The following is a 72,089-nucleotide window of genomic DNA, read 5'->3' as shown; positions in this document are numbered from 1 at the left end:
TTTGGTTATGCCTTTTGGTTTGACCAATGCCCTGCTGTTTTCAAGCTTTTGTCAATGATGTTCTTCGAGATATGCTAAATGTCTTTGTGTTTGTGTATCTTGATGACATTCTGATTTTTTCACGTAACCTTGCAGAACATATTAACCATGTCCGTGCCGTTCTACAGAAACTGCTGATCAATTACCTGTTTGTCAAGGCGGAGAAATGTGAGTTTCATGTTCCCAAGGTTTCTTTTCTGGGTTATGTGGTGGCCGAGGGGGTGATGAGCATGGATCCAGAGAAGGTCAAAGCTGTCAAAGAGTGGCCTGTCCCCACTAACCGCAAGGAGGTTCAACGGTTTCTGGAGTTTGCTAATTTCTATCGGAAGTTTATCAGAAATTTCAGTTCGGTAGCCGCACCATTGCATAAACTGACCTCTTCCAAGTCCAGGTACGAGTGGACCCCTCACGCAGACTCTGCCTTTCGGGTCCTGAAGGAACGTTTTGTGTCGGCTCCTGTTCTTACCATGCCTGATCCCGGCCGTCAGTTTGTGGTGGAGGTGGACGCCTCCAATGTTGGGCTGGGTGCTATCCTGTCTCAACGCCTTGCCTCGGATGGTAAGCTTCACTCCTGTGCTTTTCTCTCCCGGAGATTGTCACCGGCTGAAAGGAACTATGATGTTGGCAATCGGGAGTTGCTGGCGGTGAAAGTGGCGTTGGAGGAGTGGAGACACTGGCTGGAGGGGGCGGAGCATCCATTCTTGGTGTGGACAGACCACAAGAACCTGGAGTATCTGCGATCTGCGAGACGCCTGAACTCCTGTCAAGCCAGGTGGGCTCTGTTTTTCAATCGTTTCAACTTCTCCCTGTCATATCGTCCCAGTTCCAAGAATGCCAAACCCGATGCTTTGTCTCGACTGTTTGATACTGACTCTCTCCCTAAATCAGACGAGACCATTCTTCCTGGTTCCTGTGTCATTGGTGCTGTGTCATGGGAGGTGGAGGAGCGAGTGAAACGTGCTACCGTTGACTTACCTGTCCCGGTCGGCTGTCCGCCGGACCGATTATTTGTCCCTCCCGAGCTCAGGTCTCAGGTCGTCCATTGGGCCCACACCAGTTTGCTGTCGTGTCACCCAGGAGTGAGAAGGACCGTGTTTGTGGTGCGACAACGGTTCTGGTGGCCCGGGGTCGTGGCATCTGTCAAGGAGTATGTGGCGGCCTGCCCTGTGTGTGCCCGACACAAGTCTTCGCATCGACCCTCTGCTGGATTACTTCACCCTCTTCCAGTGCCCTCTCGACCTTGGTCGGACATATCTCTGGATTTCGTCACAGGTTTGCCCCTTTCTGAGGGAAATACTACTATCCTCACCATTGTTGACAGATTTTCCAAAATGGTTCATTTTGTTCCATTGCCCAAGTTGCCCTCCCTCACGGAATTGGCGGAGGTTATGCTTTCCAATGTGTTCAGGCTTCATGGACTTCCCAAGGACGTGGTGTCAGATCGGGGACCCCAGTTCATCTCTCGCTTCTGGAGGGCGTTCTGCAATCTCCTGGGGGCTACCGTTAGTTTGTCCTCCGGGATATCACCCCCAATCTAATGGCCAGTTGGAGCGTCTAAATCAGGAGTTGGAGGTGGGGTTAAGATGTTTGACCGCCAGGAATCCTGCTAGCTGGAGCAAACAGCTGATTTGGGTGGAGTACCGCACACAACACACTGCCCTGCTCCTCGACCGGCCTTTCTCCGTTCCAGTGTGTTTACGGTTACCAGCCTCCGCTCTTTGCTAATCTGGAGCGGGAGTTCCATCTGCCCAGGCCTTGGTTCGCCGTTGTCGGAGGATCGTGACCTGGGGACGCGGGTTCTGCTCCACAAGTCCTCCATGTACAAGAGAGCTGCTGATCGTCGTCGATCCCGAGCTCCTGTCTACGCAGAAGGCCAGAATGTTTGGCTGAGTACCCGGGACCTTCCTCTTTGGTGGAGAGCCGTAGTTGGGCCCCGCTTTGTAGGACCGTTCCCTGTCAAAAAGGTTATTAATCCTGTTGCGTGAAATTGAAGCTCCCCAGGTCCATGCGTGTGCACCCCACGTTCCACGTAAGTCGTGTGAAGCCAGTCCTGGAAAGCCCGCTGGTGCCCGGGCACCCGCTCCCCCCTCCTCCGCGCATGATTGATGGCGGCCCTGCTTACACCGTGAAGAGGCTTCTGGCTGTCAGGAGACGTGGCAGGGGTCGTCAGTTTCTCGTGGACTGGGAGGGGTACGGCCCTGAGGAGAGGTCTTGGGTGTCAGCCAGTAACATACTGGACCCTGATCTCATTCGTGACTTTTACCGGTTGCACCCGGAGGTTCCTGGGCCGTCCGGTGTCGGCCTTTGAGGGGGGGGTACTGTCACGTTCCGCTCCTGTGTCACGCTTGTGTTTTGTTTTTTGTTTCAGGTCATGTTCACATTTCTGTTTTATTGTGAAGGTTCCCTGTTGTTTCTTGTGTTTTCTGTTTACTTCCTGTTGTCAGTGATTGTTCATCCCCGCCCTAATGTTCTGCACCTGTGTCTCATTATCCTTTCTGTTTAGTGTATTTAAGTTCAGTCTTCCCCTTACCCCAGTGCGAGATTGTCTGCTTCCCCTGAGTACAGCCTTCGAGCGTTATTCCCTAGTGTCCCTATTGTTTTGTGTATTCCTTGGATTTCGACTTTTTGCCTGTGTTTGGATTTACCCTTTTGCCTGCCACTTTTGGATACCTTTGCCTGTGAGTGTTGTCTGACTCTTGCAATAAACATTTTGCAACTGCGTACCTGAGTTGTGCATTGTGGGTCCATTTACCTGTGGTTGTGTCAGACCGCCCCAGGAAAGGAAGACCAAGAGTCACCTCTGCTGCTGAGGATAAGTTCATCCGAGTCACCAGCCTCAGAAATCGCAAGTTAACAGCAGCTCAGATTAGAGACCAGATGAATGCCACACAGAGTTCTAGCAGCAGACACATCTCTAGAACAACTGTTAAGAGGAGACTGCGCGAATCAGGCCTTCATGGTCAAATAGCTGCTAGGAAACCACTGCTAAGGAGAGGCAACAAGCAGAAGAGATTTGTTTGGGCCAAGAAACACAAGGAATGGACATTAGCCCAGTGGAAATCTGTGCTTTGGTCTGATGAGTCCAAATTTGAGGTCTTTGGTTCCAACCGCCGTGTCTTTGTTTGACGCAGAAAAGGTGAACGGATGGATTCTACATGCCTGGTTCCCACGTGAAGCATGGAGGAGGAGGTGTCATGGTGTGGGGGTGCTTTGCTGGTGACACTGTTGGGGATTTATTCAAAATTGAAGGCATACTGAACCAGCATGGCTACTACAGCATCCTGCAGCGACATGCCATCCCATCCGGTTTGAGTTTAGTTGGACCATCATTTATTTTTCAACAGGAAAATGACCCCAAACACACCTCCAGGCTGTGTAAGGGCTATTTGACCAAGAAGGAGAGTGATGGAGTGCTACGCCAAATGACCTGGCCTCCACAGTCACCGGACCTGAACCCAATCGAGATGGTTTGGGGTGAGCTGGACCGCAGAGTGAAGGCAAAAGGGCCAACAAGTGCTAAACATCTCTGGGAACTGCTTCAAGACTGTTGGAAAACCATTTCAGGTGACTACCTCTTGAAGCTCATCAAGAGAATGCCAAGAGTGTGCAAAGCAGTAATCAGAGAAAAGGGTGGCTACTTCGAAGAAACTAGAATATAAGACATGTTTTCAGTTATTTCACACTTTTTTGTTAAGTACATAATTCCATATGTGTTCATTCATAGTTTTGATGCCTTCAGTGAGAATCTACAATGTAAATAGTCATGAAAATAAAGGAAATGCATTGAATGAGAAGGTGTGTCCAAACTTTTGGCCTGTACTGTACACTACTGGTCAAAAGTTGTAGAACACCCCAATTTCTTTAGTTTTTTATTGAAATTTTAGCATTTCAAGTCCAATGAATAGCTTGAAATGGTACAAAGGTAAGTGGTGACCTGCCTGAGGTTAAAAAAAACAAGTAAGGTTACCCAAAACTGAAAAATAATGTACATTTCAGTATTTTACAAAAAGGCCTTTTTCAGGGAACAAGAAATGGGTTTACAACGTAAAGCTGTTCTGCAGCAATGGAGGTTGCTCAAGCTTTGAAAGTTGGTGCTACCAATTCCCACAGGTGTTCCAACTTTGGATTACTTACTTACTTACTTACTTACAACCCCCTCTGTTTGTATAAAATTATTGTTGGAACACACTGTGGTACCGTACCAGTATTGTACTGCAGAAAGTAGTGTGTTGCTATAAAAATGGCGGGAAAAAGGCAATTAACAATGGAAGAGAGACAGACCATCATAACACTTACGAATGTTCGTCTTTCCTACAGAGAAATTGTAAAGAAAGTCAAGATGTCAGTGAGTACAGTATTCTTCACCATCAAAAGGCACTTAGAAACTGGGGGAAACTCTGACAGGAAGAGGTCTGGCAGACCCAAAGCCACAACAGAATCAGAAGACAACAGCTTGCATGATAGGCGGCTCACAGGACAACAGCTTCAAGCACAGCTTAATAGTGGTCGTAATAAGCAAGTCTCAGTTTCAACTGTAAAGAGAAGACTTCGAGCTGCAGGTTTGATAGGTCAAGTTGCAGCAAGAAAGCCATTGCTAAGACGTCAGAATAAGAAAAAGAGGCTTGCCTGGGCCAAGAAACATCGTCAATGGACTACTGAAGACTGGAAGAAGGTGTTATGGACCTAGAAATCTTCAGTTCATCACGCAGGAATTTTGTACGCTGTCGAGTAGGCGAAAGGATGGTTCCTCAGTGTGTGACATCAACTGTCAAACATGGAGGAGGAAGCGTGATGGTCTGGGGCTGTTTGGCTGGATCCAGGGTCGGTGATTTGTACAGAGTGAAAGGCACCCTGAACCAAAACAACTACCACAGCATTTTGCAGCGCCATGCAGTACCCTCTGGTATGTGCCTAGTTGGTCAGGGGTTCATCCTACAGCAAGATAATGACCCAAAACATCAAGTCCAAGCTATGCCAGAACTACCTTGGAAAAAAGAACAATATGGTAAGCTTTAAAACATGGAGTGGCCAGCACAGTCACCAAACCTATACCCCTTTGAGCTGGTTTGGGATGAACTGGACAGAAAAGTGAAAGCAAAGCAACCTACAAGTGCCACACATTTATGGGAACTTCTGCAACAGAGTTGGGAAGAAATTTCTAAAGAATATTTGATATCCATTTTAGAAAGAATGCCACAAGTGTGTTCATCTGTTATATCTGCCAAAGGGGGCTACTTTGATGAGTCCAAAATTTAGAATACATTTTGGTTTTTAAATTGATTCCTTGATTTATTTTCTAACTTAAATTGTTCATTTGTTCTATTCTTTCATTTGAGAGTACAGTAAGACATTGAACTGCATGAATTTCAATATATATATATATATATATATATATATATATATATATATATATATATATATATATATATATACACACACTAACCAGCGTACCATCCTGGATTGGAGCCTGTCTGTCTCAATGTCTACTATCTGCAGAATGCCGGCCAAATATACAGAACTGACTATGTGTCAGGACTGGTGACCAGAACTCAAGCACAGACCAGAGTGAAGTTTCAATAAAGGTCATTTTATTGAAATGAACAAACAGAACGTGGTTTGAGTAGCAGGAGATTCAGATGAGTTAGAGAGAAGGAATGGGGTTCTATGGGATTAGTTTTGTGACTTTAATTCCAAGCAAAACTTCTCAAGTATCAAACAAAAAACACTAACTCAAGCAAAAAAATTGTCACCTCAAAAGGTAAAACTTAAAACTTGCAAACAAAACATTTGTGTAGTTGTAAACTATTGGTCTTTTATTTGTTTGATATGATGTCCTTTTGTTTACAGTTCCCTCTGCTTCTTTCTCAATGATCAGTCTTTTGCTCTCTCCATCACGTTTGCAGTCATGCTCCCAGCTTTCTCCTTTGCGCTCCCTGAGTTTTTGCTTGCGATTCTGACACAAACATCTCGCGTGGGCGGGTCTTACAGGGGTGCGTCCCCATTGGCTAATGAGAGTTAAGGGGAAAGTTTGAGTGACAGCTCAGCCTCAGTGCAGGTAAACACACGTTAGAGACTCAGAGTCTGGTCTGGAGGACACACAAGCCACTCCACAGGAGATTACTACAAGATTAATAAAGTGTAAGTATTGATCATATTATATTATCTGTGATCTACGTTGCAAGCATGGTTTCTAGACATTTGTTGTTTTGTTGTGTTAAGTTACTAGCTAGCTAGCTAGTAAAGCTTTTTTAAGTTAGCATTTAACGTTAGCTATATTGCTAACGTTATCTAAAACTTGTAGCCACCGGCTACCTTCTGAGCTAATTTACCATGGGAATCATGTATTCTTCGTGAGGCCTTACTCAATGGAGCGGTATTAATTATCGTCTTCTCTCTGTAGAGACCTGCAGGACCCGAGCAGAGCTACGATGCTCTCCCAGGTAACCTTAGGTTATAACGTAGATATATTATGGTCTATTAGGAAAAATTATTATCCAGCTAACTACTAATTGTTGTGGTTGCTATTGGCCTGATAATACACAATGCTAGGGTATTGGTTAAGTTGTACAATGTAGAAGCTGTGAATGTAATATATATAGAGTTCAACACATACATTAGATAATGTTCCATCTGTACACACTGTTTCTTCTTTCTTTGCACTACCTTAAGATGGCAGATAACCGACGTATTTTTTTGTATTTTTTAGCGCTGTAAATGTCAACAATATTTAGAATTAATGCATAGTGTTACTACTGTCCAAACTATGTACTTTAACTAACACACCAGGCCCTTGACAAATACTTTGCTTAGTGATCCTTATGGTTTGATGTGATGTGCATGTGTCCTGGTGGCTGGCCATATCTTACTTTACACATGTAGTCAACGTGGAGGTAGGAATCTAGAAAGTGTGATCAATAATATTCCAGAAATAAGTGTTCCAGTAGTGTTCAGAAAGCTAGAAAAATGTCTCTAGAGTGCAGGCTTTATTACAATTATTTATTATTGAGCTAATTTCAAACACTTTATCATCCAATAAGGTACTTCAAGCTTTAAGAAGTCAAGGAAGTGAGGGACTACAGCCACATCCCAACCCTTCAGAGAACTGTCCTGCAGAAAAGGCTGTCGTCCAGACTGGAGCGGTGGGCCATCAGTGAGCTCAGGAGACCACATGATCCCAGGCGTCCAGGAGTTGTGAGATATTCCTGCACCACCCTCAGAAGTGTTGTTGCAGACACAAGTCAACAGAGAAATACAGCTTGCCTTAGGTGAAACTGAATATGTGAAATATATACATAACCCAATTACTCAGTATGTTTGTGTATTGTTGGTGATGAAAAACTGACCCGGACCTGTGATGTACTGCAAATAATGACTGACACTGAGTTCCACCTTCTTCTACCACCGGAGCCCCAGCTAAATATGTTCAAATATCCATTATGTATGTGAAGTTTTATATTGGACTAAAAATAAAGCATTATAATAGTCTCAACCTTATTTCCTGTTTTATATAATGAACCAAACAGACAAGGGTGAATGTAATATTTTTTTTAATATATTATGTGCATTTTAAAATATAATTACAGTAAGACAATGTAAACACAAATTAAATTAAAGCTGCGAGCAGCGATGGACGGGCCCTCGCGCCTCTGTGCGCGTCGGGGTTACCGGCGGACGCCGCTCCTTGCGACCGTGCATTTGCGCGGCACTCAAACGCCGCAAACCGTAACCGATGAAAAGGGAACTCCCCGCCGAGTTCAACGATAGCTCACACAAGACTCTACGTCATACGGTTCATTAGCTGTGAAAGGGGCGTGGCTAAAGCATAGGGGGCGGGTCCAACCATCACCAATTAAAAATGAAGCCTCTGCTGAGATGAATGATACCTCACACAAGACTCTACCTTAAATGGGTCTGCATGTATGAAAGGGGGCGTGGCTTAAACATAGGGGGCGGGCCAAACCATCACCAATGAAGAAGGAAGTCTCTGCTGAGTTCAATGATACCTCACACAAGGGTCCTACCTTAAACGGTTCAAATGTTATGAAAGGGGCGTGGCTTATGGCATAGGGGGCGGGCCAAACCATCAACAATAAAGAAGGAACTCTCTGCTGAGTTCAATGACACCTCACACAAGACTCTACCTTAAACGGTTCAAATGTTATGAAAGGGGGCGTGGCCTGAGTAAGTGGGCGTGGTTATATTATAGGGGGCGGCTCAGTATCAACCGCGAACCACACATTCTGAGTTTCATGCCGATCGGATGATGTTTGTCATGTAAGGCAGATTTCCGGTGGCCGGGGGTTCGCTATGACCAAAAGTCAATTTTGGCCTGTAGGTGTCCTCAGGCCCGGACCCTTGTCCGCGTGACAAATTTGGGCAGAACACGACAACGATACACTCAAGTTACAACAGCTTCTTTTGTCATCGCTAAACACTCAAAATGGCCGCCCACGACCGTCTGGCGAAAAAAGTTTTTCTTTTAATAACTTTTCATCGTTGAAGGTGTTGGGATGTACAACCAAGTTTAAAGTCCATCGGATGAAATCTCTAGGAGGAGTTCGTTAAAAGTATAGCACCTTGACTTTTAGGCCTACTTCCTGTTGCCACTATGACTTTAAGTAAATATCGCCTTTATTTGTCCTCAGGGTTGGACTCTTATGAATCCTGAAAAGTTTTGAGGTAATCGGACAACGTACACTTGACTTACACCCACTTCCTGTTGTGGAAAGCGCGCAAAATGAAACCGCCCCGGCCACCCACGCCCTATGACGAAAAGTTTTTCATTTAACAACTTTTCATCTTTAACATCTTAAGATGGCACAGACCGAGTTTGAAGTTGATCGGATGAAATCTCTAGGGAGGAGTTCGTTAAAGTACGACATGTGGAAATGGCCAAAAATCGCACTAATTTCGAACTTTGAGATCAAAATGGCGGATTTCCTGTTGGGTTTAGGGTATGGCTGTAATGACATTTTTTGTACATCTTGACATGTTACATATGTGTACCAAGTTTCGTGAGTCTGCGTTAAACGCACTGCAGGGGCTCAATTTTCTTAACTTTCTAGGGGGCGCTAGTGAGCCATTTTTGTGCGCCTATTCCCGAAACCCTTAAAATACGTACATTTTCACCAGACTTGATGCGACTGCCAAATTTGGTGAGTTTTTGAATATATTAAGCCCCTCAAAAAGCCAATTCATTTGACGGGAAAATAATAGAAGAAAGAAAGAATAATAATAATTCCTTCAGTTTCAATAGGGCCTTCGCCGCTGTCGGCGCTCGGGCCCTAATTACAGGACAGTATACTGTAGTAGGATATATTGACATACAATGGACTAAGAAACTACAAGTACACCAATGAAAACTTAAGAAAAAGGTTATTGTAAGTGTTAATTGAGTATCTGTGCAAAATATGATCAATACATACACTATTGGTCTATACCCTGGCTGTTTGAAGCCTTCGCACACAGTGTTTCCTCCACAGAGAGACCGAAGGCTCCTCTCCCTCTGCTGCTCCACGTCCTCCTGGTTGGTCTGCCTGCTGCCTGATGTGAGCTGTGATAGAAAATTATAACAAAGTTTCTTACACAAATCAAATGGTAAAAAAGTTCTTACTAATAACTGAGGCTTCCAAGGTTGTGTGATTTACAATTAAAATAACTTGCTTTTAAGTAGCCATTAGCAAATGTTTAGGCTTTAAAAACACTATGAACATTTTCCTTATGCTGACCTGTTTGCAAAATGCAACAGAAGACATGTAATTAGAGTTAGAATAGCCAGTCTTTGTCATAACTAGGAAAGTACAGATGAGCACAAAACTATAAAGATGAACCAGTTAAGCAGTGCTAACACTGCATTTGTACTGTACAGTATGTGTCGACCTCTAGATATAATACATTATATTCACAGCTTCTACATTGTACAAATTAACCAATACCCTAGCATTGTGTATTTTCAGGCCAATAGCAACCACAACAATTAGTAGTTAGCTGGATAATAATTTTTCCTAATAGACCATAATATAGCTACGTTATAACCTAAGGTTACCTGGGAGAGCATCGTAGCTCTGCTCGGGTCCTGAAGGTCTCTACAGAGAGAAGACGATAATTAATACCGCTCCATTGAGTAAGGCCTCACGAAGAATACATGATTCCCATGGTAAATTAGCTCAGAAGGTAGCCGGTGGCTACAAGTTTTAGATAACGTTAGCAGTAGCCTATAGCTAATGTTAAATGCTAACTAGCTAGTCACTTAACACCACGAAACAACAAATGTCTAGTAACCATGCTTGCAACGTAGATCACAGATAATATATATATTAATAATACTTACACTTTATTAATCTTGTAGGAATCCCCTGTGGAGTGGCTTGTGTGTCCTCCAGACCAGACTCTGAGTCTCTAACGTGTGTTTACCTGCACTGAGGCTGAGCTGTCACTCAAACTTTCCCCTTAACTCTCATTAGCCAATGGGGACGCACCCCTGTAAGACCCCGCCGCGACGGATGTTTGTGTCAGAATCGCAAGCAAAAACTCAGGGAGCGCAAAGGAGAAAGCTGGGAGCATGACTGCAAACGTGATGGAGAGAGCAAAAGACTGATCATTGAGAAAGAAGCAGAGGGAACTGTAAACAAAAGGACATCATATCAAACAAATAAAAGACCAATAGTTTACAACTACACAAATGTTTTGTTTGCAAGTTTTAAGTTTTACCTTTGAGGTGACAATTTTTGTTTTTTGTTTGATACTTGAGAAGTTTTGCTTGGAATTAAAGTCACAAAACTAATCCCATAGGGTTCAGGCTCCACTGCTCTGGTAGATCAGGTAGATCTGGGTCCAGGCTCAGAGCGAGATGGTCTGAGGTGAGACAGGGAAAAATCAAGTTAGCAACAGGTATTTCACAATACTTAAAGTTCAGATTGGCTGGCATGTTCTCATACTAGTTGATTCAACAATCCAGCGGGGACTGGAAGGTTGGCCTGGCTTATAAAGGGGAGTTGACAGTTGATGAGGAACAGGAGTGCTGAGTGGTGTGATGAGCCACAGGTGTGAAGGCAGGAGCTCCAGTGACCACGCCCACCCGTGGCTTCTAGAGCATGTGGGAGAGAGCAAAACACGGAGACGGACGCCAAACCAAAACACACCAAGCACACGGCAGGACAGGAAGAAAAACCAAAAGGAAGAAAAAGAACACAAAAACTAGATACACACACATACCATGAAGGAGGCCAGGGTCACGACCGGCGGGCCGTGACATTATGGTCCTCTACATTTGAGAGGAATACACCAGTAAGTTGTGCTTTGTTACAGAAGTTAATAAAATAATAAATAAAGTCTTGTCTTGAGTCTTGACTGTTCATTCCACCAGGGCTGGACTGGGACAAAAACTCGGCCCTGGCATTTTTGGCCCAGGCGGCCCACACCCCCCCGTGATTGGTCAGACCCATTCCCTGCAGACAGTCCTCTTAAAATATGCGTGCATTCTATGATACGAGTTGCCTAGTGTTCAGCGTTCATGTGATAGTTTTGGATCCTTCAAGAGGGGTCTCAAGATTTATCGGTTGATCTTACACTTAAATAATTCATTCATTCTTAGAGTTATGATTTGTATATTTATGGTATTTTTGTATTTTTATATTTTTTATTATTGATATTTGATATTGTATTGCCATTATTGTTATTATTACTATTTTGCTTAATATTGGCTTAGCAACTTTAAATTAAATTTTAACTATTGTAAGATTCATATTTTGTTGCTTTGGACACAAGTGTCTGCTAAATACAATAACCATAACCCTTCCCAAAAGCTACAATAAAGCTGAGAGTAGTACAGTATATGCCCTGGAAAAGAGCACCAATACAAGAGAAGCTAATTAAGCCATTCAAGGAACACTGATGCTTGTATCAACACTGATTTTATAGATCACACAGACTTTTCAGCTACCCAACAGGCTAACCGCTAGCGTTTTCAATGTAAGCTTAAACAGATAGGTTACCTGACAGCCACTAACTTTAATGTTACAGATAAACTGCTTGTTGTCGTTATGACGTGACGTGACGCACACACACACACACACACACACACACACACACACACACACACACACACACACACACACACACACACACACACACACACACACACCTTCCTCCCTTCCTGAGAGTCCCTGTTAATTTGCCTACTCCTTACCACATCGTCATCTACTCTCTCTTCCATCTTTTCCTCACTCGCTCCCGTGGCCCTGTCATGGTCACTCGCCTCCTCCTCGCGGCTTCTTCCCTGTCATGATGCTGTTTCTGCTTCTCTGTATAGCCAGCCACCTCTCCTCCTCCTCGGCTTCAGGTAATGCTGATGTTGAAGCAGCTACTACAGCCCTAAACATGTCCGAAATGTTTGAGGAATCCGCCTGTAGATTCTTAATCTTTTTATCCTGTAATTTCTCTGCACCTCCCTTGCACTTTAGTGGTCGTTTGTCCATTTTAACGTGAATGCTAAACTTCCAGCATAACTATTACAGCTCGTGTGTCAGGGCCGGGAGGCGTGGCCATAGTGGGATTCGTAAATTTGCGGCCCGGAGTGCGGCAGGGGGTTCCTGAATTTGATTGGGTCAGGCCAGTGCCAATAAAGAAAATTAACCAATGGGCCGCTGTGAATTCTTTATGGGCCGTCCCGGCCAAAAATTTTTAAAAAATGCCTATTTATATCGCAATTCGGCCCAAAAGTGCGTCGGCCCACCGGGAAAATGCCCGGTATGCCAGATAGCCAGTCCAGCCCTGCATTCCACCAACAAATCTTGTGCCTAATTTTCATTTAATAGTGTAGACAGTGTCAAGATTTATTTACATCAGAGGGGAAAAAAAACTTGAAAATAGTTGCAAAACAAGCATTGAAGATGATCCATAGGAGCCAGTGTTTCCTTTAGGATTTTTTTTAGCAGTGGGGGCAGGTCTGTCCGGTACAACAATCCCCCCCTGTGCCCCGCCGCCAAACGTTTTACGTAAAAAACTGACACTTTGCTGCAACACAAACTAATATATTTATTCACCTCTATTCACACACAATGATCAGTTGTAATTGAACTGTATTTTTTGAGGAACTATAAGGCACTTAACATCACTGGTCTACACTTAGAACAGACCCACCGCGGTGACGTTTTTAGTGGAGCTGTTTGTTTAATAGTTGACTCGGAAGAAAGCGAACGTTTTGACAATAAACTACATCAACACAACAGTATGTGGAGTTAAACTGGACGGGCCCAATAACCTCTGAATAGTTCTAGTTGTTGTTAAATTGCATTATGTCGGCAGGATAATTTAAAAGGCAACCGCGACTAAATTATTTTGTACAGCCCTATTTCTGATACCGTGGTGGCAGAAATTTTGCCATGGTGGGCCATCACTACAAAATCAATATAGAGGAAACACTAGCCATGTGTTGAATATGAGTTTAGAAAAAAGAAATCTTTCCAACAACATGGAAAACTGCTAAAATCATTCCTTTAACGAAGAATGCAACTGTACCATTAGTGGCCCAAACAGTCGACCAATTAGCCTGCTGCCGGCTTTAAGTAAGATCATGGAGAAAATTGCTCATGAACAAATACAATGTTATTTTTCAGTAAATGATTTATATACAGATTATCAACATGCGTACAGAGTTGGATATTCAACAGGTACAGCCCTCACTCAAATGTCAGATGACTGGCACAGAGAGATAGAAAATAAGAAATTAGTAGGGTCTGTGCTGTTGGATTTCACTGCGGCTTTTGATATCATTGATCACAATTTGTTATTAAAAAAACTAAAATGCTATGGTTTCGATTTAAGTGCAATACTTTGGTTAGAAAGCAATTTAGCAAATAGGACACAGACTGTGTACTTTAATGGGAGTTTTTCAGAGGTAAAATCAGTAAGCTGTGGAATTCCACAAGGAAGCTGTTTGGGGCCATTACTCTATTCTATATTTACCCATGAATTACCTTTAACCTTAACAGATGCAAAAGTGGCGATGTATGCTGACGACTCAATATACATGGCGGCATCCACAGCTGAAAGGCTTACTAGTATCTTGAATGAGGAATTGCAGTCAGCATTGGAATGGGTAACAATTAATCAATTAGTTCTTAATGTATCTAAAACCACAAGCATTGTATTTGGAACAAATAAACAGTTGTTTAGTGAACCTAAATTAAATTTATGTGTTGAAGGTAAGGCAGTTGAACAGGTACAAAGGACCAAGCTTCTTGGGGTTATAGTAGATAGTAAATTATCCTGTTCTCAACACATTCATGGGGTGGTGAAAAAAATGGGTAGAGGTCTCTCAGTTATAAGGAGATGTTCAAATGTTCTCAATAAAAAGGTAATGGGAAATTATATATATATATATATTATATTAAAATGATTGTCCTATCCCAAATTGCAAATTGCCCAGAATAAGACTGCACGCTATTTACTGAGGTGCCCATTCAGATCAAGCGTTGATTTGTTTGTTTATCCTGGTTAAGTGTAAGGAACAGATTAACTGCCTCGTTGCTCAACTTCACCAGAAATATTTTTGTGACTAAACAGCCGAGGGTGTTGTATCAGCAATTTGGTCTTAGTTCTGATAAACATGACTACAGCATTAGGCATGCTACGGAGGGTAAATTCACATTACCTAAAGTAAGAACAAACAAAGGGAAAAACACTGTAATATATAGAGCCCTGATTAATTGGAATGCAATGTCTAGTCATGTCATTCGAGAAAATAGAAAACATCAATTCAAAGTATTACTTTAAGAACATCTCCTAGCTGAGCAGTACTCTGTATTGGATAATATTTAATGAATGCGGTTAGTATCATTGAGGGTTCTCTGTGTGCATTTGCTTGGGCATATTATTAGTGAACAATGTTATAGGGCCCTATCTTGCACTCAGCGCAATTGCCTTTGTACACCGACGCATGTATCATTCCTATTTTGCACCCAATGCACAGCGGACTTTTCCCTCCACAGACGCACGTCGGTAAATTAGGGAGTGTATTTGCGCTCCCGAGGCGGTTCCGCGAAAAGAGGAGGCGTGTTCCGGCTCAAAAGTTCCCATGTGCTACTTTGCAGTTACAGAAAACAATTCCGTCACTCACCATTGCGCGTTATCTGAATAACGTGCAACTGACTTTAGACTAGCACCACTGACTTTAGACCAGGAAAAACCTGGTCTAAAGTCAGTGGTGCTAGTCTAAAGTCAGTTGCGCGTTATTCAGATGCTATTTTAGGGGCGCATGCTTGGCCATAATGTAGCGTGAAAAAGAAAAATATTACTGAAAATGCGCTTTAGGTGTTTGGATAGATCAGGAGGCACTTTACAGTACAGTCCTCAAAAAGTCGCAGCATTCTTTGTGGCTTGTTGTGTTTTACACAACATTTCCATGAATCATGGATGTGTTGATGACATAAATGAGGAAATATTAGAGGACTTAAGGAGATGTGATGTTGAACTACGGCAGGATTGGACACTCCGGCGGAATCTGGTCCGGGAGTGACAATGCGCAATGCGCTCCTGGTGGAGCGGGTGGACAGAGATGGAGTCGGGGGGAGGAGGAAGGGGCACAACAGGTGCAGGTGGTGCGTTTGGAGGCCCACGCTCCATGGCTGCAGCAATCCTCTTCAGACTTGGGAAGATGCGCCCGAGAGGCTGCAGCAACATCGCCACCCGGCCAAGACGGGCATTTATTACTTTGCCGCATCCCGGACAGCTCCCGCTGGCATGCGCCAAGCAAATCCGCCGTTATAATAGCAATCCGCCATGGAACAAGCGCGCCTGCTCTTAAAGGGAATGTGAGATGACGCGCTGATTGGTTATTTTCACATTACGCCCAAACCACACCTAGCTACTTCCGACCAACCCATTTTAGATTTGTTTCGGGCGCAAGACTCATTTATCCCGCCGGTATAATAGAAACAGCACCAGAGATCCGGCCACAAAGCTACTTGCGTTTCACGTTTGATACTTGCGTTTCAGATCGTTAAAATAGGGCCCCATAATCTCACCTCTACGGTTTGTGAATAATTTAAACTAGGTCCTGTGTTGTCCTGTGTTGTGTGTTGTGTTGAATGTTGTTATGTCTTGTTATTATTTTTGTTGTTTTTCTTTCAGTGATGTATTGAATGTTGTTTTTTGGTGGTTGTTTTTAATATAATGATGCACAGCAATGTATAGCTGCACAAGTTGTGGGTGGACTCCAGGAAGAATAGCTGTGGCAACGGCCCCAGCTAATGGAGATCCCAATAAATCAAAACAAACCTTTCTACAGGGCCCAGAATTCTGTGCTACGCCTCTGGGCGTAGGGTTGACAAAGACTTTCTCAAAAATTAGGTTCATCATGTCAGCAACATAACCTGTATCATTAAACACAAGCACAAAAAATGTTTTTCTTCTTTTTAATTGGTTGTTTTGTTTTTACTGTGTTTTTGTATTTTATTGATTTTTCATCAAGAGAAATACATTTTTGAATTCCAAAAGACGTGTTGTTTGAATTGATTTGAACACTTACCAAAAGTCGGCTGTGTCTTCTGAGGTTTAGCTCTGCCTTTTGAAAGGAAATTTTGAAGAGAGGTACACCTTCCTCCGTTTTGGCCTGTGGTCGGTCCGCAATTTCATTATAATGCATAGCAGCAAGGTAGAGTCTGGAAGTACAAACAAAACATGTTAATATTGACAGATATTTTAGGCTACAATTCCCAAAAGTATTAAGTAAACAAACTTTCTTTTACCTGCACAGCATTCCAATAAAGGGAAAGACAACATTCTTTGGGGCAAAACGAAGGATGACGGCATTGAAAGCCTCCAACGATGAAGTTTGGTGGTGGGGACTCAGTTTTGCAACATCCTTCAGCGTTCTTTTGTTTATCAGCAACTTCTCCAAGTTGTAGAAAGCTGGAGTTGCTGCAGACAATAAGAAAATATCATATTAGAAAACAATACAGTACAGAATATTACAAAAATTATCTAAATAACTGTGTAGTTGTCTGAGTACTGTTTTGACATTTAGCCTGTATATTGATGAAATACCTGCTTGGAGCCATTTACTCTTGTCAGTTGTCTTGCGGATCGCATGCTCGCACTTAGGCAGTGCAGCTGCTAGCCATTTTGGTGCCCTAAGCTTAATTCCTTTATGATGCCCCCCCACCACCCCAAACATATAACTCAATACCAATAACACAATAGTAGCATCACAATGTAAGACCTAAGAACAATAAAACGAAAAAGGAAAATCAACTTTGTAAACACAGTACACAGAACAGCCAAAACATACATACACACGAGTATTGGGATATGCAAAATCTTCGTAGAAATTAAAATAATCATCCATAAATACAAACTTAAAAGTAGAAGTATACAAGTAAGCAATCTTCTTCAATAAAGCAAAGGTTTAAAAGCAGAAAAGTCAAACAATTTTACTTTACTTTGTAAACACACTATGTAGAACAGCTAAAACACACATTCAAGTATTGAGAAGTGCATAATATTATCAAAATAAACCAAAGATTTTCCAAAATCAATCAAATCAAATTGGTACTGTTGTGGAGTCTACAGACATGCTGGCCGGCTGGGGTTGATGTGTGCCTGAACTGCTTGTATACAAGCAGTGGTTGCTCGTCGTCTGTATCTTCCTCTTGGCCATGTGCTCCTCCTTGTACGTATCTCAGCATTGACCCTGCATTAATTTAGAAATATGAAGAAAAAGGATCAGTATAGAAAGAGACAAAATATTCAAACAAAGAATCTTATACCGAAAAAAATTATAAACATTTAAAACTGAAAGCATGCAGCCAAGGAGCTCTCCCCCTGTATTACTTATTTATCAACTATTTGATCAATCTAATCTAATCTAATATAAAAGCATAATAGAATGAGTTGCAATATCGCACACAATTCAACAATAATGTTTGCTTTATATAATTCATAATGACATTTTATAGTTATAAAAGTCATATTTATAGTCATATATTTTATATAGTAGCTTCTGTCACATTCAGATGTAGCTAAGCTAGCTGTAGCAGTAACACTAAAAGTCTGAGTTCTTCAGACATCACATTATCAAGAGCCATTTTCTGTCCCACTGCACATCCGACACCTCACTTAATTTGTATGAGAGACTGTAGCCTACATTCTGCTGAATTCTACTGAATGACAATCCTAAAGATGGTCGTGGGTTTATTATGCATTGCAAACGCCAAAATATGTTCTCAAATGACACTATGCTAGGTAAACTTTGCTAAATGCCTGGCTAAAGACTATTAATCGCATGCTACACAGTAATAGATGGTCTGAAGCAAGAGGAATTGTTAGCCTACCTTGTACACTGATTGCTAACTGTTACTGAGAAAGTATTGGCCACCGTCACATCAAAATAAACCATACATTTCTGCTCAATATCCAAAGTAAAGTAACAGCTAGCTGGTGTCAGTTACTTGTAAAATGCATAGATAATGTTTAACAGTAAAATCTCAATTTAGCTTGCACCTAAGTTATAACATATCACCATCGTTACTTTCTTGAGCAATTAAATATATCTCTTGTTCTGCCTGTTTTGTGATATACATGCCTAAAAATTGCCTATTATTTCTATACTGAAATAATATCGGCATTATAATTATTGACTATTTTTGGTGCCCCCTCAGCACTTGGTGCCCCACGCACAGCGCGTGATGCTAACGTGGTGGGAGCGCCGGCGCTGCACTTAGGGGAAAAGAGGATCCTCATGTGTATGGACATCTCGAACATGGTTCAGGATCGCGGTCCACTTTGCAATTCTCTCTCTTGAGCCAGCTGCAGTCCAGTATATGTGGTTGTTGATGCTTTTCATCCACTTCTTGAGTTTCTCACAGTCTTTCTGCTTACTTATTGCTTCCAGTTTCTTTGAAATTCCTACAATGAAATCAAAAATACATTCCACTTAGTTATATGCTCATAAACTGAGTGATTACTCTATTGTAGCATTTCATTATCAATTTCAAAGCATGTGTTACCATTTACTCATAGTGTCACAATTTCAAAGTAAGGACAAGTCTTTTCTAGCCTGGGTAAACCCTGACGACCTTCCGGCAAATTTTAGATTTGCTCTGCAGGTCAGTCTGGCGAAGAGCCCATTCAAACCCATTTCCAATGTCCTCAAAATTGAGGCACCAATCACAACCGCTGAGGTGGGCTTTACACCAATCACAACCGTTGAGGCAGGCTTTACGCGACGAGGATAGCGCAGCGACGGCGAGCAGCTTTTTGTTTACATTTAACTATGACGCCACGAGGGGCGTGCTTCACCATGACCAGGGACCGGCAGGTCAGTCTGACATATGCCGATTTTATACCGGTCAATGCTATAATTAACTGACAACATAAGTTATACGAGTTACAGTTCTCAAGGACGCACGCACACACGGACAGAGACACTGTCTCTTTCTCCTTTCTCTCAACTTCTCCGCCGTGTGTGGCGTGTACCCGCTCGCGGTGTGAAACGCGTGTCCGCGCTATTCTTGCACATGTAGGGAGCCTCGTGAATTAACCTGCAACATATCAGCTGTTTGGAAATTCTTCACCGTGTGTGCAGAAGATAACAAGTTAGCAATATGCAACACCTGCAAGGAGAAAGTAGGGCGTGGAGGGACGACAAAACAAAACCAGAATCACATTTTTTTTTGTTGGATGTGAAAAGCGTCACCCGGATCGTTGGTCTGATTGGTTGAAGGACTATCCAATGGCACCCAGAGGTATTTGAGTGGCGTCCGTTGGTGACGCCCCTCTGGAAATGAACTGTCAATGAACCTTTCCCAGACCCACTCTCAGTTACAGCTGAGAAGGGTCTGGTGTTAACCAGGCTAAGTCTTTTCACCAAATGGGAGCTTTATGCAAGCTTAAAAAAAAATCTAACATCAGGTCCTTCTCACCAAAAGGATATCACTAACAACTCAAAGAAAGGAAAAGGCTGGAGCAAAACTGATAATCAAGGTTGACGCCACGCGACTCCAGTAATGCTAGACTCCTCGTCAGGCCCTCTTTTTCCATGTGGAAGCTACCACCAACCTCGTTGCTCTGTTAACACAGAAAAACAATACGGTATATTAATAGAAAATGCATTATAGACTTTGATTTTCAAATTACAACCAATAACCCCTTTACAAAATCAATTTTGACAACTCACCTGAACCAAATGAATGTCCAAAACAGTGTTAGTATGGAGATCTATCATTGTATAACTCCCATACTTTGCAGTGTGGCCTGTTTTTGTTCAAATAGTGACATTAGTAATCACTATTCAATACTTTGGTATTATGTCTGGCATTTTATTTAGGTCACTCCTTTTAACTCTAACCCCTGTATAAACAACACATAATTTCAGTAAAGTATCAATACCTGGAGAGTCAGCTCTCGTGTCACCACCAAGTATTACTTTTTCCTCCTGACTTCGCCGCTGCAGATTCACATCCTGTGTGATTTTCCAGTGATGAATAACGTAATAAAGTTCAATGAAAGCTCTGGCATGGCGGCGAAACTGTAGCTTCATTGCCTTGAAGACCTGTTGGTGTGGGGGGATAAATAATAAATGTAATTTGACCTAAATTGATGTCATTCACAGTCAAAGTAACTACAGTTGTACATCATTTACCTTTTCGATTTGTATGAAAGATGCACCACTCAGGTACACGGCGGCAGAAAGGGGCAGATTTCCAGCTGGCATGCTCCCAAGGATAGGTTGGCTATTCCAGTGTCATCTAAATGTGCAATGGGGACACCGCTGCTTCACAGACAGGAATGTCCCCAGCCTTTGGGTCCTCACATCACATGCCCGTGTGCAGACTGGACATACATTAAACAACTCCATGATGCAGTTTTTGTACACTATGTACTTTTTGCTGTTGTGGGTGGGAGTGGATGAATCTTCTCTATATCAAACCACAAAGAAAGGAAAACTCATTTTGAGTTAAACAGACTGAGCTTTCATCTGGACTGTACTTTAAACCATCACCCTGTTTGCAGCTGGTTTAACCCCTTGACGCCTGAATTTATTCACAATTATATAAACAAAATATTATGTGTGTTTCTGGCTCCAAGCTGATGCTAAATTAAGTTGAGATTGTTAATTTGTCTATAGCATATGGAATAGATATAAATTTAGGTATGATGCAAATTAGCGACAACAGGCATTATGGTAAAATTCTTTACAAAATGGTAAAATTAATAAAACACATAGTAGATTTCATTCATGTCACAAAGTTGTTAGAACTTCTAAACTGTAATTGACAAATACATGGATCTTGACAACGGCAAGAAAGAAAACACTCTCCTACTCCCTAACATTGACAGTAGTTTCTTTAGGGTTCCTGCTTCTTACAGTGCAGACGCTCTACTGCTTGCTCCTGCTTCTGCTTGCATATTTCTGCTGATAATCTTGCTTTTCCTCTGAGAGAAACTATGAGCAGCGGCTCTTGGATACTTATAAATCACTGGACTATACATTTTTTGTAGACATAGTAGGCTATTGTCATATTTGAACATTTTTCTGCGTGACCGAGGCCTACCAATAGCTCAAGCCTGTCCTAAACTGACTGTAGCTAAAGCTAATTAGCAGCAAGATGCCACCCTTCTCCATAGAGGACTACTACAAACTCCTGCAGAAGATTGAAGTTCTGGAAACCAAAATTCACCGGTTAGAAGTAAACGTGGAAGTGAACGGATCATGTGGAAATGACACCACTTTACCAGTGACCCAAAACAATGGACAAAAGCATGCTAACACACGGCTAACTAGCACCAGCAAGACCACAATGAAACAAGAGGGCTGTGGAACGGATAATAAATCAACAAGAGGCAGTCCTCCCTGGAACTCTTTTGGTGCAAAGCCTAAGAGTAAATCATTTTCCTGGGAAATGGGAGGACGACTAACGGGCAGAGCACAGCGCCCTGAGATTTGTGATATGACCGGCTGGCCTGCATTACCACCCAGGCAGAGTGCCTCTTCAACCCCTATACTTAGTAGGACACAGCCGTGGACAACTGCAAAAGGGAAAATCAGCAACAAAATGCCTCCCCAACAACTGAGTGTGCAGGTGAAGAACAGATTTGCTCCTCTGCTGCAGGACCCTGGACATAACCTGGATTACGTCTCATCGTCACACAGCAGGGTAAGGAGCAATTCTAAAAGTAAAAAGCTACAGGGAAAGCTAACGACTCTGCTGTGAAAGATATAAAAAGCAGTAAAAACACCAAAATACTCCAAAGACACCATGTTTTCCAAAGACATGGTGTCTGATTTGGCCCAAAGAATCCAGGATATCATAGCAGCACACCCAACTGTGAAGAACATTATACTGCATATAGGGTCAAATGATGTTGTAAAGCAAGAGTCTGAAGTGCTGAATTGTGACTTTATGAATCTGCTGAACGCAGTCAGCTCCCTAAACGCAAAGGTGTTTATCAGTGGCCCTATACCACCAGTCAGAGGAGGAGCTGAGAGATTCGGCAGACTGTTGGCACTGAACAGATGGCTTTCAAATGCATGTACCAACCATTCTCTGCAGTTCATTGACAATTTTAACATTTTCTGGGGCTGCAGACATCTTTTTAAAGCAGATGGACTATTCCTTAACAAGCCAGGAGTAAAGCTGTTCACCTCTAGCCTACTTTACTTTCTGCGCCACACATCTGCTCCCTTGGCCAAGGGCACGAGACAAGATGAACCAAAACAAGAGGAAGACACAACAAAGTGCGGCAGTGATCCACCACAGCCCCCACCTGAGCAAAGATTTGACCATGGGAGACCAAAGAGCAGAGATGAGGAATCCCAACCCCCCTTCTCACCCGTCCAACACTCCTCAAACCCCTTTGACAACCACGACAGCTATGAGGACCTCTTTAAGGATACGTCGCTCTCCCCTCTTTCCCCCATCCCCATGTTGGAGTTCACTGACCAGATGAAGCAGCTGGTAAATGCTGGAACCAAGTATGCCCCCCTTCCTTCTCCCATCGTCAAACGCCAGGCACCTCTGCCCCCTCAAGGACGGCAGCTAACTCCTTCTCCCCAAACTGATAAGGATGCTTGTGTGCAAAATGCAGTAAGCATTAACTGATATGGGCCGGGTCCAGACTGCATGCATAGTAGCACTCATGACTCTTTCCAAGACAAGCCTGGGCCCTGCGTATTAGATTCTTCCACAATTTATGTTGTGATAGGTAATAGAAAAAGAATGGCGAATAAGTACGTAACTGCAAACTTTGCAAATTTAGCATCCATTCCTCGTCAGCCACAGTCTGTCTCAAAAAATGAAAACGCACTAACACTAGCCCTACTAAACGTTACTAAAATCTTTGACGGGAAAATCATTTTTAATCAATGATTTTATTATCAAGCACAATCTTGATTTTATGTTTTTAACTGAAACCTGGTTGGACCATAATAACAGTGCTGCTGTTCTCATTGAGTCAGCCCCCCCTAACTTTAGTTTTATGAATGAGAATAGAGTGAATAAGAAAGGAGGTGGAGTCGCCATTTTGTTTAATGACTCATTCCACTGTACGCAAATATCTTACGGAAATCTTGCTTCTTTTGAATATGTGGCTCTTCAGCTAAGATCCTCCCCTCAAGCTCTACTTCTAAATATCTACAGGCCACCTAAATACTGTGCAAACTTCTTTGACGATTTTAATGAACTGCTGTCTATAATCTGTATTAACTTTGACCGTGTAGTTATTGCTGGTGATTTTAACATTCATGTTGACAACCCCCAGGACCAAGGGACCAAAGAACTGTGTTGTGTTTTTGAGAGCTATGGACTGACTCAGCATGTGACACAGCCCACACACAATAAGGGGCACACTCTGGACTTGATTATCTCCAAGGGTCTGAACATTTCCAAGGTTGTGGTGACTGATGTTGCTCTCTCTGATCATTCCTGTGTTTTCTTTAACGGCACTATCTCTCTGCCCAAAAGTGTTCAAACAAAGTTAATCAGAAAACGGTATATCACTGAAAACACCAGTGAATCATTCATTCAGCTTTTCTCCTCTACACCCACCCTCACTGGGGCCTCAGTCACTGAGCTGGTAGATAATTTCAACTGTAAAATTACGAATGTTATTGATGCTATTGCTCCCACTAAGATCAAAGCTGTCTCTGGTAAGAAAAGATCTCCATGGAGAAATTTTATAGGTGTGAGAACAGAAAAAAGAGAGTGTCGAAAAGCTGAACGCAGTTGGCGAAAATCTAATCTCCAGGTCCATTATAACACTTATAAAGAGAGACTACGCATTTATAATCTGGAACTAAGAAATGCAAGGCGGTCCTTTTTCTCTGACATTATCGCCAGAAACAATAATAATTCACGTGCTTTGTTTGCTACTGTTGATAGTTTAACTAACCCTCCAGTACCAGTAGCATCTGAACTGTTGTCTACCGAGGCTTGCAATGACTTTGCCTCCTTCTTCACAGACAAAATTCAGAAAATTAGACAAACAGTCAGTGCCTCCATATCAAGTACAGGATATGTGTTGTCACAGTGTGCACGCAAAACAAATTCCAACATGACACAATTTCATACGATCAACCTTAAAAACCTGGAGGACATTATACAACATCTGAAAACCTCCTCTGCCTACTTGCTACACGTCCGGTGTTTTCAAAAATGTTTTGGATTGTTTGGCTTCTGATCTTCTACAGATTGTAAACACATCTCTGCTCTCAGGTATCTTCCCACAGGCCCTGAAAACTGCAGTCATCAAGCCACTCCTAAAAAAGAACAATCTAGACACGACACTAATGAGCAACTATAGGCCAATATCAAACCTTCCATTTTTAAGTAAAATCATAGAAAAAGTGGTTTTTCAACAACTCAACCTTTTCTTATCGCTAAACAACATTTTTGATGCCTTCCAGTCAGGTTTTCGACCACACCACAGCACTGAGACAGCTCTTGTTAAAGTCTTTAATGACATCCACTTAAACACAGATAGTGGCAAAATTTCAGTCTTAGTATTACTTGATCTCAGTGCTGCATTTGATACAGTAGACCATGACATATTGCTTGACCGATTGGAAAACTGGGTTGGTCTTTCTGGCTCAGTACTAAAGTGGTTTGAATCCTATTTAAAGAAAAGGGACTACTTTGTGTCTATAGGTAATTATACATCTGAGCATACAAATATGACATGCGGAGTTCCCCAAGGCTCTGTTCTGGGGCCTCTTCTGTTCAACATCTACATGCTTCCACTGGCTCAGATTATGGAAAACAACAAAATAAGTTACCATAGTTATGCAGATGACACACAAATTTACATAACCTTATCGCCAGGGAACTATAGCCCAATACAACAATTAAATATGTGCATTGAACAAATTAATGATTGGATGTGCCAGAACTTTCTTAAATTAAATGAAGAAAAAACGGAGGTGGTTGTTTTTGGAGCAAAAGAGGAACGATTGAAAGTCAGAGCTCAGCTTCAAACGACAATGTTAAAAAAACGAAGAAAAGCCAGAAATCTTGGTGTAGTCATGGACTCAGACCTAAATTTTAACAGCCACATAAACATAATAAAAAAAATCTGCCTATTATCACCTTAAAAATATATCAAGGGTTAGAGGACTTATGTCTCAGCAGGATCTGGAAAAACTTGTCCATGCTTTTTATCTTCAGTAGACTTGACTACTGTAACGGTGTCTTTACAGGTCTCCCTAAAAAATCAATCAGACAGCTGCAGCTGATTCAGAACGCCTGCTGCCGAGTCCTCACTAAAACCAGGAAAGTGGATCACATCACTCCAGTACTGAAGTCTCTACACTGGCTTCCAGTGCCTCAAAGAATTGATTTCAAAATACTTTTACTGGTTTATAAATCACTAAACAGTTTAGGGCCAAAATACATTTCTGATCTGCTACTACACTATGACCCACCCAGACCTCTCAGGTCGTCTGGGACAGGTCTACTTGTTGTCCCCAGAGTCAGAACTAAACAGGGGGAAGCAGCGTTCAGTTTTTATGCTCCACATATCTGGAACAAACTCCCAGAAACCTGCAGGTCCGCTGCAACTCTCAGTTCTTTTAAATCTAAGCTAAATACCTATCTTTTTGATGTTGCTTTTCTTTAAATAATCTATTTTATTAACTTTAATTTCTTATACTGCACTGTAACTTTTATTCTTATACTGCACTATCAATTTTATTCTTGTTTTAATTTGTTTATTATTCTTGACTTTGTTTTTAAATTGTTTTTAATTGTGTTCTAACTGCTCTTTAATGTTTTATGTAAAGCACTTTGAATTGCCTTGTTGCTGAAATGTGCTATATAAATAAAGCTGCCTTGCCTTGCCTTGCCTAGGGTTAGGGGTAGGGTTAGGTGTAGGAGTAGGGTTTGGGGTAGGGTTAGGTTTAATTTCGCTTCCGTGAACCGGATGTATCTCCCACTCCGACCGGTCCTACGAGAAACCAGTGCATGCAAAAGGTTCCGAGGTATGTATCGCATGTAAACAAACCGGCATTGGGGGGAATACACACGCTATCTCGCCTGCAGTCGGAATGGAAGGGGTTTGATGCAAATTAGCGACAGTTGGCGTTAAGGGGTTCTTTATGCACATAAGCAATCCTAAAAGTAATGCTATAAACAACAACAGTCTCACTGAGACTAATCCTTTATGTTAGAATGCCATACCATTTATAAAAATTATGAAAGTTCTCACAAGCCACACATATATTTTCACACTCAGTAACTTACGACTTTAGTGTAGAGTCTAATGATGCAGTGATGGAGTCGGCAGGATCATAAGTGGAATCCTGTCCCTTTGAAGCTTCCACTAAAGAGCTGACCTGGATGACAGGCACTAAGGGTCTGCATTGGACGTCCCAACCACTGAAATCTTTGCAGGAGAGACTTGCCTGGACACCTGCGGCCAAAATTAATTTTACTAAGGCAAGTCTAATGAACCAACACCTAATGAAAGCAAAGAGAGATGCCAGAATACTTACTAACGACATCAAAAGTAAATGTACTGAAGGTGGCAAGTACATACCTTCACTTCTAAAGTGGGGCCGCAGAGTCTTTAAGGATAGCTGTGTGCCTACAGTATGTGTGGTCTGTCTGGCAGGCAATATCCCTTGAGAGAGGCAGCTGAATGTAAGCAGGCAGTGCTGGCCTGTGTAGAGACAACAAGGTCAAATTAGTACTCAATTTATTACTTTGTATATATTCCAGGTGCAAGTTGTAAGAAGATAGAAGATAAGCATGTTTAGTGAATAACATTAATACTTAAAATTAGCTCTGTGAAATGATAAAATTATATTACATCATGTATTTGTTTACATATTTATATTTCATATATCTTAAAAGTTCTTACAATTTATCTTATTACAATTACATCAAGCTCTGCAGAAACCTGCTAATAACCCATTGATTTGAATCAGGTGTGAAGGGGAAAACATGAGTGGGCCCATGTATTTAGGAAGAGTTAACAGGGCATAATTATCTCCTCAACAGTAAAACGCTAGAACTACTGCGGTCACGTAGCTGGTAAAAGACAGTTGTATAGTATGTATTTTTGTAGTAGGGTGACCATCTGACATTCTTAAAGATTCGGACATTCCATTGATATCCATGCAGTTGAGATCAGTGCCTGTAGCTCCATTGCTGTAATGCACCTCAAATTTGCCCATTCTCATCTGATCACCCTGGTTTGCAGAGGTGCACACTCATAGTCATTTCATTGAGGGGAAAGGTGGCTATCGCATGCGCCATAACACCAACAGCAGAATGGTTATCCAAATAACAAAGAAGTGTACAACACTTGCGTTACAGTGTGTGTATTCACACACATACTTGATGCTATCTACCTTTACATTAGAGACAGTAACTGGGTAATGTACAGGTTTCCAGCCTGAGCTGAAGGGCGAAATCAAATCGCCGGCAGATTGGGCTGGGTTTACCCAGTTTAGGACAATCCATCTTGCTGACCTGAGTAGCAGGTATAGATGGGAATTCCAGGTTATCAAGAAATCGCATCATCTGTTCATTATCAGGGGGAGATTGTGAGGTGTACAACTTAGAATAAAAGGTTTTAAAGGTGTCATTAATGACTGATGGGATCACCGTAAGTTCACCAGAGTGGATCTCTATTTGTTAAAAAAAACAGTTCAGGCCCTGTACCAGAGTTAGCTATACAGCTAATTTACATCTGTGGTCCCTGGGCAAATCATCATTATTTACCAAAGCGCAGTTCAATCTCCATGGGGGACATGTTTTCTGTTGAAGCGTAAAGGAGAGGTCAAGCAACAATGGAGCATGATCTGATATTACAATAGTGGGGTATTCTATGCTATTTACAGCAGACAGAAAATAGCTATCAATAAAAAAATAATCACTCCTAGAAAACGTTTTGTGGACGTGAGAGTAGAAGGAAAATTGTTTTTTGTCAGGAAAAAGAAAACACCATGGGTCAATACTTGTTTGGTTCATGAATGATGAGAGTGCTTTGGCCATTTTGGAAGGAGGGTCCCTTTTAGGGCAGGATTTGTCAAATAGTGGATCTATTGCACAATTGAGGTCACCTCCCAAAATTAAATGGTTGGAGTTCAGGTCAGGCAGGACTGGATGATCATTTTTGCAATGAATGATTCATCATCCCAGTTAGGTGCATAGCGATTGACGAGAGCAACATCAAAGTTATTGAGAGAACCAGAAACTATGATGACGCGGCCTTGAGGGTCAGCACTGACTTTAGGAAAAATTGGACCTTCTTAATGGCCATGCCCCTTGCCCTGCTACTAAAGTGAAGTGGAGTGAAGGTTTGGCCAACCCATGAGGCTTTTAATCTATGATGGTCTTTGGCAATTAAATGGGTCTCTTGTAAAAAGGCAATGTCAGCCTTAAGATGTTTTAGGTGGGAAAAAATTCTACCTCTTTTAACTGGGCCATTGATCCCTTTAACATTCCAAGACACAAATCTCAGACATGCTCCCCCATTCCTTGTTACATTAGCCATGATCAAATGTTAAAAAGTAAGGGGAGGGTAACGCAAAGTAGTGCCTTGTTGAGGCAACAAAGGGAAGAAAGTAAAAAAGGGCAGAAAACATAAATAAATAAAGAATAATAAAATGCAATAAATAAAATAAAACCCTGTGGGACCTAACTCCCAAATTGCTGAACAAAATAGTAACAAAATAGACAATAAACCATAAACCAAATAAACATATGTAAATGACAACGACATAAGCACATCATACACATCTTTCCCCAGCACAAAGCTTCTTAGGAGACCTCCAGAAAGATTGAATTTGTTTATTTTGCGCAATAAAATCAAGACAACAATAACACAAAACATTCAATAATAAAAAGAAGGTAGATTGCACAGGTGAGATTAAGAAAACCTCTAGGGGCGTATAGAAGGAGTCTCACCTAAGATAGAGAGGAATAATATAGATAATGAACAATTACAATTACAAGTGTCCTAAACAAAAAACAACAAATTGAACACAAGTAAGCACTGAATAAAAAAATTAAAAAAATAAAAGCACAAGGTTGGCTACATAAACATCAAAGGCATACAATAAATTACAATAATATAGATAAAATGAGGATATGTGGACTGATGTGTGTATGTGTAAGTAGAAATGAGAGACAGCAAGGCCAAACAAAATGTGATATGAAAAGTTCACATTAATACAGATAGCTAAGTTTGGTTAATCAGACAGGTCTAAAGCCTCTTTTTTTAATTCTTGACAGAAGTTGACTGAAATGCAGTGTGAATATACCTGTTCCATAGCTAAACTCCCCTGTATCTAATAGAGAATTGACAGAGCCTAGTAGGGAACATTGGAAGATGTAAATATTTGGCATGTCTTGTATTATAACTATACGTTAGCATTAGACTGAAAAAAATACTACACAAGGCATCGGAATGGAAGCTGGCTCATGCAAAATTTTGAAAATAAAAACACAAGTTTGGTACTTATTTATATTAAAGATTGATAGAATCTTGAGCTCTTTAAAGAGAGGGGCTAAATGATCAGTCCAGCTGCTAAATGTGGCAATTTTGCTAAATTAGAACCCAAGTATATAACTTATCGAGGTAAGTGGGATAAGTAGCTCCCCAACCCCATATAATATTGCAATACATGAGGTATGGATACATAGGGCCTAATGTATCCATACATCATGTATTGCAATATTATTATTGATTAGGCTATAATAAAGAGTAAGCAAACATTTTGGATGAACCAAACTTCGAAATTTGCCAATGATGCCAATAGATTTAGAAATCTTACTGCAAACAAAATGAATATGCTTCTTCCAGCTATCTATCAACTAGCCGAATTCCAAGGAAACTTGTAGATGAAACCTGGGTAATTGAATCATTTCCGATGTAAAGACAAGAATTATATTTGTGAGATACTTTTTATTTTTTGATGTACTGTAAATATGATGAAGTTAGTTTGTGTAACATTAAGGGATAATTTGTTTAATAGAAACCATTTGGAAATGTTTCCTAATTCAGAATTTGCTTTGGCCATGAGAATAGAAAATTCAGATTGGGAAAAACATTAATTGGCATCATCAGCAAAAATGATTGGAAACAAGGAGGATAATGCTGCAGACAAGTCATTTATATAAATACAGAAGTGGTCCAAGATCAGTTACTTTCCCCATTTTCTAGTGTAGACATCCAATCTGGCAAACCGTTTATATGAAATTTTTTCAAACACTGCCACCCTAGCCATCTCACAAGCCCACTCCTGGATTGACGGCACCCCTTCATTCTTCATCCTCTATAATAATCTGTCTGGCTATCATTAAACTAGTCCGGACCCAGTTTTTTATGTGCTTATCTATCCCGTTTAGGATTAACCCATCTCCTAGAACAAATAATCTTGTGCTGAATGGAACCTGGCTCCCTGCAATCAGATATAGGTTATCATGTATCCCAGTCCAAAATTCCTGGTCCTTATCACAGGACCACTTCCATTTCTCCTTTGTTATTCTTATGGATGTTTTTTGTTATAAGCTCTGTGTTGGACCACATATCATCACACTCATACTGACTGAATAAATAAAAAGAGGAACATTCACCGTATCAAATATCTGTCCGAGCAGTCATTTTGGATCCTCATCCTCAATCTAACAATCAAACACAATATTTTCACATGGCAGCATTTGGATTCTGGCTCCTCCCTTACAGACATAGCAGAGGTAGATGGGACTCAGGGGATTTAATCTGCAATCCAAACGAGCAGTGAGAATGCAAGCTGAATACTGAAAATAAGCAGAATATATTTACATTCCTCTGGATTCAGGAGCTGAAGTGTCAGCAGTCCCATGTCACAGCTGAAGGATTTCATTACAGTCGGTGTTTCAGTCCTCCTGCATCAACACATGCACTAAAGCCAACTTCAGGATTCAGAAGTTATGTGGACGTAAACATGACTCTGCCACAACGGTCATCAGAGTGACGTGTTTTCAATTTGTCTTTCATTTCAACAAATAAACACAAGAGTCTAGGGAACAGTGATACTGTTAGACAGGGGTCTTCAACCTTTTTAAGCCAAAGACCCCTTAGATGAAAGAGAGACAGGGAGCAGGGACCGCTCATTATATATAATGTATAAAATTGAGTTGCATATTAAACTGGGCCTACAATAACATGTAGGGTGGCCTAGTCTTTAGATATACATTTTTTATGGTGCATACAAACAATACTATGGTGTTAATAACATATTCATACATCATGTGTTAATGTTAAAATGTGGAACAGTAACTGTATCTGTTGATGGCTACCTTACTTATAGGCCAGTAAGCATATCATCAATGCTGCATAAGTAAAAAAATTTATTGACAAATAATATTTTGGATTTAGGTTAATGTATATTTTCAGTATATATTTATTTTTAAACTATCAAACAATAATTTGGCGCCTCTGAGGACCCGCTGGGGGTCCCAGACCCCCTGTTGAAGATCTCTGATGTAAGAGTTCGGTTGCTGTTCATTTCAGAGGCTTTCCATTAAAAACAGAATACTGTAGGCCACATATTAATGGGTGTATATTAACTATGTCCTAATGAGAGAACATTAGGTAAATATGAACAGCTTTGAAAAGTCATTCACTCTCCAACCAGATGGGAATTTGTGCATGGACGAATATAATGTATGTGTATAAGAAACAGCATGTACTGTATAGAAAAGGCAATGGGTCATTTCCCCCACCTGCTGGCAGCAGAAAAAGTGTGGTGGTACTGAATAACCTCTTTTTACTATGCATGACATAAAACATCCTCGGTTGCTGCTGTTTTTTTTTTTTAAAGATTATTTTTTGGGGCTTTTCCCTTTATTAGAAAGTGGATAGATATGAAAAGGGGATGACACGCAGCAGGGCAGATTCAAACCATGCGCTGCTGCAGGACTCAGCCAACATGGGGCGAACACTCTTACTGGGTGAGCTAGAGGCCACCCCACTGCTATATTATTATTTTACAATTAGGGTTAATGGCTGATAGTTTTAACACTGTGTTTTAATTGTGATTGGCTTGAAAGGTTGCTGTGTGGGGGTCACCCCACGCTCACAATTCAAGTGCCCAGATTGTAGGAAAACAATATGCATGCGGCAGGGGCAAATTGGCCCCCCTAAATTTCATCTCGGCCTAAACATTTTTTTTAAATAAATGATGTGTGTTTCAAGTGAGAGTTTGTGAACTTGTCTGTTAGTTACAGAGGACAATTACTATTAACAGAAACATAGCGTTGGCCAATCGGAGGTGGTTGTGCCAGACTCCCGGCTTTGGCTGAGTCTCTATCTAATCTGTCAGAGGGAGAGCAGGAGTGCGCTTGTGAAGTTTAACGTTGGTAGTCCCCAGAGAATAAACTGGTAATTTCATGGCGCAGATTAGAACCCAAATTGAAATGTAAACAACTAAAACTGCTGAATGTTAGAACATTCAATTCAATTGGTCGTTATTACTGTGACTTATAAAGTGTCAGGTTTAGTTCCATCATAATAGTGTCAAAAAACGGTAACTGACGTTGTTTGTTCAGTAGCTAGCTCAGAGATTATCAGATAATGAAATTATTTTTTCATATATATATGATTTAGTGTGTGTGTGTGTGTGTGTGTGTGGGGGGGGGGTGTTAACACTTTTGCAAGGCACTGTATCCGTGCGTTGAAAGGAGCCAGTTGAGGTGGTTCGGGCATCTGGTAAGGATGCCCCCTGGGCGCCTCCCTAGGGAGGTGTTCCAGGCACGTCCAGCTGGGAGAAGGCCTCAGGGTAGGCTCAGGACTAGCTTGAGGGATTATATCTCCAACCTGGCCTGGGAATGCCTTGGGATCCCCCAGTCAGAGCTGGTTAATGTGGCAGTTTGGGGTCCCATGCTGGAGCTGCTGCCCCCGCGATCCAACTCCGGATAAGTGGACGAAGATGGATGGATGGATGTATCCGTGTCACATTCTCATGTGAGCCACCCTAAAGGTCTGATCCTCGCCCTTGTGCATGCCCAAAGCCTTTGGCAAGTGGCTGTTAGCCAAGTACTATTTCTTTGAAATAAAATAACTATGGTCACCATGAACGATGTGGCTCATCTTCAACAGCACACATTTGAAGAAATACTTGAGATAACCCACTCAGCAAAACGTGGTGGCATAGACGTAGAAAAAATGGCTTTGCCAGCTGTCTAAGGTCCGGGTATCGTAAGTAATCCGTAATTAATTTGTAAAAAAACTGTATATTTTATATTTGTTTCAAAATTTAAAAAAAGTTAAAAACATTTCTGGTGTCAGAATCAAAAAACAATCCAAAATTGACCCTTTGTTTTTCCGTGTAAACTTTGATCGTTTGAAACTAAAAACGAAAGTCACATGGGTAACAAAATAATGTGGTCTGTTCATTTTTTTGTTTCCGAGCAAAAAATTACAGTTACATTTTGCACATTCATTTATTCATTGTTCATTTGGACGAGAGGTCACGTTTTAGACGTTGCTGCAATTGGAACCTATGGTGAAAGAGGCTCATGTTGTCTTTATAATCCTTGTATTTCTCATCCAATACAACAATGCTGTTTTTTACTCAGAGTAACGAGCATAGGACAACTAAGATTTTGGTAGAAAGGTTGCTTCAGCCGATCGGTCGACGCTTGATTTTTGGCTCGACTTGGTCACAGACTATGTTTCTGAAAACACTTGAAAGAAATAGGCAATGCAGTAACAGAATCTTGATTCATATTTGACCAGCGCTGCCTAGTTTTACCGCAGTTCGCAAGCAGTGACACTGTGTTAGAGACTCCCCAGCTGTGATTGGTTGTTTTCCTTAGGGCGTATGCAAATGGCATTAGGAGCACTAGGGAGAGGCAAAGGAACATGATTTTATTTTATTACAGATTATCTGTCTAATGTGCCAATGTCAGGATATAGTGACAGAGCAAATGTGACAAAAAGGATTTTTTTTCAAGTACCAGTCAAAAGTTTGGACACACTTTCTAATTCACTTGAAGTGTGTCCAAACTTTTGACTGTACTGTACTGTATAGAAGTTACCTACTGAACCTTTAATCTTTCTAACACAGAGAAACACAAGTCAGACAGACACTTCCATGCATCCTTTATTCCGTTATAATCATTAAAACATCCACTGTGCTGCCTTCTTGCAACTACCACATGTATGACAATCGGTTTCACGGCATGTTTAAGGCTTATTTAATCTGCTTTACACAATATTACCAAAATCTGATTCTACTAGCTTCATCTGCCTTTCATTTGCATATTGTGATTCCAGTGTTAAAAGCAATGAGACTAGACTGCCCTGTGTAAGAGCTCATATTTAGAGAGAAGATATTGGAGTATACCATTACAGAGGATTATCGTACAAACCAGCCTCAGAGACAGTGTAAATCGATCATATTTAGACTGGAAAACCTCATAAAAAATGTCAGTATCAAAACAATAATCAAGACTAAAGCAGGGTCTTCATTCCCTTTAAAAAGAGGAGCTAGAGGAAAAAAATACTAAAGATGATCGAGGGATCTTTATCCAAAAACATCGGCCCGGCATTAGCTATAATCAGAAAACACGAATACTCCACTGACAAACCACTTTACAGCAATACACGGATTAATCATATGATCATCACAAATTGCTATACAAATAACCCTCAAACACAACCCTTCTCTGGAAAAAGCATTTACTTCATTTTTTTGTGTTTTATCCAAATGTGATTAACAATTTTAGTGTTTTACTACAGTTTTTAGTGTTTGACTTTGCAAGGAGGGGAAAGAACAAATTATTAAAATACAGTTGATAGAAGTTCAAATGTCCACAACTATGAGAGGTGATTTGCATGCGTTGCTTAATTCCACAGCATTCCGTTTCCCCATCGTGGTTCTGTCAGATTGTCTTTGGAGTTCGAGCTGGGATAAGAGCAAAACTATCACAGGGCTCAGCAGACAAGTGTTGGTAGTAGCCCATGGCTGACAAAAGGACATGAGAGTTGTCAGGCTGAATTTGGTTTTAGTACCTTGCTGTCATTTCAGTATTCCCCAAACGGTCTGGCTTTCACAGTGATTGACTTGGGGTGTCACGATTTCGATTCAAGATCAAAAGCAGGATTGGCGAAAAAACAGACACTGTAGCTTACCAGCTGGTAGCATGTAGCTAAAGACACAGGGCAATGTTAGCTTACCGGCTAGTAGCATGCAGCTATAGACACGGGGTAACGTTAGCTTAGCTGCTGGTAGCATGCAGCTAAAGACACAGGGTAACTTTAGCTTAGCGGCTGGTAGCATGCAGCTAAAGACACGGGGTAAGGTTAGCTTAGCGGTTGCCTGCAGCTGCCTGTAAGGGAGTTATGGAAACAAACAACGAAGGTAAGGCATGTGGGCTACGACCATGGATGTATTATATTAACTGGATACTGGATTGCCTATTCAGTTTAATAGAGTTGCTCGCCTGACTCATGCCAAAAACATTTCTAAGCTTCTGGGTTTACTTCCGTGATCTGCGGCCCACTGAAAATGCGCAGTAGTGTTTCTCCTGCTAGCCCCGCCCGGCCCATAGACTTTACATTGTAATAGGGAAGTTTTTCAAATAAAAAAAGTCATGGATTAAAAAATTCAGTAAAGAAAGTCATAATAAACCTTTTGCAGTTCCAGGTGTCCTGGCGCAGATATACAGACTTCTCTTTTACAATGGTGGCGTATCGGGGAAAATCCATTTTGGGGCTGCAAGGCTGAGAACTGTTCCTCGGGGCCTGGCTCAGACCGGAGTCAATGAGTCATTTATGTGCACCCTGTTACGCTAACAGTGCATTCAATTACACCTCATAAACTCTGAGAAACTCAAACTGTTGTTGCAAAGTCCCTCCTGTGGCTCTTATTGTGGCACTGCGGCCATCTCTGTTGGGGAAAAAAAAGTCTAAATAAAAAAAACGGGTATAGAAAATGAATCGAATCTTGGATTTGGAGAATCGTGACACCCCTATGATTGACTTCTCTGATGAATAGCAGCAGTTATCAGTCCCCGTGAAGACCACCAAAGCTCTGCTGTAGTCAACAGGACTGGGTGAAATGTTTACATAAGGCTTTATTTGTAGTGTGAAGTGACTGATAACACCCAGCGACAGCAAAGTTCTGTGTCTTCGGTCTATAGGTAGATCCAGCCCTGTGCTCCATGGCTTCACTTTACGGTACTGAGTCAAATGTGTTTATCTTTGAATCAGTTGTCAAGTCTTATTACCACATGATCTCCAGTTAACCCACGGCTCTCTTCTACTGAGGTAAGCTTCTGTATTACCAAACATTTGGGATATTCATTGGTGTGTTGCTTAGTGACAAGGTACACACCTGGTGTGATACAATATTTACATAAACGATAAGTGAGAATTTTGATCCATACACAATGTGCACAAAATGACCACGCTAATTAGACTGTGGGTTATGGGGCAATTTTTTTCTTCAACATTGGCTTCACCAGATGTCTAGAGGGGTTTTTATAGTATGCAACATAGGTTGATAAAATCTGTTTACTCAATGACCTGTTAAAGCATTTCACAAATCGTTGGGGTCCTCTGGTAAATTCAGCATTAGATTTTGCATATAGATGTTCCACCAATCACAATGTATTTTAATAAACACTTCAGGTTCACATTGCTCTTTACCACAGCCTTTCAAAGTGTACCATCTGTACAATTATTGTGAATAGGCAAAATCTGTAAGTAATGAAAGTGTTGTCTGTATGGTGAATTTACCACTGGCTCCAAAGTATTCAAGGACTTGAGTCATTTTCTTACAGTATTGCACCAGTGTGCCAGGCATTTTGTAAATTGCGATTTCTCAACAAAGTTTGGCATTATTGTCTTCCTGTATGAGAGAGTAGCATGCATGAGGACTAGAAAGATCACAGCTACAAAGGCCAGATGTGCAGGGGTGCACTCTGGGTTAACAGCTTCTAAACACACACACACACACACACACTGAAAAAAGTTCTACCTGCAATTAAGAAAAACATGGAATGCAGATAAACTAAATCAACATATACATATCCAAACAGAAAAAAATCATTACCTGAAAATATCTGCACATTAAAAGTGCAATCGGTTTGTAACCCCTGAATGTTAACTTAAAAATACAGAAAAAGTAAAAAACTTCAAGTGTATCTCAAGGTGCAAAATTGATACTTCTTCACCTGGTATAAAAGAATACAAAAATCAAGCTTCAACATTGCAGACTTGGTCAAAAGAAAAGCAAGGATTGTGGGCGAAACAGAGGAAAAGAAGGAGGAGGAAATGTGACAGAAGATGACAGTGAGAGACACTGGCACTAAAAAGCTCAGGGAGACGGAGTGAGTAGAGGAAGGGAAGGAGAGCTGGAGTTGAGAAATTAATCCAGACTGAGCTGCGAGTGCAAACGCTGCCTAGGCCTTGGCTCATTGGCAAACTGTGTCCACGTGTAGAAGCACCAGCCAGGTTTTTGGGGACAGTACGTTAAGCCAAAGCTTCACTCCTGGCCAGTGATGGCCACTGACTCTCGGCTGCACCTCAACAATCTAAACCCCCCTCCTCTTCCGGTCCACTACACATTTCCACCCTGAAATGGCTCCGAGGACAGGGCAGAACAGTGATGAGCTGACTCCACGCCTGCCCCTATGCTAAGAGAGGAAGTTAGGAGATGATAAGGAGGCGGCTTCTGTGTTGAGATGAACCCTGGCCTGTGAGTGCTGAGCTCCCCTCAGGATGTGGGAAGCTCAAAGGAGATGAACTGCTTGAGTCTCTCCAGGTACTGGGCGTACAGTTCAATGTCGTTGTGGCCGGCTCCCTCAACCCACAGGGGCTCGACGGCACGGGGGCAGCGCTCGTACATGGCCAGGCCGTGGGAGAAATCAATCACCTCGTCTTCCGTGCCGTGGATCACAAGCACTGGAGACGCCACTTTGGACACCTTGTCAATACTATGGAGAGCGAAGAGACAGAAAGATTATGGGTATGAATGGGTTAGAAATTATTCCAAGGAACATAGCACCAGGTTTTAACATGCACCATTCACGTGAACAGAAAATTGCGTAGCCTGTATCTTTTCATGGCAACCCTCCATAGAGATTTATCAGCCTACTTTAAAAGGTCCCATGGCATGAAAATGTCACTTTGAGGTTTTTTAACATTAATATGTGTTCCCCCAGCCTGCCTATGGTCCCCCAGCGGCTAGAAATGGCGATAGGTGTAAACCGAGCCCTGGGTATCCTGCTCTGCCTTTGAGAAAATTAAAGCTCAGATGGGCCGATCTGGAATCTTGCTCCTTATGAGGTCATAAGGAGCAAGGTTACCTCCCCTTTCTCTGCATTGCCCACCCAGATAATTTGGCCCACCCATGAGAGAGAGAGACATCATGGCTTTCAAACAAGAAAAATGGCAGTTGGTCAAGGCCACACCCCCACTCTCCACCTTGCCCCCCCCTCTTTTTTCCTCAATAGCATTTAAATCTACAGACACAGAAATGGCACGTCCTAAGGAAAGCTCATTGTGGGACTGGCTCTAGTGGCTGTAATTCTGCACCAAGGCTGAATTTCGGGAAAGAGACTTCAGATACAGTATTAGGGGACCACTAAGGCCTATATAAAAGGCATCCAAAGAGCACCATGTCATGGGACCTTTAAGTAACAGAGAAAGAAATGTACTTCACACTATTATTATGGTTAAACTTTGCAATTGATCCGTGGATCACATGCATTCCGAACAGTGAGTGCTGATCTGTACAGACCAACTACGGTCCGTTACACCACTAGAAATTATGGAGCACAAGTTATCCAGAACGTTTTGGCAGAACACTAGTAGTTGTTGTGTATCAGCAGTAGCATGCTAGTCGACTTAGCCCGGTTAGCCGGCTTAGTCAAGCTCAATAAACAACCATTTGTTTTAAACTGTATGCCGACAATGTTCAGCTAAAGTCGGGTCTGTCTGTGGAAATACTACAAACATTGTGTTGTTGAATGTGTCGATTAGTGGAACGGAACAAAAACTGACTGTAAGGAGAGTTATTCTCCCCACAGTGTTCAGGCAGCCTCCCACTGCAGATTCAGACTGTGCCAAAGTAATAATAAATGCTATATATTGCTGCGGATATGATGAGAGCATTTATTAAAGCATATGGTCAAAGTGCTTGAGTGCCTTTTATTCAGTTCAATGTGCCTGCCCTGTATAAACGAGCGGAGGCTGCAGCCCAGTTTAGGCATTATCAACAGGTCAGAGTCCTATGATGGAGCATTACTGACATAAGTGTTTTTTTATTTTATTTTTTCTTCTTTCTTTTTGACAGTATGCCAGTATGTGAGTGCCATAACAGTTACACTATAGCCACTAAATGATTATTTTTATTTTCTGCACTTTTTAAAATTTTCCCCCTTGTATTGCAACCTGATAGCCTAGAAATCTAGACGAACCCTAGCGGCAGCAAAATTATTTTGCAGCCAGGGGGGTCTAGGCACTCTCCGTTGGCTTGCGAGCTGAAAAAAACAAACTCTGGTCAGGCCAACCAGTGTATAGTCGGTGGGCGGGCTTATGGCTGCTGAGAACAGTGGTCTTTTCTTTCTTCTTTGCACTGAAATCATGCGATTTGGAGTTCAGATGTGTTCGGAATTTTCCCGACCAGATACGGCAAAAGTTTAATCTATCAACTATCTCTGCTACCTTCCTCGTTGGTCTGCCTGGTTGTAGCGCTACAACGCTATTGCGTGCAGAGGGAATTTCAAAGACAACCGTTTATCCTGCCCCTCAGATTGAGCTCCGTCAATGGTGAGTTCCCAGACCCAACATCTTGATGTGGGTCTGGCTTGTCAGGCTAGCAACCTGAGGTTTATGCAAGGAAAAGTGTGCTCTAAAAACGGACCAATAATTTGAATGCCTTGAAGCATGTCATGCCTCTGTTCCAAGGCTGGGAACATAGGGTGTCCAGAATAGGAGAAACTAGCTATTCATCCACAGCCTATTCACCTTGAAAATAATCTCATTCTGAGATAAACTGTAAAATAACAGAAAAACAAAAATTATCACTTGTGAGAAGTCTTAATTCAAAGATATTCGTGTCAACCCTGAAAAACTCTACAACTGATGTGTAATATATGGAAAACAAAAAAAGTAGGCCAAATCCCAGCATCCCGCTTGATTGGAGGACTGCTGCTATATGCTGACAGAGGGCTCCTGCTGGTTTTTATAGATGTCCAGCTGGGAAGCATTGACACCAGACATCTTATCTTCCCAGTCAGACACACAATTATAATTCACAACCAGGAAACCTTGACAAAATAATGTATAATAACAGTAGTTAACATGCAATGGTAAAAGTGGCCCCACCAAAAGTAGTTGAGGTTAAATGAAAATTAAGATATTTAATTGGCAAGAACATGCACCCGTTAAGCATTGTTAAAAAATGCTGGATTTTTGACAGATGATACTGGCATTAACCAGTGGTAAACCCAATACCCAGATGGTAGTGTTTTGGTTGCATCTGAGGACAGGTTTCCCTGTGTGTCAATACCAATTGTTCATGAGTGTTGGTGTGGAATATTTGGAGAGCATTTGTTTCTTAGTAGAGCCAACAGCTTTGAGGAAAACATCTAATTACAATTGTTCTCAGGGCTCAACGCTAACTTTTTAAAGTGGCCAGGCTTGGCAACCACGCATCAGCTTTTGGTTGCCGAAATTGACAATATGGTTGCCATGTTTTAAACTGCCTATATTTGGAGCAGTTAATTTTTGATGTAACTATACCACACATTTTAATAATTAAACAATGAGAAAGGCTTGCGATATAAATTTCACATTCCTCTTAAATAGGGGTGCAACGAATCACAAAACTCACGGTTCAGATACCGGTTTTTAGTCACGGATCGGATCATAGCTTTAGTGGCAGACTGTTGTATTTCCCGCTGTTGGAATCCTCTACAGTGAAATACTGTCACACTTTTACATGGTTTAGCTGTCAGCATTTTAACCGTGTTTAATCCAGTTATTACTAGGGGTGGAACGGTAAATGTATTCCTGTTGAACCGAAACAGTACGGGCGTCACGGTTCGGTGCATGAATTTACATGGAGAATACACGGTATAAAAATAAATAAAACTCACGTGCAAATTAATTCATGTAATGCAGAACTAATATAATGCAGAACTATGGTTAGATATGCGGGTTCTTTAGGGACACCTAATCTGTAGCCCCGCCTTAGCTTTGAAGCTCTGATTGGCGAGTCGCCTGTATGCAGTTTTATTGAGTCAGAGATAGCAGCATAGTTAGAGGACCTGCCGGCCTCTTTAAGATCGCAAGTTTGGGAAAACTTTGGTTTCCTAGTCAGTTACAGTAGTACAGGCGAGAGAGAGTGGTGAATAAGACTGCTGTTGTAGATTAGTGTTACGTTTCCAGTGTCGCGGCTCCGAACCGTAACGTTAGTTGGGAAAGACGCCTTGTTTCTTCAGACTAACTATATTAGCTTTAGCCAGGCAGCTTTCTGCGGTAAAAAATGACCAAAAGGGTTCTCAAATGTTTTCTCAGTTAGCCTTTTAAAATGATAGCCTTTGGAACTTTGGATGAATGGTTGCCGATAATGGGCAATGTAGATATTGCAGTAAAGATCAGCCACTTCTTTCTACAACAGTCGAGAACCCTTTTGCAATTATTTAAGCACATAATATAATCTGAAAACTGCTGCCCTGATTAAAAAAACAATACAACTGATCTCAGCTGGTATTCTGTCTGCAATGAGTGGAATGGAAATTTCTAAGTGACCCCAAACTTTTGACCAGTAGTAAAACTGAACCTAATTAAAATTTGTCAAGTCTGGCTGTGACAGTATAGTTTTTTTTCTTACTTACCCGCGGTGAAAAAGCAACGTGTCACCGCGGTATGGCGGGTAGCCGCAACCCCCTTACGAGAGTAGCGTATGTTAGAGCAAGAATGGCAGGGTGCCTTAAGTGAGTGACGTCAGTGCCCATGTGGGCAAGGAGAGTAACAGAGTAGCTGCTTTCTCTCCTCTCCATTCATCTATTCCACAGGCAGTTCAAAAAATAAAGTTTGCAGACGCTTTGCAGCACAGCGGTCTAGCAGCTGAGCAGAGAAAGAGCAGAGAGGACGACTCGGCAGTCTGCAGACTTGTTCCTCTCTCTACCAATCTAAGCAGCTCTGTTTTAGGCTACAAAACGTGCATGCAGGCTGAAATTTTACCGTGTAAATATAAGGCCCTTTTTTTTTTTTCAAACACCAGGATCATACAGAGTGGTGTCTCCTTTAAAGGCACCATCTTTCGCCAAGCGTAAGTGACACTAGCTAAGTTTCCATCCACTTCTCAATCGAATTATCTGAAGTTCGGTAAAAAAACTCCTGCAAATAAGCTGGTGAAAGTGTGCTTCCATCCAACGGCTTTAAAGTGAATAAAAACCTGTGCGTAATGACGTCACATGCTGTTTTGCAATTAAATTGGTATATCGAATTGATTTATTTGACATTTTAAGGTGTTTCCATTCATTTTCGCACTGAATTGCGAAAATTCAAGCAAACTTTTGCATTCAAGCAAACTTTTGCGAACAAAGTTTTGCTTGACAAAAGTAGTTGTTAATATTCGAAGCTAAGATGGGCCTTTGGCCGAGGATCTGATCCAGCACATCAAAAAAGTGGAACTTTTATTTTCCCTCCGGCACAGCTGCGAGACAACTCTCTTTTTTGAGACATGTATCGCTGTTTGAGCCCCTTCCATTTACTCCGGCGGACATCCCACGGCTTGTCGTAACCTGTTGGTCATTTCCTTTGCGAGTTCCTGATAAATGGCATTAGATTTTTGCTATCTAAAATAGCAGTTATATTTTGCTCGTAAATTAAATTCAAAAAGTCTCTCGTCTCCTCGTTCGTCCACTTCCATCTGTCTTTGTTGACACCTATCATGTGTGCAAACAGAGCGGAAATACTGGGCGGAAATGAACTAAAACTTCTTCGTTTTGTGGCGGGTTGCAACCATAAAATGACCTAAAACTTAATCGCAATTCATTAATTTATTCGGCAAATAACGTTTCCATCAGCGTTTATCGCATAAGCCGTATATCGATCAAGAGAAAATCCGATGAGACCGAACGTATTTCCTTTGAGTCGATATTCATGAAATTCTATCGAATTTTACTGCTTCCATAAGGCATTTTTCATTCGATATCACTTCAATCGGATAAAAACGTGTGGATGGAAACATAGCTATTGGCATGCAGAAAGTAAGCGGATAAATTAGCTCTGGCTAAATATGCCAGCGACAGGAGCCATTATATGTGACCAAATGTAAAGTTACCACCCACAACTTTCACCTCACAGCTCACACACTGTTGCAGTTTTTCTCAATTGCTAAAACAATTTCTGAAACCTTGCTCCATTTTCTGAAAACACAAAACCTCATCTTCAAGCAGTATTTACAAAACCTCTGACTCCTCTCGCAAAATGAAACTTTCGCCTCAAAACAATTTTAACGGTGTTCAAAATCAAACACTGCTCTCAAATCATAAACAAAGTTATCAAAATGATATACAGTACACTATCAAGCAGTCAGTAAAAAAAAATACACCAAAAAATAGATAACACTTTGTTCAAAACATAGTTCTCAGGGAGAAGTACATTTTTAATCTCAAAACAAAATTTCATATTTTTCCATCATTGTCTTTTGATGAACGAAATTTTTTTCTATAATAGTAGCTCAAAATTGATCAGAAATTACTACTCTGCTCTTTGCAATTTTTTTGTTCTTCCTCCTCCATGTAGCCCTATTTTTTTAACAGTACTGTACCCTGCATCTCACAAACTTGTCCTTTGTCTCTGTAATACAGTAATTCTTCTTCTTTGTTGATATGAACCTGCAACCAGTCAAAATCTATTAAGCAGTCAGTACTGTTAACAAACGGAAAGCACAATGTTCAGGGCCATACAATTTGTTCATTTTACAGTATACAGCCTACAATGCACTGTACTATAGTATACAATACTAAAAGGGACAAAAATCCTCTTCGTCGTGCTCTTACTTGCCCTCCTCCTCCTCCTCTTCCTCGCCCACCTCGCATACGCACTCATCCTCTCCCATTGTTTGTTCTATCCATTATTAGACTTTCTCCTTCCCACCTTCAACAACCTGTTCGCTCTCTGAACTGGCTTATATTGGTTGTGTCACATAATTTGAAACAAGTGAAATCAATTTTGAGTGGTTGTGTTCAATCAATGACGTGTTCTCTATTTGTATGACGCTAAATGACGCATTTTTGTCACAGAAGTAAAGGCTGGACTACAATAGAGCTGTAAAAAATTTGCACTGGAGCACACCGCACAGACTACAGCCGATTTGCTCTAGCTGGCAGCGGCAGAACCGAACAGAGCCTACGGTCCCTCTGCTTTACTCCCCGCCTGGAAGACAGCGGTACCGGGAGATGACTAACTGGACTGTGCCTCTCCCGGGCTGTCATCCGTTCACTTGGAAAAGAAGTCTCCCTACGTTCGGAGTGGAGCATGGCCAGCTACTGGCTCGTTAGCTTGCCAATTTTTAGTTTTTCAATTACAAAAATTCCTCGAAGCAAAATTCTTTGCCTCTAAGCGTCATTATAGCAATGTAATTAAAGATGCAGTAGGTAAGTCTTATAAAACTAACCTTCTGTCATTTTTGCTGAAACTGACCCTATGTTCCAGTAGAACTACATGAATTTTGTAATATAAATAAAAAAATCCAGCTCCTCTGGCACCACCTACAGCCTGTAGTGCGATTGGCAAAATTCCACAGCTCCCGGTTGATTTTCTCCAGTCAGGGCCCGCGAGGTCTATCTGGGGTCAATAACTGCTCAGGCATGCACAAGCATATAATAGCGTTCTCCCCTCCCCCTTCCCCACGTACGAGTTGCAGAAAGGTTTCCCAAAACTCGGGTGAATATCGGAGTGGCTTTTCAGAGGTGGCGTGAGCTCCGGGATTTTAAAGATCTGAAGAACGATGCAGATGTAGCCACATTTCTTCTCGACCGGTAACGTAATTACCATGAATGATTTATCTTTCACTTGGTTATTAGCAGTCAAAAGTCCACAAAGCTAGGTTGGTGAGGATAATACTAACGTTTGCACAGTGGTCAGTCAGATATGATGCTGAAATGGCTAACAGTAGCCTGCTAGTGTTGGTGAGTAAAGTTAACATTGTGTTAGTGTTTATTTATTGAAAATGTTGTCTGACATGCATAGGCAGTTGTGTCAAACTCCCTTGTGTGGGAGGGACTTAGGAGACGGTTTGGGCTTCAGCAGAAAGGGGGGAGGGACTGAGAAGTTGTCGATGTTCAAATTAGTTGGCAAAGTCCTGGATCTTCACAATCTTACCTACAGCACATTTAAGGTTGTACGGCTCACTGTGTTTCCGCACGGAGGATTATTACTAGCGAACAAGAGGTTGACGCTTCTGTGGACACGAGACTGACGGCCCAGATTACAAATGAAGGAAGACGGAAATAGCGAGGGTATAAGAGAAGAGACAGGCGAGAAAAACGACAGAAAGTTTGGTATAACTTTGAAGCTGCAAACATGCTGCAACATCATCTCTGTAGAAAACATCCAGTGTACTCATCCATTCCATGGAACGAACCCGACAAGGTAATAAACGTCTGCTGCTCTTGTCCACTGCGCTGTTTTACACAACTAGCCTACAACATGCTACTCTGCAAATAGCCATGTTTTTCCAACAAGCTAAAACGAAAGCGGTCGGTTTGTAGTCTAACTATTTATTAGTTTGCTACTTAGCTGCTGCCGGAGACAAACCGTCTCCTCCCCCCAGCATGGCCACTTAATATGCACGTGAATGACGTCTAGGTTTGGGCATCGTTTAGATTTTAACGATTCCAATTCCGATTCTTCCTTTCGATTCCGGTTCTTATCGATTCTTGATTCCAATTCTTTGAGTGGTGGAGTTGAAACGGGTCACATGCTTATTTCACAAATAAGAGGAAAGTTCGATTTAGATTCAATGGTGGGTTGCAGTTTTCCGGGATTTTTCAATGTAAAATAAAGCCAGACTAGAGCGCTGCTTGCTGTGCTCAATGGCTGCAACACAACAAGCACCTGGACGCTATGGAAACCAAAACTTGTGCATGTTAAATTTGTAACCTATGATCAGATTTGAAACCAAATCCTCTAAATGATTCCAAACGATTCCAATAAAGAAATGATTCTACCGGAATCATAATTTTTTTAACGATTCCAAGTAGGAATCGGTTCTCGATGACCAACCCTAATGACGTCATCATGCCGGTGATGTCTGCATTCTTTATTCTCTGAAAATGTGTCCCCCAGAACAGTGTAGTTGAATAGCCCTGGTCTTGGAATTTGGCAATAAAAAATGTAGCATTTAAAAAAAAAAAAAAAAAAAAGGGTATATACAAAAGACAGGTTTCCTTTTTTTAATAATAAATATTTACTATTGCTGTTTACTAAGTATTTCTTAGTATTTCTTATCCGATTAATCAATGGAATAATCGGTAGAATACTCGATTACTAAAATAGATAGCTGCAGCCCTAGATATTAGTTTATTAACATTAGTTTATTTTGGAACTTGAAGGTATGTAGAGATCTTTTAAAAAACATGTTATGTTGCAATAAATATGCCTAAACAAGTAGTTCTGTATATCTTGTATGCTACTTTGCCTTTTATGGACGTGTACAAAAATTGTTATTCCAATAGTTCGAACCTGTGTGTTTTTAGAAGGAACATTCAAACGTAATCTTTGAACTGTTATGACAGCTCTGTGTGTATTGGATTGATCAGATGAGATGAAAAATGTAAGGAGCCTTGGGTGTGCCCATCACAGTCGTTTGTTTTTCTCACACTCTTGTTTCCAAGCTGAACAGCCAATCAGATGAATTGGCTGTTCAGCCGACGCGGACAACTGCGGCGGCCGTCGGCGGCACAGACTAGGCCGACAGTTGGTCGTTATCGGCTTGGTGTGTCAGGGCCTTAAGTGCTAACATATTACACCGAAAATACAGTCTTGGTGAACTGTGTGGCACTGGAGCAATAACTGAACTTGATGAGGATCATAAAATAATAATTATACCCTCGCACTCCTCTCACAGCCCTGACAACAGTGGACTGCTTTAACACCACTGAGCGCACACGCACACACACGCACACACACACACACACACACACACACACACACACACACCTGTAGATCATACACACAGATAGCACCCAATGTGCCGTCCAATCTTACCACACTTCGCGGAAACCTACACTTAATATTCCTCACCATACTACACTGCAGACTACAAATCTGTGGAGACAGCATACTCATTAAATTTTAACATCGTCTGACTGTTGTAATTTGTTCACAGTGATCCCTTGTGTGACCAAATGATGAACCCAGTGAGGTGGCATGATTCTTCCCCAACAACACTGTCATAATGGCACTCCTTGGCTCTAAAGTAGCCACCAGTTTTTGGTCAAAACAGGACAGTGGCTCATACTGACGCCGCAAGTGTAGCATAAAACATATATGACAGAATACAGGTTTTTGTTTTTTGGTTCACTTTGTGCTTGGTTCATTCTATGCTTAGTTTAAAGCAAACAAAGACCAGAAGAGATAGTCTGATAAGAGTTCAGTGTTTGCTGGCTTCTTTGCAGTTGGCTTCCTACAGACACCAGGGTGAGCTGTGTGCAAGATTTTTCAACACGTAAAAACACCACTCATTACTTGACTTATCAGTAAGATTACATAAACTGCACTGACATATGACTATAATTAAATAAAGTATGCAAGATATGGGCGGAATATTTCCACATTAAGTTGCAGATAAGGAATGCAGCTTTTGTTGAGCTGTTACATGCTGTGTTCCAGTTTGATGCTTGCTTGTTTCACCTACCTAATAACATTTGTTTGTTAAAGGGGTGATAGAATGATTATATAGGGTATTTTACACTATTCCTTAACGTCTCCTAATAGGGTATGTAACATTGGTTGGGCTGAAAATTGCCTGAATGCTATTTTATTAGGCCCTTAACTACCCTGTGAATATGGCTCTATTTGGAACAAGAGCTTTTTTTCCAAATATGGTATGCTCATGAATATTCAGAATGAGCTACGTGCTGATTGGTTTGAGCAAACTACATAGAAACACATGGGAGACTCGACAGCAGGTCTCATATTTCAGACACTGCAAAGTTATACATTGTTTATCGGGCTATTTTGTTATTAAATTCACTTCTGAGTCTTTTTAGCGAGAAATCAACTATATAAAGCTCAAATATGGGCCGTTTTACGAAAATTGATGGCCAATTGCAAATTTGGTATGACTGTGTGTCGGAGTCCTGCTATGAGGTACTTGGAGCTCCGTCACGGTAGCCCACAGCACTCCATACCCGCGCAAAGTCACTGCTTTTTGCGCTAATGGACAACCAAACGCTGCTACCCTGACAGAGCTCCAGGGCCTGCAACTCCCCTCTTCCTGCTAGCTAAATGGCCCGTGTATGTGAGTGAGAGCGCGGTCAGCGAGCTTGTTACGTCAGCAATCTCTTGCCACAGTTCCAGTTAATCTTTTAATGTGTGTAATTATAATGTGTTTAGTTATTTAAACAAGTGATTGGGGAAATAAACGCCGCTTGTCCGCGAGTCTCATTGATAGAGCCATTAGCCCAAAAGACGGTGACTTTGCGCGGGTATGGAGTGATGTGGGCTGCCAGCCGTGACGGAGCTCCAAGTACCTCATAGCAGGCCGGGGTCTGTGAAGGAAGGTAGGCCAAGCGGCGAGGCAACAACACAGGCAGCACCGGCCGCTGAGCTCCGACACACAGTCTGACAAAATTTGCAATTAGCCATCCATTTTCGTAAAGCGGCCCATATTTGAGCTTTACAAATATTTATAATCAAAATATTTTGATTTCTCGCATAAAAAAAGTTTCAGAAGTGAATTTTGTAATGGAATAGCAGAGATCTGCGCGACCTAGATTCAGAAGACTACCTGATCTCAGGTCAGTTGTGTAGCCTATGTAAATGTTAGGGCATGACCGTTCTCTTAATACACCCATGGGCGTGACAAAGTTACAGGTCTTGGGATGTTGACGTCAACTTCCAGCTTTGTTGAGATTCACCCGTTTTCAGCGGCAGTTTCAAAATATGAGATTTTCATAGTAAATGGGTGTCAATGGGATTTTGAGCTTCTATGTATGTCCTATTTACCCACCGAACTGTCGTTATTCAACTATGACAGGGTAAAATCAGTTTTGCATTCTATCACCCCTTTAAAGACCGTGTTACTCGACAAGAAGACAACTTTAGGTTATTCAACAGCTCCTTCGTTGGCACTCAAGGCTTCACTGCCATGTCAACAACAAAAAGACTTCCTGATTTTACAATAAGAGCCCCCACTTCCTCACAATATGTAAACAATCATACTTGTAGTTATATTTAGACAGAGCATATAACGCACATAGTAAAAACAGTCTTTCTCACAGGTTGAGAATTTAATTGTGGTGGGTGGCACGGGATGTGACGGCACGCCGTTTGATGGCTGCGTTCAGTATTAAACTAGTAAAACAAAGGTTTATTAGCCTAACTATATTGAAAACAATGACTACAACATCAACATAATTTAGAAAGAAATAAAAAAACTAGAAGATGATACAGATGAATTACAGCTTATGATGTGCTTTGTCAATTCAATCAGGTTGTTATTTCATAAATGTTATGGTTCATAACTGATTACCCAGAACCCAAATGTTATATGTATTTTCTTAACCTTAAAACCATAGCCTCCTATGATCTATACAGAAAGTTGCCTACATGTCATAGTAAATTTCAACACGGCATGTCTCCTCCCAACTCCTGTTTAATCATATTACACTAAGGCTTACAAACTTATTCATTTTGTTGGTTATAGATCATATAACACGCTGTTTTGTATTGTAACGTAATGTGTCCTGTTGCACTGAATATCTCATCGTAACAGATATCTGTCATTCAAAAAACTCTGGATTGTAGTTTAAACTTTTACAACCAACTTAATAAAATGACAGGTTTTATTTGAGCTTGAGTCTAAAATTAAAGTTAATGGGTACGGGCACAGAGACCAAGAACGTAAACAGGTTCAGTTAGCAACGATTACCTCTGGTTTAGCTGTTAGCTCTGGTTATCTTCATTAGAAACATCAGCTGGAGCGGAGGAGACTGCTGTGGGGAGGGTGAACAACCAGATGCTGATAAATGACGTTCAGGGAGCATTCACAGCGTTGTGGCCGCTGTGTTTTTACCGTTTATCAGTACAGTCAAGGGCCAGCAGTCGCAGCCCCAACATTTTGACATCTCTCCATTAGTGCATGTATAGGACCTGAACATGTGTGTGTATTTCAGCCTTGTGCATTCTTATAACAGAGTGTAAATTGTAATTTCCCCACTGGGGATCAATACAAACTCAAATTACATTTTTAGCCAGGATATGAGTGATTGAATGAAATGATAAAATACTTGCACTCATGGTCCTAAAAGCAGGACCAAAAAAGGTGTCACTCTGAGAATCTGGCTAGGGGCTGCAATAGCTGTATGAGCGATGGCTGATCCAGGCATTTTGTATGGATCGTATTAGCTACATTCATTTATTCATTTATGATCCTTTGTTTACTGTAATCTGTTGTGCTCCGGGTTCACCAGTCCCCCCCCCCAAAAATAGCACCCCAATTCATTCTGTTAAAACACTTCCTAACACACAGCACTGTGAGCGACTGGATCGTGCAGATAGGTAGTATTGCTGCTTTCCTCCTAAAAAAAAGGGGGGGTGTGACATTGATAAAAAAAAAATTGCTACATTAGGTTGTCGAACACCCATTGTTTTATTTAATAGATGGTTTAACTGATGTAACTAATTAAAATGATCGATCCATGGCAATATTCTACTTTGAAAACACTTCATATAAAGAAACAGCATGCTCCCTTTGCTCACTTCTAAGCAGGAGTGATAAGACGGGCCATCTGCAGCGAGATGGATTTAATTAAACAGAAGCTCTGTATAAACTCTGTATATTAAACGTCATTACTTTGAAGCATGTGGGCTGGGAATTCCATGACTGCAAGTTGATGCCTTTTTCCATCAACCCCCGAAAAAATTAATCACAAGCCTGCAGTTTGAATAAAAGGTACAGAGTTATTTTTTATCTTTTTTTTTTTAAAGATTATTTTTTGGGAATTTTTAGGCCTTTATTTGGATAGGACAGCTTAGACATGAAAGGGGAGAGAGAAGGGGAATGACCTGCAGCAAAGGGCCACAGGTCGGAGTTGAACCTGCGGCCGCTGCGTCAAGGAGTAAACCTCTATATACGGGCGCCCGCTCTACCAGGTGAGCTAACCAGGGGCCCAGGTACAGAGTTATTTAACCTAACACTATGACAATAGTCAGTTTTTCTGTTATCACAATTGTCACAAACTTGCATGCGTGTAAGGGGTGCATATCAATAAAGTTCTGACAAAAGGATAAAGCAGTGCAGTTCGAACAAAAGCATGGTGGGTTAGGAAGAATATCAATAAATGAAAGGATAAACAATTGTTCAAAATCGTTAACCCCACCTATTGTCGCCTGCAAAAATCTATACAGGTTTGTTTTCTCACTATCCGACTACAGTATAGTGGTACTAATTGAAATAAATGACATTTGTATGGTTCAGTGTTCGCTGTTTCAATCACAACCGCTGCAGCTTCCTCACCGCCATTTTCACAAGTTAATTCATACTACATCTCCGTGGTCAAACCAGCCTGCCGCTAAAATTGGAGTGCACCCGTTAAGAACAATGAAATAAGTTTTGGGGTCAACTAAAACATCAATAATGCACAATTATATCACAAATATCAGGCGGTACTTATGAACTCTCTATTTTAGTCACCTACGTTGTGTATGAATACAGTTTTAATGTGGAGTATTGAATGGCTATCAAGTCGTATTGAAATCGATATTGAATTGTATCGAATCATGACTCAAAGTATTGATAATGAATTGCATTGTCACTGTGCGATTACATAACCGCAAAAAGTAAACATAAAGGTGTGCTTTGCGCGTGACACTATGTGCACTGCAGTTTCCACGTTGTAACCATATACAGTATTTAAGAATGGACCAACAGATCCCATTGCTCTGGACAGAGACCAGTGAAGGATATTAGAAGTACTTTTCTGGTGAGCGTTACTGCGGAGCATCCAACTGAGAGAGACGACGTAACTGTGACGTGAGCAACCTGTCTGAAAGTTGTAATGCCTTCGGTTAGCTGTGCCAAGAGAAATCTCAATCATTCCCAATCTTGCAGACACGGAGAGCGTAGGTATATGTAAGGAGATAACATGGGCACAGGCTAATTATTGCTAACTAAAATGCTAGTTAACATTAGTAATTAAACCTAAACAGCTCACGTAAGTCGAAACTGCCTGCAAGCTTCTCCTGTACTATTAGGTAATTCTTCTCCAATGCTACAGTAAGTCACTTGGTTATGACACAATCGTTAGCCTATTTTTACAAAAACATCTGCTACGGAGCCATAACGTGAGATACGAGGTAATGGAGCCTTTTATACATTGTCGTGTTTCTTTAGAAATAAACAATGGACAAATAGAGTCTTTAAACGCTTCAGATGTAAAGTTATTCGCTGTCAAAGTGACGTCAAAATGAATGGCAGTCAATGGGATGCTAACGGCGGGTGATCACTTATTAGCATCAAAATGGCGCCATAGGAGCTACGTATTCCAGACGCTCGCTTACCCCCTTGGTGGCTGTTGATTCAATATAATGGCGATTGTTGAACGCCCTTGCTCACGTTTGTATTTTATGTGCATTATTTACATGCTACAGTAGTTACACTGCATTAAGACAATGTAATTAATATTGGGTTAATGGTTATTATTTGCTAGCCTATATATAATTCCTATGCATTGTGTATGGTAGCCTTTACAATGTTATTTATTTTTCTCTTTTTCCTCTCACTTATCCCCTCGTACAGCTGCTACAATACCTCCGACAGCGCTCACCAGTGGGCGCTGTCCTCGCTTCACTACTCAGACACTGACGTTCTCGCTCTCACTAATGTCTGATGCATGGTTATGTGTTGAATCTAAGCGAATCTGCCCTAGCAGGGCTCCAGACTGTGACCAAATGGTCGCATTTTGCGACCAAAATTTGAGATTGTGCGACTGAATTTTACATCCAGTTGCACATGTGCGACCAGTAAATTTGCCCCCTTTTTTACATGTTAAACGTTGAAATGTCGGTACCTGAGCGCGTAAGCGCAAGCTTATCTGTCCTCTCTGAAAATTGAAAGAGCAGAGCTCTGACACAAACACACACGCAGAGCTGCAGACGTTTCTATGCCCTGGTGACTCACTGACAGGCTGAGGTTGTAAGGCAAGGCAACTTTATTTCTACAGCATCTTTCAGCAACAAGGCAATTCAAAGTGCTTTACATGAAATATTAAAGAGCAATTAAAAACTGTCATGATGAAAATAAAAAACAGGCTTAAAAATATACAAATACAATAATAAACAAAATATGAACATTTTTTTTTACTGTCATGACAGCGATGAGGCTGTCAGTTTACCTTATATGTTGCATCTTCAAAAGTGACACTGAATTTGAAACGGCACATTGTAATTTCTGCATCTATTATCAAAGTATTTATTAGTAATACAGTGGAAATTAGTAGAAATGTGAATATTTGGTTAGCATGTTGATTTACGGTGTGTGCCCATAAAGTTTCTGGTAGTGTCCCTAAAATTTTCAGTTGGGGGCCACTGTGCTAGTGAAAAAAGTTAGTCTGGAGCCCTGCCTAGTCTGGAGCCCTGCCTAGGGCCCTGCCTAGGGCTCCAGACTAACTAAACATGGCAAAAAAAAATTATCACGATCATTTTTTCCCATATTGATCAATATCGATATTTATCACTATATATAATTTGATAATGCTGCCAGTTTGAAGAGTATACTGATGACGGAAGCCTGAAGAAACCAGAGGGTTCATTAGTTAAACTTTAGAATATAGTTTATTAACAAAAAAAATAGAATAACATAATGTAACATTTAACTGTGCAAACATGGCTTGGTTTTTAGAATATATATTGTGTGATAAAAGAATATATTGAATGACATCTAAATGTAAACATTTTACTTTGCAAACGTGCTTTATCTGCCTTAACCAAAGAGTAAAAGTTAGTAATGTAAATGCAAATATGTAAATAAAACAAAAAGCCGTGACTACTACCACATTCACTTTTCATATGCGGCAATGGTCGCAAAAGACGACACGATTGATTGTTGTTTTTCAGACCCGCTAGTGCTGCTAACAGCAGAAGAACCACTAGGACGTTGGACAAAACTTGTGGGCAGACTAACGTTAACGTGGGCCCGCATTTTCAAACTCTCGCTGTGTTCGCTGGGATGGTACCTTTTCAAGTGACAGAAAAGATTGGTTTTGTTTCCCGTCTTGGTCGACACCGACCGACAGCATATTTTGCAGACCGTGTTAATCTGCGCTTCGTCACTTTTGAGATATCCAAACCACTTCCATGTAATTGACGTTGTGTTACTTTTGTTGTCAACAATTTCCCCAGCTTTGGAGGATGACGCAAGTTCACTTTCAGCATGCCCCTCTGTTCAACTGTTTTCTTCATTTTCTTCACTGCTGGTAACTCAAACAATGCTCTGCGTAGGAAATGGGCGTGTACTTTGACATGCAAGCCAAAAACCTCTTCTTCTATTGGCTTTTTTTTGGCGGTTGGCAAACAACTTCTGGTGTGCATTACCGCCATCTTCTGAAATGGAAAGCAGTTTATTTCTGCTGTGTGATGTGCTGTTAGATCTATCCAAAATCGGGTAAAATACGTCCGAAGCAAATCATCGTTATCGTCCCGAATTTTATTGCGATCCCATATCGAGATAATTTTATCGCCCAGCCCTAATCTGCCCTCTGATTTTACGCTACCCCATGGATGTATTAAGAGCCCCCCTCAAAACAATGTCCACAATAGATATGACCAGTTAGTCTGTGTCGCGTAGTGCATGTGTCGCGTATGGTCACACCAATATTAGAAGTGTAGACCAGGGGTCTTCAACGTTTTTTAAGCCAAGGACCCCTTATCAGAGAGAGACCGAGCAGGGACCCCGTACTAGGGGTGGTACGGTTCATGAAAAAACACCCGAACCGCTCGGTTCGCTAGTCTCGGTTCGGAGCATGTGTGTACCGCACGGTTCGTCAGTACACTGTTAAGCTGCACTAACCTCTTACTGCCGTAGTGCCCACTTTATACACCTATGTTAAAACACTTACTGGAAATGACGAGCGGGATGGGTGTGACAAACGCAACCCATGGCAGCTGATTGGACGATTGCGTCACATGGGTCTGGCTGGTCCCAAATTTCAAAGCCAGACTGTCATGGCGGCTCGTTCAGAGTACGATCTCATATCGTACTAAAATAGTTCACCGAAACGTGTTTCTGAAAACATTTTAAGCGAGAAATAGGCCATGCAGTTGCTGAATCTGTCTTCATTTCAGATCGAGAAAGGTCAGTTTAAAAGATTTTCATCAGATTTTGAGAGAAACCGAGCCGAACGCTCCTCAAGTGGCGTGCTGTTGCTGCAGGTCACGTGACGTCACCTGCAGAAATGTCAGGTGGGAGAGAGGCTGCCCAGAGCTGTAGGATGCGCCAGCGTTGTTTATAGTCTGGCGTGTGGGAACATTTTGGATTTCACGTTACCTATGATGAAATAAAACAATATAGAACTGCCACTGTGTGCATGTTTTGTGCAACATGCATTCAATATGCTAATTTTAGCTATATGCTGAAGTATATTCTGGAGTGATAAAGAAAAAATAAGAACCGTACTGAACCGAAAACCGTGACCCTAAAACCGTGATACGAACCGAACCGTGGGTTTTGTGAACCGTACCACCCCTACCCCGTACTACATATATTTTATAAAATCAAGTTGCATATTTAACTGGGCCTACAAAAAAAAAACTAAGCTATAAAAATAATTGTTGATGTGTGATTTTATAAATCATGTTTTAATGGTAAACATTTAGGATGAACTGTATCTGTGGATGGCCTACCTTAATGACTACCTTACCTTGCCAGTAAACCTATCATTAATGTGTTTTTTTCACAAGACATTTTAATTTTTGAAAACACTTTCAAAGGTTGCATAGAAACTCCATTCATTTTGCCAGTTAGACAGTGCGTGGGAGTTTCTCTGCATCCTTTGACCTACTTATCCCCCTCCGATGTTATAGGTGTGCAAAGTATTTTTCTGTAATGAAAAACCTTTAAGAAATTAACAATAATTTGGTTTAACTCTGAGGACCCCCTAGGGGCCCCGGACCCCCTGATCTCTGGTGTAGAGGTTTTCAGAGCATGCAGACAACAAAGGTTGTTGTCTTGTGGACGGTTGCTAGTTGCCCAGGTAACAGAGGTGTGTGTGTGTGTGTGTGTGTGTGTGTCTCACCTGGGGAAGGCATCAAAGCAGTAGGTCTTGCGTGTATCGGGGAAGGCCACCCGTAGCCCTGACATGAGTGGGGAGTGGAGGATGACAGCAGCACATTCATAGCGAGCAGCCAGGTCGATAGTGGGCACAGTGCCGATACTCTGACCGTACAGGATGATGTTCTCAGGTGGTACACCATACCTGTACAACAACACACAGAAAGGACAAAGCTAGCATTTTGTTTGAATCACCTGTGTTAACATGGACATGAATATTGCGGTTATGCGGCCTATCCCGTTTTTCATCATATTAGGGATATGATGTTTACATGGCACACAGAGAAATAATGTTATTCATATCTCCGTACAGCTGTCTGCTGGGAGCGCATCCACCTCTCTCTCTCTTACCAAACGCTTCAGAAAAATATTCTCATGATCTGGTCATCATGACATGATAAAAGTACACTAGGAGCACTGCGGTTGGGGGGGAAGGGGGTTATGAACATCAACAGTAACATTACCGAAGTGGAAAAGGCGTGTAGTTCCTTTTAGCAACAGTTTGATTAATTTGCAGTCGTTTCTCAAAAGCATCATGTCTTACAATTACATTCCAGGATATAATGTTAGCGTCTCTTCTGTCCTTTCTCACACAGTTTGTGGATCAGTTTTAGCCAAATTTTACTACTGTGAGTCAGTTAATCTTTATAGATTACACATAGCTAATGAACAATTCCAAATACATAACACATTTTGCAATGTGCATCTCACATCACATTTTCACTCACTATAACCACTACTACTGTCATTATTAAACATACAATAACACCGCCGTCAGTGGGCTTATTCGCTAACGTTCCCTCCGAAGAAATCCAGCAAATAATTAATGTTGGAGTCCTGACCCGACTCTTAAACAAGCGATTGCTGCTGCTTTGGAAAGTTAACTAGTCGCAAGTTTGCGTTAAAATGCAGTTGGGTTGTCGAGGTCAAAACATTATATGTAGCAGCTGTATATCAAATAAACGTATTATAAATAATATGTCCTTATTTTACTCTTACACTGAATGTTTGCTGCTTCAATCCAGATGAGTAGTGGAAAGTATTTTCCGCGACTGAAAAAGGCACGTGTTGAGGATGAGGACCAGCCTGAACCGGAGGTATCAGTCTGAAACAGAGCTCAACAGTCCGAACAGTGTAATTAGTTATGTTATTAATTTGGTCACAATATTTTCAGGCTTCAACCAGTGCTGCTCAAGCAGAAAGACAGGTTCAGGAAGAGAAAGAGATAGATTTGTTAGGCATTGAAGAAAGAGTAGGAGAAGAGGACATCACCTAACAGTGTGTCCTACTCAGTTTTAAATTTTACCACTAGGTTTTGCACTTGTCTTAGCCACTCCCGAGTGAAAGTGATCAAAGAGCCGATATTGAGAGGAGAAGTTCACTATGTCTGAGCTATTTTGACGTCAGTGATGCTCAGCAGTTTTAAGAGCTGCACTAAAACTGAAATAACGTGCTTGAGCTTCAGAATGCTCAGGGAAATGTAGCTTGTGTTGAGCTACTGCACTACTTGATCGATAAAAGAGCCAAGTTAATGAAAAGCTATTTTATGCAGAAAAACAGCAGAGCTATTAAGAAGTAGTAACGCTACTGTCCAACACTGCTTGCAATTCAAGTTTGATTTAGCGCCGTGACGGCGTCAGCACGTTGCTTATGTAGGACACTTTTTAATTTGCCAGAAGGTGTCACAGTGACGAATGCCGGTTCATCTCGTCAGCATAAAATCAAACCCAAACACAAATCAAACCGGTTTAGCCTCGTACACAGGATCAGACCGGTGAAACCGGAAAACGAACTCTAGCAAACACTATCAATGTACACTTGTATGGAATCTGATCTAAAGGTTACATCATAATCAATTCAGGTTGAGAGTTCACTGTACACAAACAATGTCATAAAATGCAAAACTTCATGATCACACAGTGCATTGTGTCTTTTATAGACAGTCCTCATTGGTAGATATCCTATTTTTAATAAAAGCCAATATCTGTCTAACCATAGAGGCTGCACTTGCACAGCTGACAGATAAGAGCTCTATGGCAACACCGTGGCAGTCTGCAGGTCGGTATCATAACTAGCAGTAGAAATGTGGAACTTAGGGAAAAACTGGTGTTAGAAATATAACACATTTATCAGACCCATCGGTCTGATAACTGTCTTATAAAGAGAGTGAGGAGTGCAAACGGAGATGACTGTTGTATCACAGTGTTGAGACTATTCCAGTGTTAGGATGAAGATGATAGTCCCTGATAATCTGTTCACAGACAGACACTTTAGTTTAAAAAATATAGTAAAAACATTGCTAATGACAGAAAAATAGTATAAATTGTAAGACACAGCCCTCACACATGGTTAGACAATATGGCAGGTACTTCTTTTGAAGCAAGCAAAGGCCTGAAGGCACATTTAAAAAGGATTTGGATAACTTTGTCATGTATTTAGATTAATAGCTTCACGAGTTTTGATCATACAAGCATGACAAAAACATTGACAGAAACCTTTAAATGTACACATTCCAATGTGTAAATTATAAGCGTGTAAATTATGTATATTAATAAACTTTTCACATTAATCAGTGACAGCCCAGTTGGAGTTTACTAATAAAATCATTAAAATGTTTTGTGCAAATGTATTAATAATACTTATCCATTGCTCAGTGAAACCACTGCATGTTGTAGTTGAGAAGGGAAGGTCAGTAGATTCAAACTGACACCAACTGGGTGCAGCGTGCGTTAAAGCTAATTAACAGTCCATGCTCTATTAGAAGACATGACACTGACCATACTAGGGCTGTAATCTCCCAGTCGACTAGTCGATTTATTGGTCGATACGTTCTGGCTCGACCAAAATTCTGATTGGTCGATTTTTTGCCGTGTTAATTTCATGAGGTGGAAAGCACTAATTGCTAATGGGGGTGTTTTCAGAGCACCCCTGTTTCACAGGTTAGTCTGTCTTCAGAAACACCCCCCCTTGTTTTCACTTTTTTGGATTAGCCCAACCCACTGGAGACAGAAGAAAGCACTAGAAGGCATCCGTCTGGTAGTTTGCGTTTAATTTACTACCATGTCAAAGACATCGGCAGAATGGAAAAAAAGTTAAAGTTTGCAAGCAACAGTTTGCATATCACACATATCGACTACAAACATGGCATATCACCTAAAAACGGTAAGCTAACTTGTCTCCGTTAGCTTGCCCTGTCTGTTTGAGTAGGCTATATGAACATATCAGAACTGGCATATTTCAATGTTTTAGTCTAATAATAGTTTTATAACTGCAAGCGCACCCACCCGCAACGACGGTAGCATCCCCCAGACACACCCAGACCACGCTGAATGTTAAGCTTCCTCTATCATCCAAATGCAAAAATAATATCACAGAAGGAATTGTCGACTTCATTGCTCAGGATATGAGGCCCATTGCTGTTGTGGAGGGCCAAGGTTTTAAGAACTTGTTAAAAGTTTTGGAACCTGGATATACAGTGCCAGCACGCCACACAATCATGCATGCACTAACCGCAAAATATGAGGGACTCAAAGAGAAAGTTTCAGAGTCAATACAACACAGCGAGGCACTGAGCCTGACCACAGATATGTGGACATCTCTTAGAATGGAGTCCTATATGACAGTGACTGCCCATTTCATTGATGGAGACTGGAAAGCATGGAGTCTGGTGCTTGAGACAAAACAAATCGAAGAGGCGCACACAGGAAGAAACATTGCTGCACGACTATCTGAAGTTGCGGATACCTTTGGAATTCCAGAAGCAAAGAGAGTTTCTGTTGTATGTGACAACGCGGCTAATATGGCACTCTGTGTGGAAACACTAAAAGAATCACATGAATGGCCAGAGATGCAGGGTGTCAGGTGCGCCGGGCACACTTTGCAGCTTTGTATTAACCCTGCACTCAAACAAGAGCCAATTTGTCGTGCCGTGGCTGCATCACGTCATCTGGTGGGACATTTCAAAAAGCCAAAACTGGGCTAAAACAGAAGCAGCAGCAGCAAAATGTCCCTCAGCATGAAAGAATTCAGGATGTGTCTACATGTTGGAACTCAACATTTTCAATGTTGGAGCGACTGCTGGAGCAACGCTGGCCCATTAACGCAGTGCTGTCGGACCCAAACTTTACGAAGAAGAGCGACAGCAGTACACTGGACCTTACCACACACTCAGCACACTGGAATGCGGTAGAGGACATTAAAAATGTGTTGAAACCGATGACAACCCTGACCAAGCTGCTGTCTGAAGAGGACAACACGCCCCTGTCTGCAACAGTACCCATGCTGGCAAACTTGAAGAAACGTCACCTGGCCATCACGGATGATGACAGCCCCATTACCAAAAAAATGAAAAGCAAGCTGCTCGAAGAAATTGACAGTAGGTGGGAGTTTAAAAACCGAATGATGATGACTAACAGTGTATACATTACAGCTGCAGTAGTAGACCCTCGTTTTAAGCAGCTGTCTTTTCTGGATGATGCCAAATGAGACGAGGCCTATACAGTAGTTGCACAGCTGGCAGACCAACTGAGCGCACTCAGCGCAGCCACAGGCACAGGTGAACCTGGAGGTGAGGAGCAACGTGTCAAAAAAACACAAAAAGAGATGATGAGGAAGATCTGGTTTATACAGAATCAGGTGGGAGAAGCACAGAAGAAATGAAAAACTATCTTCAGGACTGAACCAAAATTGACTCTGGACCATTGGGGTGGTGGAAAAAAAACCAAGACCGATACCCGAGCCTGGCCCGAGTTGCAAAGCGACTGCTCTGTATCCCTGCAACATCCACGCCATCTGAACGCATTTTCTCCAAGGCAGGATTTATTGTCAATAAAGCAAGAAGCGGTCTCCTTCCGAAGAACGTGGATATGCTGGGGTTTCTCGCACACAACACAAAAAAGTGTGGATAGTTTGTGGACAGTGGACACTGATTGTACTCTCTGTGAGCCATTTGTTTATTTCATTACATTATTTCGTTTTGGACATTAATAACATTTTATAATTGTGCACATTTATTTGAAATACTTGTGGATTTGGGCATTTGATTTATTTTTTTTATTTGTTCTGAGTTAGCTTACCTTGTTGTTGTTATGCACTTTATTTTGTTTCGGTTTAAAATGTGGCTAAATAACATGTAATTTTATGGTTACCTTTTATTATTGTGCACATTTATTTTTTTGTATTATTTATTGGATTTGGGCACTTTATTATTATTATTTCTTTTTTGGAGCGTAATGCGCAATTTCACTGTTTGTATTTGTTTTGAGCCTATGCTTTATTTTTCAGTTAGGCACTTTATTTTGTTTCTCGTCTTGATCTGGTTTAATAAATATTCTGTTTTTATTAAAGTGGACGTGCCTTTTGTGTTTAAGAGTAAAAGCTTTAAGTTAATAGTCTATTTGTGTCCCAGCCGCGATGCTGAGCGCCTATGTTCAGCCGCTCTGTGCTTGTCCTCGCACTGAAATGATAGTTTGTCAGTTATTATAACATATGAAAAACAATTGTCTAAATTATGTTGCATATTTCTCAACAGTTATTGTGCTGATATCACTAGTTGACATAGTACTATTTTCGGAAATCATAGGCTATGATATTGAGCAGGTGCACGTGATGCAGCGCTATCAGAGCCGACAGACTCGAGTGTTTGATTTCAGTGCAAAATAATTAGGGCAAAAAAAGGTTTAATATACTGCAAATAGCCTACTAGTTTTTATGTTTATTTATAATTCATTCAGGCGGACAAGGCTACCAAGTACTGAGCAGCTAATTAATCTAACACGCGCGCACCCCCCCCGGCTTTTAGTCGATTTTCAGTCGAAATTTCAGGACTTCAGTCGACCAAGATATTCTTTGGTTGATTACAGCCCTAGACCATACTCCATTCAGCACCAAAACTTGCAAAGGAGAATTACTATATCCGAATTCTTGAGCACACTTGGAAAAACACTGTAGAGACCAAGGGGATACCTGGTGTCAGGTATGCACTGGGTGGTCCACTGTAGAGAAAAGTTACCAGACAGTGGCTGGGTGGCAGGCGGACACACACACACACACACACACACACACACACACACACACACACACACACACACACACACACACACACACACACACACACACACACACACACACACACACACACACACACACACACACACACACAACTATCTTTGTGGGCACTGTCATAGACATAATGCATTCCCTAGCCCCTTACCCTAACCTTAACCATCACAAATGAATGCCTAACCTTAACCCTTACCCTCACCTTAACCTAATTCTAACCCTAACCCTAAAACCAAGTCTTAACCCTCAAACAGCCCTTTAACCTTGTGGGGTCCAGCATTTTGGGCCCCACAAGGCTGTGCAGACCCCACAAGTATACTGTATTCCCTGGTTTTTGGACCCCACGAATATAGTAAAACAAGCCCACACACCAAAGGGTTTGGGCAGGAGGCGCTGGGCTGTATGTCTTGTGAAGTGATGCCATCATAAGAGCTCGTCAGATAACAGCTTGGGTGTGACCAATCTGTTGGCCTGGACAAATCCTGCTTCTGATAAGCAGCAACTAGGCAGAAGTGAGCAGTCGTCCTGATAGAAGATTATGACCCCACACATGGATAGACAAAGTACCCGCTGGATGCCAGCTGTCTCACAGAACACTGGACTTTGATGCATCACACAGTTTTGTGTCTTACTCATGCGACTTTTGATCGCTCGGAGTGAAATATTTCAACTCACATGGATACGAAAATCTGAAACAGTCCGTGTCAGTTGTTCTGATAGCAAGAAGTGTTAGGACTTGAAAGGGCTGTAGCAAATAGTTTGAAGCTTCATTCTTAACGCTGACATTCAAAATCTCAATTAACATTCAAATGCTTTTTTTCCATGTCTACTAATTCGGTTTAAACCTGGTAATTCTGCACAGCTGCAGATAAAGATTAGGCTACACTAATATTATTGTACTATTTGTAGAATTCAATTGGCTGTTTAGGATTGTTTCCGACTCCTGTGATCCAAACATTTACAATAACTCCAAAGTGTTGTTTCGGTCTTGTTATGAACCTATGGGTGCAATTACTGCATCAGTATTTTATGCCATTATTGGATTAGCTAGCTGGATTAGCAAGTATTTATGTTGACAAAACTGATGAGTTATATTCATGAAAGAAAGTTAATTTAATATTAATTTAAAAAAAGACTAACTAATTTCATCAAATTAATCACTATTCAAATTGAGACATTTTTTTGGGTTGGTGATGTCATAAAATGCCAATGCTTCTTTCAAAAACCTCAATAGAAGCTTTGAATAAAAAAATTTAAAAAATTTACTCGGTAGAACCCCCCCCTTAAACTTTTTTTTACATATGAGAATGAAGTTAAGCCTCAGCTTTATCCCAATGGACCTTTTTCACAGCAGACATTTTGACTTCATAGTAGGAAAAGCCCAGCTGAAATTGATAACCTTAACGATGGCTCAATTCCATCAAGTGTCCCAGTAAGCTATTTCAGTGAGTCAGCATGAACAATACCAGGGCCTCTCCTAAGTGGAATGCAGCCATCATTAATGGTTTTGAATACACCTGTCCTTTTTCTACTATGACATGTATGACATAACAGTTAATAATTCTAGCCCTTAACGCAGCATGATTAATTGTATTTAAATGACAATCTAAATTCACGCCTCCGTTCCTATTTCATTCTCACGAGATCAATTCTGCCACATTCGCTTGCCTTTAACAGGGATCAAACCAAGAATTGCCAATTTCACCCTAAGCTCTGTCCACAAATGTTAAGTGTGCATTAGGCTATGCAACTAACTGTGCATAGAAAGAAGAAGCTTTACAGGAACAACAAACATTTATCAGAATTAAAGTATTGCAGTGATGGTGATACAGAACAATGCCATTATGCAAAAAGTGGCATGTTTCTAAAGGTTTTGCACAACCTGCTGTTTGGAACCTTTTTTTGGGTATGGATCAGCTAAGGTGGCACTAGGGCTACACAATAGTTTTTTTTATCGTTATCGCCATATCAACTTGCACAATAAACACATTGCGAAAGGCTGCAACATATCGTGAAAGACACAGAGATCGTTTTGAATTAGTTGAAAGAGAGAATCAGTAGAAAACTACACATTAAAATGTAATGGTTTTTATGTCCAATTCAATTTGTTCAATAAAGTATTGTTGGATTTTTTCTTTTCAATTCAACAAGCAATTTGCTGTATCTTAGCACAATACTGAAAGCAGCAGAAATAAGTATACTTTAAAGTGCCTATATCATAAAAATATGGTATATGGGATGTTATTTTGTGTCTCTGGTGCTTCCACACGCATACAAACTTGGGGAAAAAAAAACATCCATGCCGTTTTGAGTGAGATACGGGTTTCTGAATGTATCCTGCCTTCAGTCTCCGGGTGAGCTGGTCAACATTGGCAGGGCCGTCTACGTCATCGGCTGAAACATTTGGTGTGTGTTAACCACTTTAGCTAATACCACATCAGCTAGCGTTTTCTCCAACTTTGGTCAGTACAAGGCAGGATTAGCCGGGAGACTTCTTCTAAACGAGGGCACACTTCCAACTTTGCGTGGAATACCTGCAGTATACGGTTTTGCCATTGAGAACGAGGTGGCTAACCGCTAGCACTGCTGCTAGCGCTGCTAGCAGTTAGCCACCTCGTTCTCAAAGGCAAACTGCTACAACACACACGAGTTCACCCTAATCTACAAAAGAAAATTATTATTATAGAACTACTTACATGTCCCTCGTCTGCTAGCGCCGCTAGCTAGTAGGGGTGGCACGGTTCACAAAACCCACGGTTCGGTTCGTATCACGGTTTTAGGGTCACGGTTTTTGGTTCTGGTTATTTTTTTCTTTTATTCTTTAACACTCCAGAAATATACTTCAGCATATGATATATAGCTTAATTATCCACAATGTAGGATACACTATTAAATAATGATATAGTTATATCATGTAATCATGCACAAACTGAATTTGACTTGACTTTAGGCACAAGCTTGACATTATTGGGACCATCTCTGATGAAAGCTAGGTGAGATTAGGTGAGAATGCTAGGGAAGACATTGATGATTTTGCCTTTTTAGTACATGAAGATTGAAATATTACAGAATATCAATTGAAATAACTTGCATTTATCAAACTGCCAACTTCAGTGTAGCTCTTACACAAATTGTATCCTTTAAAAGAAAAAGAGAGGAACTCTTAAAGCTCAGTTTTTTTAATAAGTCAGAATACATTAAACATAAAAAAAGTTTACATTATTAGTTAATTTCCTATCCTGGCCTGGGCAGGGACACACATTCATATGGTTTGATAAAGTACTTGGACTTTAACTTATCATTGCACATCCAATAACGAGCGTAGCTGTCCTCAATTTAGGTCCTCCTGTACGTCTCATCTCCGGTTTTTCCTGCATCCACCGGTGTGTGTGTGTGTGTGTGTGTGTGTGTGTGTGGTGCGTGCACGTCAGTCGCGGGGGGAACTGAGCAGCCCCGCCCGCTGCCGAGAGCCAACAGGATTGAAACTGCAGCCGCTTCAGCGACTTTAGAGTGAAAAAATCGTTACAGCGTACATTGATGTTAAAATGTATACAGGTTGGCAGGACGGTCTGAAATGTTTTGCACGGTCTTTCGCTGTACGTTTTGTTGGCAACTTCTCCGCACCTCTTCTTTCGCGCAAAAGGAAAACACACTGTCTGACACATACGGGCACGAGGCTATATTGCGCATGCGTCGAACCGTGCAGCACACACACACGCTCCAAACCGAGACAAGCGGACCGAACGGTTTGAATGGTTTTTCATGAACCGTACCACCCGTACTAGCTAGTAGTAATAGCTAGCTAGTAGTCCTTACCTAGCTACTGCGCATGTGCGACTCCCAACAAAGATGGGATAGAAGTGAGATGCCTCACTCCGTAGCTAAAACCGAGAGCTCAACACACAGGGTGAAAAGAGTAGCTGCAGCAATGTGCAGTGCAACAAAAATATGGTGTTTTTTGAATTAAACCATGTAAACCTATTCTGGTAAACCTCGAAATACAATTATGAACCTGAAAATGAGCATATATGGGCACTTTACTATCTATTTATGTACCGCAAGTAATATTGTTATTGTGATAGTCAATGTTATTGCATATTTTCCTCTTATCGTGCAGCACTAGGTAGCAACTAATTTTATGGTTTAGCCTGTTTCGTATTACAAACGTAATTTTATGTTCACTAAACTGTTGGTGCAAAAACAAGGGTTTACTATACTTGCGGAAAGGGTCTACTTCTTTGAGAGCTTTTTGAAGCTCTTATCACTTATTCAATTTTTTTGTATAGATTTTTTCCACATTACCATTACCCTCATGTAGCCTATGTAGTGGGGCTTCCAGCAACGTATTTTTATGCGCATTTTCCCATGTTGATTTTTTAAAACTCTGCCACACAACTCAGGGCTCGAGAGTGCGACCAATTTTGTACAAAATTTGTAAGGGTGCGACTAAGATTTTTCCTAGGTCGCACCGGTGCACCTAACGTCCTCGCATCCGCTGCCTCTCCACTAACGAAGCAATGTTGTTTATATCGATATATGGTTTAATGTTGCGTTACATGACCCATTCCTTCTGGAAAGCCGTGCCTGTGTTTGGATTTGGATCTCTCCTCCGCGCAGCCCCGCCCCCATTCACTCACACACCGGCCGGCTCCCCTGCAACATGGAGAGACACAGCGCCGCTGGTCCAAACTCCCGACATTTGTCTACAGTTTTAATTGTTATTAACACAGCTGTATATTGTTAAGTATGAGAGGGAAACCTGTATTGGTACCAGTGTTTCCGCTGGTAACTCTGTTACTGCGGCCGCCACGGCGAAAAACACATTATTAAACTAACTTCAGTTCGTTGAGTAATAGCGTGACGGAGCATGCTGGATCATAGTTCATAAAAATGCAGCGCAGTGACGATACAGACATTTCATAGCCTACACAAGACGGGTGTAACGCCGCTAATGAGTCAGCCGTCACTCTCTGAGTAGCCTAGCATACGCTTTAGTCCATCGCACTCCCCTGTCTTTCGGTCGTTCTTTTTTTTTTTTTTTTTTTAAGATTTCGGCCTTTATTTTGATACGAAAGCTGAAGACATGAAAGGGGAGAGAGAGTGGGGGATGATTGATGCTTTAAAATAGGGAATATTTAAAATTTTCTTCGAGCGATGCCCCGGACCCCTAGAGGGGTAATATCCTTCTCACCTTTTTCACCCCTGACCCGTTTTCATGCCTGTCATATCGGAAAGGGCTGGAGGTCGGAGTCAAACCTCTATATTTACCAACTGAGCTATCCGGGCGTCCTCTCTCTCTTTTAATCAGTCTGTTATTGTTGTTGAAAGCTTATGAAGGAGCTTTCTCAGGCTATTTATTTTAGATAACTTTCATTTACATGTGTTGCAGCTGTATATTTTCAAACTGGTAAAGAAAACCCTGTCTTTGCATTTTATTTTAATCACAATCTGTTTTAATAAAAGAGCTTGTGAAAAGTGGCTTTGACTTAAAACTGAACATTTAGCCCACTTTGTGAAAAAATACAGAGCTATATATCGTGTATCGCTATTCAGCGTTACGGCGATGCGAGGAAAAATTTGGGTGCACCTAAATTTTGTGCTGGTGCACCTAAATAAAAAAAGTTAGGCGCACCAGTGCAACCAAGGCAAAAAGTTAGTCTGGAGCCCTGCAACTGGTTAAAAATGAGAAACCTTTAGCTTATAACTTTCCAAATATGAGCATGTATTGGGGCTAGTGTACTACATGAACACCAATCTGACGACATGTGCTGAACCATAATACTCATGGCTCATACTCACTTGTTTCTCAGGACCTGCCAGGCCGCCTCGATGTCCGCATACAGGTTCTTCTCAGAGGGCTTGCCGGTGCTGACTCCGTAGCCTGAGTAATCGTAGGAGAACACGTTGCAGTTGATCCTGGAGCCGAGGCCGATGTAAAAACTGCACATCTGCCCAAGGTCCACGGCGTTACCGTGGGAAAACAGCAGCGTGTACCGACTGTTCGGGGCGCAACGCACAAACATACACCCAACCCGGTTACCCCGACTGCTTCTGGTGGTAAACACTTCCACTGCATCGAGCTCTCGCTGAGAGTACTGCCAGTCCGCCCGTTCGGTTAAATGTAAGCTAGTTACCCCGTTAGCATCGGCGTGCACAGAGTACGTGGGCTCCGGTGGGAGGAAAGCTAGCTTGGACGCGATGCGACTCGGACAAGGCGGACAACAGAACAGCCAGCATAGTTCGCCGAGAGAAAACCCATTCATCCTAGGGCCTTGTTCGGGCATTTAGGAGCGGGTCAATTAACCCGGCCAATTATCTTCTAATGAAACAAAAAGACAATTCTCTTTTGGTATGATGTCCTATTTATTTCTCATTAACAGACTCTAACGAACAGCAGCTAGATGACCGATGGCTCGGTCTCTCGGCTTGGCAGCTAACGCGCTAGCGAACTGGCAGCTAACGTTAGGTAGCTGGCTAACAGCAAAACTAAGACTAACGTTACATATAAATTAGACACCAACTAAAACGCAACCTTTAAGTTCATGTTATTTTATAGCACAAAACAGTGCAGCGACGAGTCTCGATAGAACAAATCCGCCCTTGAAACACATTAGTTGCTATACATCAAGATTTCTTGCTAATGTTGTACGAATGAGAATAGCCATTTCTCTAGAATGTAGACAAGCCGGACTTCCGTTACAACCGGATATCCGGCTTGTCTTTTATTTAGTTGGTTTCTATTTTTTGGTTTCTAATTGTTTACTTTAGATTACATGAACAGTTGTGAAAAAAAAAGTATACAAAGATAAATTGACTGTTTAGGGGTAAAGTGACATGCGATGAGCTCAGAGCGTAAGAGTTCAGCAGTCTTATGTCCTGTGGATGACCATAGACTTTTTTTTATTTTATTTTTTTATAATTCATTTATTGAGAGCATTTGCAGTTACAAACAACACATAAAGGTACACATACATACATACATACATACATACATACAACTACAAAATAAATACATAAGCAACTCATATCCCAGGGAGTCTGCAAAGTCCAGCAAGGACTACAGAAAGAGCATTCAGATTCAATATTTGGTTTATACCGCTTAAGCACACACTTTGCTGGGTAGAATCTGTGAATTAATTTAAACGTAACTTCTCTCACTTTATTATTATTATTTACCTTATAAATATTATATATTTGAAAGGTAAAGACCAAACATTTTTCCAAGGGAAATTCTCTATTAAACTGTTCCAATATGATATTATATGAGGAATAGTAACAATATCTTTTTGGTATAAAGTCCTAATTGTTTTATTTTTTGTCCGTCACACTACGGAAAAGCATAACTTCCCCACAGCAGTATCAGATAAATCCATATTGTGAGTCAGTGGCCATGGGAAGTTAATGCCTCCCAGCAGCATTCTGATTCCAGAGGGAATTGCATCAAAGACAATTGCATACTCCTTAACCGAAATAGGAATTTGAAATTTCCGCAAAAATTCTGAATAACTGTACAGTCTGCCATTCGTGTCATAGAGTTGGCCAACAAGTAAAATATTATTCCTGTACCAGTTTTCAAAAAATAAAGATTTGTTTTTGAAGAGAATGTCCTTATTATGCCAAATGTAATATCGATGAGATGAGAAGTTATGTTTAAATAAGAGAGACCAAGCCAAAAGCATGTGTTTATGAAAATTGGACAGTTTGATTGGGAGTTTGCTAATACTATAATTGCATAATAACAGAAAATTCAGGCCACCGATTTTAGAGAAAATATAGTTTGGAATAAAATTCCATAGTGATGTGTATTATTGATGAATTGTCTGAGCCAGTTGATTTTGAAGGTGTTGCTTAAAGTTGTGAAGTCCAAAAAATGTAAGCCCCCACTCTGATTTGTGTTCATTATTACAGACTTTTTGACAAAGTGAGTTTTGTTTTTCCATATGAAGTTAAACAACATAGTCGATTATTTTCGATACCCCACAATCTACATCCAAAGAGGCCACCAAATAAGCAAGTCTGGAAATTCCCTCCGCTTTTGTCAGTAACACTCTTCCTCTTAAGGATAAGTCTCTTGTAGCCAAGAATTTAATTTGTTTTTTGTTTTTTCAATGATAGGGCTACAATTTGTTAGACTTCTTGTATTGTGGTCTTTAGTTATTATTGTTCCCAGGTATGTAACCAGAGGCCCGTTCCAGAAAGCAGGTTTAGTTAAAACTCTGAGTTGGTTAACCCTGAGATGAGGGAAATTCTGGGTTTTCCGTTCCAGAAAGAGAGGTAACTTAACCTCGGAGTCAGTTACTATGGTAACTGAGTCTGTGAACCTAACCTGGTCGGTAGCAGGTTTTCTTCAAGAAACCTTGAGTTCTCTCAGTCTCCACCCTCTGAGAGGGAGGAGAAACTCATTTCCTCATTCATTCATTCAGTCTGTATCAGGCACATTTTAATGCAGTTTTATCTGCGTGAATAAAAAAACGTATTGGTTTATATTAGGCAGATTATAAAACGTTTGTCATGTCCTTTTGTCGACGATCCCATTGATGAAAAAGCTGTATTAATTCACAGAGAGTTTACGTCGGTATTGAGTCCCAACTATAGATGTATTTTCATTTCCACATAACCGATTTGAGAGGTATTTTTTATCACAGTCCATTAGATATGTAGATACCTTATCCGTCCTCATATCACTAACATCAACCATCATGGACAGGCTTTAACATCCCAGCAGATTCTTTGTATCGCATTACGTTTTTTGCAAACGGCAGTTTTCTTTACAACAGTGTAGCGGATCATACTGTAATAGTAAAGCCACTGTATGCAGAGCCATCAGAAAAGTGTGACAAGCTCTGAAACGTTTTTTAAACGTTTTTGTAGTGTTCCCTGGACAGTAGAGCCATTAAAAAGAAATAAATGATTATACATTATAGTTCTGTTAATGATCATGGTGCTGCAGCCTCAGAATGGGATTAGTATAGTTTACTTTTTC

The 72,089-nt window shown here is 41.2% G+C and overlaps 1 protein-coding gene across 1 annotated transcript; it reads right to left on the bottom strand.

Moving 5' to 3' along the window:
- Positions 1 to 34,612: 34,612 nt before the first annotated feature.
- abhd17c (abhydrolase domain containing 17C, depalmitoylase) lies at positions 34,613 to 69,790 on the bottom strand. Its single transcript, XM_039795212.1, has 3 exons — positions 68,906 to 69,790; positions 57,012 to 57,191; positions 34,613 to 38,468 (listed from the first exon to the last, which is right to left on the bottom strand). Exons 1-3 carry the CDS (start codon positions 69,388 to 69,390, stop codon positions 38,249 to 38,251), a joined length of 885 nt encoding a protein of 294 aa, XP_039651146.1. The 5' UTR covers positions 69,391 to 69,790; the 3' UTR covers positions 34,613 to 38,248.
- Between the last annotated feature and the right edge of the window lie 2,299 nt (positions 69,791 to 72,089).

The sequence above is a fragment of the Perca fluviatilis genome, chromosome 3 (genome assembly GCF_010015445.1).
Source record: "Perca fluviatilis chromosome 3, GENO_Pfluv_1.0, whole genome shotgun sequence".
NCBI lineage: Eukaryota > Metazoa > Chordata > Actinopteri > Perciformes > Percidae > Perca > Perca fluviatilis.
This window is presented reverse-complemented; position numbering and strand designations above follow the sequence as displayed.

What these genes read in the sequence shown, in the direction of transcription:
- abhd17c (XM_039795212.1), bottom strand. Translation starts at nt 69,390, where the DNA reads ATGCCCGAACAAGGCCCTAGGATGAATGGGTTTTCTCTCGGCGAACTA. An exon ending in TGGCAGGTCCTGAGAAACAA is followed by an intron (nt 57,192 to 68,905) that starts GTGAGTATGAGC and finishes GTTGTTGTACAG; the next exon opens with GTATGGTGTACCACCTGAGA. An exon ending in TGCTTTGATGCCTTCCCCAG is followed by an intron (nt 38,469 to 57,011) that starts GTGAGACACACA and finishes CGCTCTCCATAG; the next exon opens with TATTGACAAGGTGTCCAAAG.